The sequence below is a fragment of the Pan troglodytes genome, chromosome 19 (genome assembly GCF_028858775.2).
Source record: "Pan troglodytes isolate AG18354 chromosome 19, NHGRI_mPanTro3-v2.0_pri, whole genome shotgun sequence".
NCBI lineage: Eukaryota > Metazoa > Chordata > Mammalia > Primates > Hominidae > Pan > Pan troglodytes.
The window spans coordinates 8,049,675-8,121,763 of record NC_072417.2 but is presented as its reverse complement, the minus strand read 5'-3'; the positions used below and the strand labels follow the sequence as shown (position 1 = coordinate 8,121,763).

At 35.7% G+C, this 72,089-nt stretch overlaps 1 protein-coding gene across 1 annotated transcript; it reads left to right on the top strand.

The window, feature by feature from the left end:
• The first annotated feature begins 24,710 nt into the window (after window positions 1–24,710).
• On the top strand, window positions 24,711–54,803 carry LOC134808931 (MAM and LDL-receptor class A domain-containing protein 1-like). Its single transcript, XM_063799483.1, has 8 exons — window positions 24,711–24,809; window positions 26,502–26,646; window positions 27,580–27,726; window positions 31,301–31,467; window positions 36,957–37,049; window positions 39,674–39,881; window positions 45,811–45,957; window positions 54,715–54,803. Exons 1-6 carry the CDS (start codon window positions 24,711–24,713, stop codon window positions 39,695–39,697), a joined length of 675 nt encoding a protein of 224 aa, XP_063655553.1. The 3' UTR covers window positions 39,698–39,881; window positions 45,811–45,957; window positions 54,715–54,803.
• The last annotated feature ends 17,286 nt before the right edge of the window (window positions 54,804–72,089 follow it).

Below are 72,089 nucleotides of genomic sequence, written 5' to 3'. Positions count from 1 at the left end.
TACAGATGGCATTGTAGATATTTCCATGTGTATACAGATAATGGTGTATATATTTCCATATTTATACAGATAGCATTGTAGATATTTCCATGTTTATACAGATAGCGGTGTAGATGTTTCCATGTTTATATAGATAGTGGTGTAGATATATCCATGTTTATACAGATCGTGGTGTAGACATTTCCATGTTTATACAGATAGCGGTGTAGATATTTCCATGTTTACAGAGATAGAGGTGTAGATATTTCCTTATTTGCACAGATAGCTGTGTAGATATTTCCATGATTATACAGATAGCGGTGGAGATATTACCATGTTTACAGAGATGGCGGTGTAGATATTTCCAAGTTTATGTAGAGAGTGGTGTAGATATTTCCAAGTTTATTCAGATAGTGGTGTAGATATTTCCATGTTTATACAGATAGCGGTGTAGATATTTGCATGTTAACACATATAGCGATGTAGTTATTTCCATGTTTATAGAGATAGCCGTGTAGATATTTCCATGTTTATAGAGATGTCTGTGAGGATATTTCCATGTTTATACAGATGGCAGTGTAGATATTTCCACGTTTATACAGATAGTGGTTTAGGTATTTCGATGTTGATACAGATGACTGTGTAGGTATTTCCATGTATATACAGATAGCGGTGTAGATATTTCCATGTTTATACAGATAGCGGTGTAGGTATTTTCACGTATATAAAGATAGCGGTGTTGCTATTTCCCTGTTTATTGAGATAGTGGTGTAGATATTTCCATGTTTATTCAGAAAGCGATGAATACATTTCCATGTTTATAGGGGTAGCGGTGTAGATATTTCCATGTTTACACAGATAGATGTATAGATATTTCCATGTTTATAGAGACGGCGGGGTACAGATGGCGGTGTAGATATTTCCATGTTTATAGAGACAGCGGAGTACTTATTTCCATGTTTACACAGATAGCTTTGTAGATATTTCCATGTTTACACAGATATCAGTGTAGTTTTTTCCATGTTTATACAGATAGCGGTGTAGATATTTCCATGTTTATACACATAGCAGTGTAGTTATTTCCATTTTTATAAAGATAGCAGTGTATATATATCCATGTTTATACAGATAGCCGTGTAGATATTTCCACGTTTATAGAGATAGCGGTGTTGATATTTCCACGTTTATAGAGATAGCGGTGGAGATATTTCCACGTTTATACAGATAGCGGTGTAGATATTTCCATGTTTCTACTGATAGTGGTGTAGTTATTTCCGCGTTTATAGAGGTTGCGGTGTAGATATTTCCACATTTATATTGATAGCGGTGTATATATTTCCATGTTTATAGAGATAGCTGTCTAGATATTGCCACGTTTATAGAGATATCGGTGTAGATATTTCCATGTTTATACAGATAGCGGTGTAGATATTTCTACTTTTATACAGACAGCGGTGTAGGTATTTCCATGTTTATACAGATAGCGGTGTAGATATTTCCACATTTATACAGATAGCAGTGTAGTTATTTCCACGTTTATAGAGACAGCGGTGTAGATATTTCCATGTTTATACAGATAGCAGTGTAGATATTTCCATGTTTATAGAGATGGCGTTGTAGATATTTCCATATTTATAGAGATCACGGTGTAGATATTTCCATGTTTAAAGAGATGGCTATGTAGATATTTCCATGTTTATACAGATAGCGGTGTTGCTATTTCCCTGTTTATTGAGATAGTGGTGTAGATATTTCCATGTTTATTCAGAAAGCGATGAATATATTTCCATGTTTATAGGGGTAGCGGTGTAGATATTTCCATGTTTACACAGATAGATGTATAGATAATTCCATGTTTATAGAGATGGCGGTGTAGATATTTCCATGTTTATACAGATGGCCCTGTAGATATTTCCATATTTATACAGATGGCGGTGTAGATATTTCCATGTTTATAGAGATGCCAGTGTACATATTTACATGTTTATACAGATATCGGTGTAGATATTTCCATGTTTATAGATGTAGCGGTTTAGATATTTCCATGTTTACCCAGAGAGCGGTGTAGATATTTCCATGTTTATACAGATAGCGGAGTACTTATTTCCATGTTTACACAGATAGCTGTGTAGATATTTCCATGTTTACACAGATATCGGTGTAGTTATTTCCATGTTTATAAAGATCGCGGTGTAGATATTTCCATGTTTATACATATAGCAGTGTAGATATTTCCATGTTTCTACAGGTAGCAGTGTAGTTATTTCCATTTTTATACAGATAGCAGTGTATATATTTCCATGTTTATACAGATAGCGGTGTAGATATTTCCACGTTTATGCAGATAGCGGTGTAGATATTTTGACGTTCATACATATAGCGGGGTTGATATTTCCATGTTTATACAGATGGCGGTGTAGGTATTTCCATGTTTATAGAGGTGGCGGTGTAGATATTTCCATGTTCATAAATATAGCCTTGTAGATATTTCCATGTTTATAGAGATGACGGTGTAGATATTCCATGTTTATAGAGATATCGGTGTAGATATTTCCATGTTTATAGAGATGGCGGTGTAGATATTTCCATGTTTATGCAGATAGTGGTGTAGATATTTCCATGTTTATACAGATAGCAGTGTAGATATTTCCGGGTTTATACAGATATCGGTGTGGATATTTTCATGTTTATAGAGATAACGGTGTAGATATTTCCACGTTTATACAGATAGCGGTGTAGGTATTTCCATGTGTATACAGATAGCGGTGTAGATATTTCCACGTTTATAGAGACAGCAGTGTAGATATTTCCATGTTTATACAGATAGCGGTGTAGATATTTCCATGTTTATAAAGATAGCGGAGTACTTATTTCCATGTTTACACAGATAGTTGTGTAGATATTTCCATGTTTACACAGATATCGGTGTAGTTATTTCCATGTTTATATGGATAGCGGTGTAGATAATTCCATGTTTATACATATAGCAGTGTAGATATTTCCATATTTATACAGATAGCAGTGTAGATATTTCCATTTTTATAAAGATAGCAGTGTATATATATCCATGTTTATACAGATAGCCGTGTAGATATTTCCACGTTTATGTAGATAGGGGTGTAGATATTTTGACGTTCATACATATAGCGGTGTAGATATTTCCATGTTTATACAGATGGCGGTGTAGGTATTTCCATGTTTAGAGAGGTGGCGGTGAAGATATTTCCATGTTTATAAATAGAGCCGTGTAGATATTTCCATGTTTATAGAGATGACGGTGTAGATATTCCATGTTTATAGAGATATCCGTGTAGATATTTCCATGTTTACAGAGATGGCGGTGTAGATATTTCCATGTTTATGCACACAGCGTTGTAGATATTTCCATGTTTATACAGATAGCAGTGTAGATATTTCCACGTTTATAGAGATAGCGGTGTAGATATTTCCATGTTTATACAGATAGCGGTGTAGATGTTTCCATTTTATACAGATAGCGGTGTAGATATTTCCGTGATTATACAGGTAGCGGTATAGGTATTTCCATATTTATGCAGATAGCGGTGTAGATATTTCCATGTTTATACAGATAGCGGCGTAGATATTTCCATGTTTATTCAGATAGCAGTGAAGATATTTCCATGTTTATAGAGATAACGGTGTACATATTTCCAAGCATATACAGATAGCGGTGTACATATTTCCACGTTTATAGGGACAGCGGTGTATATATTTCCACGTTTATACAAATAGCGGTGTAGATATTTCCACGTTTGTAGAGATAGCAGTGTAGATATTTCCACGTTTATACAGATAGCGGTGTAGATATTTCCATGTTTCTACTGATAGTGGTGTAGTTATTTCCACGTTTATAGAGGTTGCGGTGTAGATATTTCCACATTTATACAGATAGCGGTGTATATATTTCCAAGTTTATAGAGATAGCTGTCTAGATATTGCCACGTTTATAGAGATAGCGGTGTAGATATTTCCATGTTTATACAGATAGCGGTGTAGATATTTCTACTTTTATACAGAGAGCGGTGTAGGTATTTCCATGTTTATTCAGATAGCAGTGTAGATATTTCCATGGTTATAGAGATAGCGGTGTAGATATTTCCATGTTAATACAGAGAGAGGTGTAGATATTTCCATATTTATAGAGATAGCGGTGAAGTTATATCCATGTTTATATAGATGGCGGTGCAGATATTTCCATGTTTATTCAAATGGCGGTGTAGGTATTTCCATGTTTTATAGAGATTGCGTTGTAGATATTTCCATGTTTATACATATATCCGTGTAGATATTTGCATGTTCATTGAGATGGCGGTGTGGATATTTCCACGTTTATACAGATAGCGGTGTAGATATCTCCATGTTTATACACGTAGGGGTGTAGATATTTCCATGTTTAAGGAGATAGCGGTGTAGATATTTCCATGTTTATACATATAGCGGTGTAGATATTTCCATCTTTATACAGATTGCGGTGTAGATATTTCCATGTTTATAGAAATGGCGGTGTAGATATTTCCATGTTTATAGAGATCGTGGTGTAGATATTTCTATGTTTATAGAGATGGCTGTGTAGATATTTCCATGTTTATACAGATGGCGCTGTAGGAATTTCCATGTTTATACAGATAGTGGTGTTGATATCTCCCTGTTTATTTAGATACTGGTGTAGATATTTCCATGTTTACTCAGAAAGCGATGTATATATTTCCATGTTTATAGGGGTAGCGGTGTAGATATTTCCATGTTTACACAGAAAGATGTATAGATATTTCCATGTTTATACAGACGGCAGTTTAGATAATTCCATGTTTATACACATGTTCGTGTAGATATTTCCATACTTATAAAGATGGCGGTGTAGATATTTCCATGTTTATAGAGATGCCAGTGTAGATATTTACACATTTATACAGATAGAGGTGCAGATATTTCCATGTTTATACAGATATCGGTGTAAATATTTCCATGTTTATAGATATAGCGGTGTAGATATTTCCATGTTTACACTGATAGCGGTGTAGATATTTCCATGTTTATCCAGATAGCGGAGTACTTATTTCCATGTTTACGCAGATAGCTGTGTAGATATTTCCATGTTTACACAGATATTGGTGTAGTTATTTCCATGTTTATACAGATAGCGGTGTAGATATTTCCATGTTTATACATATAGCAGTGTAGATATTTCCATGTTTATACAGATAGCAGTGTAGATATTTCCATTTTAATACAGATAGCAGTGTATATATTTCCATGTTTATACATATAGCGCTGTAGATATTTCCACGTTTATACAGATAGCGGTGTAGATATTTTGACGTTCATACATATAGCGGTGTAGATATTTCCATCTATATACAGATGGCGGTGTAGGTGTTTCCATGTTTATAGAGGTGGCGGTGTAGCTATTTCCATGTTTATAAATATAGCCGTGTAGATATTTCCTTGTTTATAGTGATGACAGTGTAGATATTCCATGTTTATAGAGATATCGGTGTAGATATTTCCATGTTTATAGAGATGGCGGGGTAGATATTACCATGTTTATGCAGATAGTGGTATAGATATTTCCATGTTTATACAGATAGCAGTGTAGATATTTCCTGGTTTATACAGATAGCGGTGTGGATATTTTCATGTTTATAGAGATAGCGGTGTAGATATTTCCACGTTTTTACAGATAGCGGTGTAGGTATTTCCAAGTGTATACAGATAGCGGTGCTGATATTTCCACGTTTATAGAGATAGCGGTGTAGATATTTCCATGTTTATACGGATAGCGGTGTAGATATTTCCGTGTTTATACAGGTAGCGGTATAGGTATGTCCATGTTTAGACACATAGCGGTGTAGATATGTCCAAGTTTATACAGGTAGCGTCGTAGATATTTCCATGTTTATTCAGATAGCGGTGTAGATATTTCCATGTTTATAGGGATAGCGGTGTAGATATTTCCATGTTAATACAGAGAGAGGTGTAGATATTTCCATATTTATAGAGATAGCTGTGAAGTTATATCCATGTTTATATAGATGGCGGTGCAGATATTTCCATGTTTATACACATGGTGGTGTAGGTATTTCCATGTTTTATAGAGATGGCGTTGTAGATATTTCCATGTTTATACCTATAGCCGTGTAGATATTTGCATGTTCATTGAGATGGAGGTGTGGATATTTCCACGTTTATACAGATAGCGGTGTAGATATCTCCTTGTGTATAGAGATAGTGGTGTAGATATTTCCATGTTCATACAGATAGCGGTGTAGATATTTCCATGTTTATACACGTAGGGGTGTAGATATTTCCATGTTTATAGTGATAGCGGTGGAGATATTTCCATGTTTCTACAGATAACGGTGTCAATATTTCCATGTTTATGGAGATATCGTTGCAGATATTTCCATGTTTATACATATAGCGGTGTAGATATTTCCATGTTTATACAGATAACGGTGTAGATATTTCCATGTTTACAGAGATAGCGGTGTAGATATTTCCAGGTTTACACAGATAGCGGTGTAGATATTTCCATGTTTACACAGATAGCGGTGTAGATATTTCCATGTTTATAGAGATAGCGGTGTAGATATTTCCATGTTCATTCTGATAGCCGTATAGATATTTCCATGTTTATAGAAATGGCGGTGTAGATATTTCCATGTTTATAGAGATGACGCTGTAGATACTTTCATGTTTATAGAGATAGCAGTGTAGATATTTCCCTGTGTATTCAGATAGTGGTGCAGATATTTCCACATTTATAGAGATAGCGGTGTAGATCTTTCTATGTTTTTACAGATAGCGGTGTAGATATTTCCATGTTTATACAGATAGCGTTGTAGATATTTCCATGTTTATACAGATAGCGGTGTAGATATTTCCATGTTTATAGAGATGGCGGTGTAGATATTTCCATGTTTATAGAGATGGTGGTGTACATATTTCCATGTTTATAGAGATCGCGGTGTAGATATATCCATTTTTATAGAGATGGATGTGTAGATACTTCCATGTTTATACAGATGGCGGTGTAGTTATTTCCATATTTATACAGATGGCGATGTAGGTATTTCCATGTTTATAGAGATGCCAGTGTAGATATTTCCATTTTTATACAGATATCGGTGTAGATATTTCAATGTTTATAGATATAGCGGTGTAGATATTTCCATGTTTTCATAGATAGCGGTGTAGATATTTCCATTTTTATACCGATAGTGGAGTACTTATTTCCATGTTTACACAGATAGGTGTGTATATATTTCCATGTTTACACAGATAACGGTGTAGTTATTTCCATTTTTATACAGATAGCGTTGTAGATATTTCCATGTTTATACATATAGCAGTGTAGATATATCCATGTTTATACAGATAGCAGTGTAGATATTTCCATTTTTATACAGATAGCAGTGTATATATTTCCATGTTTATACAGATAGCGGTGTAGATATTTCTACGTTTATGCAGATAGCGGTGTAGATATTTTGACGTTCATACATATAGCGGTGTAGATATTTCCATGTTTATACACATGGCGGTGTAGGTATTTCCATGTTTATAGAGGTGGCGGTGTAGATATTTCCATGTTTATCAATATAGCCGTGTAGATATTTCCATGTTTATAGAGATGACGTTGTAGATATTCCATGTTTATAGAGAAATCGGTGTAGATATTTCCATGTTTATAGAGATGGCGGAGTAGATATTTCTATGTTTATGCAGATAGTGGTGTAGATGTTTCCATGTTTATACAGATAGCAGTGTAGATATTTCCGGGTTTATACAGATAGCGGTGTGGATATTTTCATGTTTATAGAGATAGCGGTGTAGATATTTCCACGTTTATACAGATAGCGGTGTAGGTATTTCCATGTGTATACAGATAGCTGTGTAGATATTTCCACGTTTATAGAGATAGCGGTGTAGATATTTCCATGTTTATACAGATAGCGTTGTAGATATTTCCGTGTTTATACAGGTAGCCGTATAGGTATTTCCACGTTTATACAGATAGCGGTGTAGATATTTCCATGTTTATACAGATAGCGGTGTAGATATTTCCATGTTTATTCAGATAGCATTGTAGATATTTCCATGTATATAGGGATAGCGGTGTAGATATTTCCATGTTAATACAGAGAGAGGTGTAGATATTTCCATATTTATAGAGATAGCGGTGAAGTTATATTCATGTTTATATAGACGGCGGTGCAGATATTTCCATGTTTATAAATATGGCTGTGTAGCTATTTCCATGTTTTATATAGATGGCGTTGTAGATATTTCCATGTTTATACATATAGCCGTGTAGATATTTGCATGTTCATTGAGATGGTGGTGTGGATATTTCCACGTTTATACAGATAGCGGTGTGGATATCTCCATGTGTGTAGAGATAGTGGTGTAGATATTTCCATGTTCATACAGATAGTGGTGTAGATATTTCCATGTTTATGAACGTAGGGGGGTAGATATTTCCATGTTTATAGTGATAGCGGTGGAGATATTTCCATGTTTCTACAGATAAAGGTGTCAATATTTCCATGTTTATGGAGATAGCGGTGTAGATATTTCCATGTTTATACATATAGCGAAGTAGATATTTCCATGTTTATACACATAGCGGTGTAGATATTTCCATGTTTACACAGATGGCGGTGTAGATATTTCCATGTTTATACAGATTGCGTTGTAGGTATTTCCATGTTTATAGAGATGGTGGTGTACATATTTCCATGTTCATAGAGATGGCGGTGTAGATATTTCCATGTTGATACAGATAGCGGTGTAGATATTTCCATGTTCATTCAGATAGCCGTGTAGTTATTTCCATGTTTATAGAGATGGCGGTGTAGGTATTTCCATGTTTATAGACATGACGGTGTAGATACTTCCATGTTTATAGAGATAGCGGTGTAGATATTTCCCTCTGTATACAGGTAGCGGTGTAGATATTTCCACATTTATAGAGATAGCGGTGTAGATATTTCCCTGTGTATACAGATAGTGGTGTAGATATTTCCACATTTGTAGAGATAGCGGTGTAGATATTTCCATGTTTTTACAGATAGCGGTCTAGATATTTCCATGTTTATACAGATAGTGGTGTAGATATTTCCATGTTTATACAGATAGCGGTGTAGATATTTCCATGTTTATAGAGATGGCGGTGTAGATATTTCCATGTTTATAGAGATGGCGGTATAGATATTTCCATGTTTATAGAAATCGCGGTGTAGATATTTCCATGTTTATAGAGATGGCTGTGTAGATATTTCCATGTTTATACAGATGGCGGTGTAGTTATTTCCATGTTTATACCGATAGCGGTGTAGATATTTCCATGTTTATACATATAGCAGTGTAGATATATCCATGTTTATACCGATAGCAGTGTAGATATTTCCATTTTTATACAGATAGCAGTGTATATTTCCATGTTTATACAGATATCGGTGTAGATATTTCTACGTTTATGCAGATAGCGGTGTAGATATATTGACGTTAATACATATAGCGGTGTAGATATTTCCATGTTTACACAGATGGCGGTGTAGATATTTCCATGTTTATACGGTTAGCGGTGTAGATATTTCCGTGTTTATACAGGTAGCGGTATAGGTTTGTCCATGTTTATACAGATAGCGGTGTAGATATGTCCAAGTTTATACAGATAGCGTCGTAGATATTTCCATGTTTATTCAGATAGCGGTGTAGATATTTCCATGTTTATAGGGATAGCGGTGTAGATATTTCCATGTTAATACAGAGAGAGGTGTAGATATTTCCACATTTATAGAGATAGCGGTGAAGGTATTTCCATGTTTATATAGATGGCGGTGCAGATATTTCCATGTTTATACACATGGTGGTGTAGGTATTTCCATGTTTTATAGAGATGGCGTTGTAAATATTTCCATGTTTATACATATAGCCGTGTAGATATTTGCATGTTCATTGAGATGGCGGTGTGGATATTTCCATGTTTATACACATAGCAGTGTAGATATCTCCTTGTGTGTAGAGATAGTAGTGTAGATATTTCCATGTTCATACACATAGCGGTGTTGATATTTCCATGTTTATACACGTAGGGGTGTAGATATTTCCATGTTTATAGTGATAGCGGTGGAGATATTTCCATGTTTCTACAGATAACGGTGTAGATATTTCGATGTTTATGGAGATATCGGTGCAGATATTTCCATGTTAATACATATAGCGGTGTAGATATTTCCATGTTTATATACATAGCGGTGTAGATATTTCCATGTTTATACAGATGGCGGTGTAGATATTTCCATGTTTGTACAGATTGCGTTGTAGGTATTTCCATGTTTATAGAGATGGTGGTGTACATATTTCCATGTTCATAGAGATGGCGGTGTAGATATTTCCATGTTTATACAGATTGCGTTGTAGGTATTTCCATGTTTATAGAGATGGTGGTGTACATATTTCCATGTTCATAGAGATGGCGGTGTAGATATTTCCATGTTTATACAGATAGCGGTGTAGATACTTCCATGTTTATACAGATTGCGGTGCAGATATTTCCATGTTTATACAGACAACGGTTTAGATGTTTCCATGTTTATAGAGATAACGGTGTAGATATTTTCATGTTTATAGAGATAGCGTTGTGGATATTTCCATGTTTATACAGAAAGCGGTGTACATATTTCCATGTTTATACAGATAACGGTGTAGATATTTCCATGTTTACAGAGATAGCGGTGTAGATATTTCCATGTTTACACAGATAGCCGTGTAGTTATTTCCATGTTTACACAGATAGCGGTGTAGATATTTCCATGTTTATAGAGATAGCGGTGTAGATATTTCCACGTTTATAGAGATAGCGGTGTAGATATTTCCACTTTTATACAGATACCGGTGTAGATATTTCCACGTTTATACAGATAGCGGTGTAGATATTTCCACGTTTATACAGTTAGCGGTGTAGACATTTCCACGTTTGTAGAGATAGCACTGTAGATATTTCCACGTTTATACAGATAGCGGTGTAGATATTTCCACGTTTGTACAGATAGTGGTGTAGTTATTTCCACGTTTATAGAGGTTGCGGTGTAGATATTTCCACATTTATACAGATTGCGTTGCAGATATTTGCATGTTTATAGAGATAGCTGTGTAGATATTGCCACGTTTATAGAGATAGCGGTGTAGATATTTCCATATTTATGCAGATAGCGGTGTAGATATTTCCGCTTTTATACAGATAGCGGTGTAGTTATTTCCACGTTTATACAGATAGCGGTGTAGATATTTTCACATTTATACAGAGAGCAGTGTAGTTATTTCCACGTTTATAGAGACAGCGTGGTAGATATTTCCATGTTTATACAGATAGCGGTGCAGATATTTCCATGTTTCTACAGATAGCGGTGTAGATATTTCCATGTTTACAGAGACAGCGGTGTAGATATTTCCATGTTTATAGAGATAGTGGTGTAGTTATTTCCATGTTTATACTGATAGCGGTGTAGATATTTCCATGTTCATTCAGATAGCCATGTAGATATTTCCATGTTTATAGAAATGGCGGTGTAGATATTTCCATGTTTATAGAGATGACGTTGTAGATACTTCCATGTTTATACAGATAGCAGTGTAGATATTTCCCTGTGTATACAGATAGTGGTGTAGATATTTCCACATTTATAGAGATAGCGGTGTATATATTTCCATGTTTATACAGATAGAGGTGTAGATATTTCCGTGTTTATACAGACCACGGTGTAGATATTTCCATGTTTATACAGATAGCGGTGTAGATATTTTCATGTTTATACAGATAGCGTTGTAGATATTTCCATGTTTATAGAGATGGCGGTGTAGATATTTCCATGTTTATAGAGATGGTGGTGTAGTTATTTCCATGTTTATAGAGATCGCGGTGTAGATATTTCCATGTTTATAGAGATGGCTGTGTAGATATTTCCATGTTTATACAGATGGTGGTGTTGTTATTTCCATGATTATACAGATAGGGGTGTTGATATTTCCCTGTTTATTGAGATAGTGGTGTAGATATTTCCATGTTTATTCAGAAAGCGATGTATATATATCCATGTTTATAGGGGTAGCGGTGTAGATATTTCCATGTTTACACAGATAGATGTATAGATATTTCCATGTTTATAGAGACGGCGGTGTAGGTATTTACTTGTTTATACAGATGGCCGTGTAGATATTTCCATATTTATACAGATGGCGGTGTAGGTATTTCCATGTTTATAGAGATGCCAGTGTAGATATTTCCATGTTTATACAGATATCGGTGTAGATACTTCAATGTTTATAGATATACCGGTGTAGATATTTCCATGTTTACACAGAATGCGGTGTAGATATTTCCATGTTTATACAGATAGTGGAGTACTTATTTCCATGTTTACACAGATAGGTGTGTAGATATTTCCATGTTTACGCAGATAACGGTGTAGTTATTTCCATGTTTATACAGATAGCGGTGTAAATATTTCCATGTTTATACAGATAGCGGTATAGATATTTCCATGTTTATTCAGATTGCGGTGTAGATATTTCCATGTTTATAGGGATAGCAGTGTAGGTATTTCCATGTTAATACAGAGAGAGGTGTAGATATTTCCATATTTATATTGATAGCGGTGAAGATATTTCCATGTTTATATAGATGGCGGTGCAGATATTTCCATGTTTATACAACTGGCGAGTAGGAATTTCCATGTTTTATAGAGATGGCGCTGTAGATATTTCCATGTTTATTCATATAGCCGTGTAGATATTTGCATGTTCATTGAGATGGCGGTGTGGATATTTCCACGTTTATACAGATAGCGGTGTAGATATCTCCATGTGTGTAGAGATAGTCGTGTAGATATTTCCATGTTCATACAGATAGCGGTGTAGATATTTCCATGTTTATACACGTAGGGGTGTAGATATTTCCATGTTTATATTGATAGCGGTGGAGATATTTCCATGTTTCAACAGATAACTGTGTCGATATTTCCATGTTTATGGAGATAGCGGTGTAGATATTTCCATGTTTATACATATAGCGGTGAAGATATTTCCATGTTTATGCACATAGCGGTGTAGATATTTCCATGTTTATACAGATGGCGGTGTAGATATTTCCATGTTTATACAGATTGCATTGTAGTTATTTCCATGTTTATAGAGATGGTTTTGTACATATTTCCATGTTCATGGAGATGGCGGTGTAGATATTTCCATGTTTATACAGATAGCGGTGTAGATATTTCCATGTTTATACACATAGCAGTGTAGATATTTCCATGTTTCTACAGACAACGGTGTATATGTTCCCATGTTTATAGAGATAACGGTGTAGATATTTTCATGTTTATAGAGATAGCGGTGTAGATATTTCCATGTTTATACAGAAAGTGGTATAGCTATTTCCATGTTTATACAGATAACGGTGTAGATATTTCCATGTTTACAGAGATAGCGGTGTAGATATTTCCATGTTTACAGAGATAGCGGTGTAGATATTTCCATGTTTACACAGATAGCGGTGTAGATATTTCCATGTTTATAGAGACAGCGGTGTAGATATTTCCACGTTTATAGAGAGAGCGGTGTAGATATTTCCACGTTTATACAGATAGCGGTGTAGATATTTCCACGTTTATACAGATAGTGGTGTAGATATTTCCACGTTTATAGAGATAGCGGTGTAGACATTTCCACGTTTGTAGAGATAGCAGTGTAGATATTTCCACATTTATACAGATAGCGGTGTAGATATTTCCACGTTTGTACAGATATTGGTGTAGTTATTTCCACGTTTATAGAGGTTGCGGTGTAGATATTTCCACATTTATACAGATAGCGGTGCAGATATTTCCATGTTTATAGAGATAGCTGTGTAGGTATTTCCCCGTTTATAGAGATAGCTCTGTAGATATTTCCATGTTTATGCAGATAGCGGTGTAGATATTTCCACTTTTATACAGATAGCGGTGTAGGTATTTCCACGTTTATACAGATAGCGGTGTAGTTATTTTCACATTTATACAGACAGCAGTGTAGTTATTTCCACGTTTATAGAGACAGCGGTGTAGATATTTCCATGTTTTTACAGATAGCGGTCTAGATATTTCCATGTTTATACAGATAGCGGTGTAGATATTTCCATGTTTATACAGATAGCGGTGTAGATATTTCCATGTTTATAGAGATGGCGGTGTAGATATTTCCATGTTTATAGAGATGGCGGTGTAGATATTTCCATGTTTATAGAAATCGCGGTGTAGATATTTCCATGTTTATAGAGATGGCTGTGTAGATATTTCCATGTTTATACAGATGGCAGTGTAGGTCTTTCCATGTTTATACAGATAGCGGTGTTGATATTTCCCTGTTTATTGAGATTGTGGTGTAGATATTTCCATGTTTTTTCAGAAAGCGATGTATATATTTCCATGTTTATAGGGGTAGCGGTGTAGATATTTCCATGTTTACACAGATAGATGTATAGATGTTTCCATGTTTATAGAGACGGCGGTGTAGATATTTCCACGTTTATACAGATGGCCGTGTAGATATTTCCATATTTATACATATGGCGGTGTAGATATTTCCATGTTTATAGAGATGCCAGTGTAGATATTTCCATGTTTATACAGATATCGGTGTAGATATTTCCATGTTTATAGATATAGCATTGTAGATATTTCCATGTTTATACAGATAGTGGAGTATTTATTTCCAAGTTTACACAGATAGTGGAGTACTTATTTCCATGTTTACACAGATAGCTGTGTAGATATTTCCATGTTTACACTGATATCAGTGTAGTTATTTCCATGTTTACACAGCTAGCGGTTTAGATATTTCCATGTTTATAGAGATAGCGGTGTAGATATTTCCATGTTTACACAGATAGCGGTGTAGATATTTCCACGTTTATAGAGACAGCGGTGTATATATTTCCACCTTTATAGAGGTTGCAGTGTATATATTTTCACATTTATACAGATAGCGGTGTAGATATTTCCGTGCTTATAGGGATAGCGGTGTAGATATTGCCACGTTTATTGAGATAGCGGTGTAGGTATTTCCATGTTTATACTGATGGCTGTGTAGATATTTCCACGTTTATACAGATAGCGGTGTAACTATTTCCATGTTTATGCAGATAGCGGTGTAGGTATTTCCACGTTTATACAGATAGCGGTGTAGCTATTTCCATGTTTATGCAGATAGCGATGTAGGTATTTCCACATTTATACACATAGCCCTGTAGATATTTCCACGTTTATAGAGACAGTGGTTTAGCTATTTCCATGTTTATACAGATTGCGGTGTAGATATTTCCACATTTATAGAGACAGTGGTGTACATATTTCCAAGTTTATACAGATAGCGGTGTAGATATTTCCACGTTTATAGAGGCAGCGGTGTAGATATTTGCACGTTTATACTGATAGCGGTGTAGATATTTCCAAGTTTATAGAGACAGCGGTGTAGATATTTCCACGTTTATGGAGATAGCGGTGTAGATATTTCCACGATTTTAGAGACAGCGGTGTAGATATTTCCACGTTTTTACAGATAGTGGTGTAGATATTTCCATGTTTTTTTTGGGCAGGAAGAAGGTAGAAATAAGAAGGGGCAATGTTTTTTGCTTATCATTGTCTTGACTATTTTATCTGGGTAACTTTATTTGCTAAGCAGGCTAACAAAACTGAATATTTAGCTTTTAGCCTTTGTAATAGTGGTAAGGAAGGAGAACAGATTTATTAGTGGAATAATCAAATATATTTGGTACAGAAACAAGAAATCAACAATGTTTAGAAGTAAACTCCAACTTTCTTTCAAAATCTGTTCCCTCTCGTTCATTCCCTGTTTTAGTCATTGACAGTTGTTTTTTCTCACTCAAAAAGTTAAGAGTAATTTTTGCATATTCTTCTCTTTTTTTCACCTTTATATCAATTTGCCTAAAATATATTATGGAGGGAATGTCCTACCTTATGTCTTAAATTTTCCCCTCTTCTTTATTACTACTATTTATCCAACCCTGACTTTCTTCCATCCCACATTTTTTCCCCTATGGGATATTTTTTTCTTCCAATTTTAATATATTCTACTCAACAATCTACTTCCAACAGATTATACTTTATAACAGACACCTATGGCCTGGTCTCCACTTCTCATAAATCCATCAATAAGTCTTACTGCCTCCAGGACAGAATTCAAATATTTTATCATGATATTAGCTCCTCACGATACTGCTCTTTTTCAGTAGTCCAATGTCCTCCTTCACAATTCCCCCAAGAATCCCATACTCTGGTCAAAACAAATTACTTGTGAGTTCAGCAACACAGTGTCCTCTAATTCTTGGGTATTATGCAAACCTCTTTTCCTCTGCCCGAAAACCTCATTCCATGACTTTTCTTTTTCTTCTTCTTCTCATTTTTCCTCTCCTTCATCCTCTCCCTATCCTCCCCACCTTCTCTTCCCTCTTTTCTCCCCATTCCTCTCCCCTCTGTCCTCCTCGTACATTTCTCCTCCCTCCTTCCTCCACCTCCCTTGCCTTCTTCCTCTCCTTTCCTTTTTCTTCCTTTTCTCCCTTCTGCCTTCTTTATTCCTTCCTTTTCTTTCTTTCTTTCTTTCTTTCTTTCTTTCTTTCTTTCTTTCTTTCTTTTTCTTTCTTTTCTTTGTTTTTGATATGTCCTTCCTCCATTTATTCTCAGGTTTCTGAGCAAATTTTCTTGTGAGTTGAGGTTTCTTGTGCAGGGAATTTTCCCTTATAGACTATCCCTCCACATTGCCACTACCACCCCCTACACACACACACACACAGAGACACACTCACACAGACACACGTGTATTGATTTATCTCCATGACTAAATTCTAAGTGCCTTGAGGCATAGTTCCTACCCTGTCTAATTCATTTGTGGACCCTAGAACAGAACAAGCACTTAATAAATATAGATTGACCAAATGATTGAACAAAGAACATGTGCAGTTATTCAAATGCCATATATTTGAGATTTTGGATTATTTCTTCTTCCTTGTGAGATACATGTGCTCTATTCCATAAAAAAGCAGATTTAAATAAAATATCAAGGGAAGATGTTTTTAACAGTACTTACATTTGTGCTAAGAATGTTATATTATTTCTAGGTTTTTGTTTTAGTATGAAAAATTAAGCTAAGTCCTCAAACTATATAATGAGGCTTTATTGAAGAAGAATTAATCTGGGCCAAGCATTTCCCATATTTTAATAGACATATAGGCACTTTTGCCATATTATAACAGAATTATTGTATTTAGAAATGAGTGGACTTAAAGAAAATGAGTGGACTTAAGTTGTAACATAGCCGTCTTGTGGTAAGTCTTTTTGGTTTATAGAAATGATTGTTTAGGAGTCTGAGGTGGACAGATCACTTGAGGTCAGGAGTTCAAGACCAGCCTGGCCAACATGGTGAAACCCCATCTCTACTAAAAATACAAAAATTAGCTGGGCATGATGGTGTGCCGCTCTAATCCCAACTACTCCAGCGGGTTGAACCTGGGAGGTGGAGGTTGCAGTGAGCTGAGATGGCACCACTGCACTCCAGCCTGGGTGACAAAAAAAGACTCTGTCCTGGAAAAAAAAAATGATATTTAGATTTCCTAAAAAGACTTCTTTTCACATACCTGGGCCAGTATGCACCTGCCCTACACACCCCAGGGCTAGTATATTAGTCTATTATGGCTGCCATAACAAAGTACCTGAGACTGTGTTACTCAAACAATAGAAATTTATTTTTTCTTGATTATTGAGGCCAGACATCCAAGTTCCAAATGTCAGCAGGATTGATTGAGTTTTGTGTCCTTTCTTCTTGGCTTATAGATGGCTGTTTTCTCCCTGTGTCTTCACATGGTCATTCTATACCTGACTCTGACCTAAACTCTAGTTTAAGTACGCCAGCCATATTGGATTAGGGCCACCCTGGTTACCTCATTTTACCTTAGTTAGCTCTATAAAGTCTGTATTTCCAATACAGTCACTTTCAGTAGTACTTTGGGTTAACACTTCAACATAGGAATTTTTGGAGGCATGATTTAACCCATAATAACCAAGTTCCACACAACTAGAAACAGCTTCTATGTTCTAGGGCCTGCTGACATCATTAAAACTAGCCAGTCCTAGGCTTCCATACCCTGCCTCCCCTGCTTCTTCTCCTAGAAACCAGAAGAAAGTTTCTTACCCACATTTCACTCCTCTTCCTCTGCCTCCTGACTGACGCTAGGACTTTCCCACGTGCTCCCTCTTCTTGGAGAGGAGGTGTCTAGAGACACTCAAGAGGAGGTCTATACTCTGGGTGACCAAATAATCTGTATAACAGACCCCCATGACACGAATTTACATATATAACAAACCCACATATGTACCCCGAAGTTAAAATAAAAGCTTTTTTTTAAAAGTAAAAAACAACTCATAGAGCTGAATACTGGAAAATAGGAACTTTACCATATGTAAATTTATAAATAAATTTGAAAATGAAATGACCAACTTTTAAAGTTGAAAAATTCTGAGATGAGGAAGTTTATAATATATGGCTTATTTATTATACTGTTATTTATGAAAATGAAACTATTATTTTACCATATATATTTCTCTTTACTCTAAAAATATATCATGAAGTCAGGAGTTCGAGACCAACCCGGGCAACATGGTGAAACCCTGTATCTACTAAAAATATAAAAATTAGCCAGGTGTGGTGGTACATACCTGTAATCCCAGCTACTGGGGAGGCTGAGATGGGAGAATCGCTTGAACCCAGGAGGCAGAGGTTGCAGTGAGCTGAGATCATGGCACTGCACTCCAGCCTGGGTGACAGGGTGAGATCCCATCTCAAACAAAAGAAAAAAGAAAAAAATACATATAAGCTATTTTATTTATAAAACTGCTTAGTATTAGGTATGTTCACAGTTTCTGAACACTTTGCAAATTGGACAATAAAACTAATTTTTAATATGAAAGAAATTGTTTAGCCTATTTCCAGATTTTCAAACAATACCGTTCTAACCTCTGCCCCTTCCAAGATATGAAATTTTATTGTACATTTATTGAAAAGAGGATCACTTTAGATTTTACCAAAGTAGCTAGTATGAAAAAAAAATCAAGCCTTGCTATTGTGATTAAATAAGAACATGTTTAATCACTGATTCTTGAATAACACTGATTCTTAAAGAAACAGCTGATTATAATTTTGTATAACGATTTCATGCTGTGGCTCACAATCAGAATATTTTGAATATTCTGTGAATATTTTTAGATTGGTTTTTCAGGACTTTGCCTAAGTCTCATTTGTAAAGCCCTCAAATATACCAATCATCCCTTTATTAGAATCTGAATGATGCATATATATTATCCAGTTAAATAAATAAGGACCTTTTTTATTTTAGTAGCTTCCAGTTCTCTTTTAAGAGACAGTAACTGTTCCTTCCTTGAAATCCACTACAAATAAGGATAACTGACACATTGTCTAAAACCTCTGGAGTAAAAACTGGGTGTCAATTATAACTTTTACCACAATGGCCTTGAGACTTGGACTTCATTTTCTACCCTCTGAGAGAGTCTGGACAATTTCATTTAATCTGTTTGTGCAAGATAAGATTGGAAGGATGGCAGGCCCTAGACATGTGACTTCAGTGGTACAGACACCTTGAAATGGTTGGCAAAGCCTTATTCCACTAATCATGTATCATTGATGGAGGATTTGAAAACCCCTAAAATAATATTATACTGCCAGATTGTGGTACAATGTAAGAATAAGAGAAAGAGAGTTGGGCACAGTGGCTCACACCTGTAATCTCAGCAGTTTGGGAGGCTGAGGTGGGCAGATCACCTGAGGTCAGGAGTTCGAGACCAGCCTCAACCTGGCCAACATGACAAAACCCTATCTCTACTAAAAATACAAAAATTAGCCAGGCGTGGTCGTGGGCCCCTGTAGTCCCAGCTACTGGGGAGGCTGAGGCAGGAGAATCGCTTGAACCTGAGAGGCAGAGGTTGCAGTGAGCCGAGATTGTGCCACTGCACTCCAGCCTGGGCAACAGAGTGAGACTCTGTCTCAAAAAAAAAAAAAAAGAAAGAAAGAAAGAAAGAAAGAGTGAGAGGAGAGAGGGAAGAAGGGAGAATTAATATGAGTATAAATAACTGACATCTTTAATAACTTTGAGCTCTGGGATTGAATGCACTAAAATAAAAATAGCTGTCCAGATTTATTAATTGACAATTTATGCATACCAGGCCAAAATACTTACTCATATACCACTGGTTTTATGGTTGTAAATTCCAGTTTTAAGGCCAAAGTTAGTTAAAGTGGTAGACACTGGTGAAAGAAATGTAATACATTTGACAAAAGCTACGTTTTTAATTCCATGCAATTTGTACTCAACTGTTTTGCTATTTTTGTTTATAGTGCTTCTGGGTTTTTTTTTGTCTTGTGTAAATAGTGATGAATTAGAGATAATATGCAACATTTAACTGAACTATGGCCAATATTTAGTTATGTAGCTCTAGGGACAGAAGATTTGTAGCTATTATATGAATCTACAAAAATTACAGTTTTAATTGTTTCATGGTAATCGTTATTGTGCAATCTTAGCTTCATTTATTGCCAACATTCCCTTAATTCCATATGCAGCTTTGTTTTCAGTGCATCTTACATTCAAGAGGATTTGCATATTCATCATTTGTAAACTCCCATTATGAGAAACCAGATTGTGGATGCATTCATAAATCATTTCCATAACCAATTGCTTCAGTTTTATCACAAACAAAAGTGAACATGATGTATATTGAGTCTACAATGTTTTAAAATTTTTCGTCAGGTTGTTCTTAGGCCATTTATTCATTTATCAAACAAGTATACATTGAGCACCTATTATGCCAATAAGTTTTTTAGATAGTCGTGTGATAGCAGTGAAAAAGCAAATAGTAATCATTGCGTTCACCAAGCTTACAATTTAATCAGGGAGAAAAATGATACTAAGCAAATAAATAAAAAATATAGTTTATGTCAAGTGGTGATATTTGCTATGGAGAACAGTAAAACAAAAAAACTGTGATAAGAAGTTCTAGAAATGAGGATGAGATGGTGATGTTTAAATAGTCAGTATGGTCACATTAAAACATATAATCTGAGAAAAATAGCCAAACAATAGAGGAAATAAGCCATGTGAATATTACATATGTTGACAAAAAGAGTCAAGCTCTGTAAAATATTAAAAGAGATTTATTCTGAGCCAAACATGAGTGATCAATGGCTCATGACACAGTCCTCAGGAGATCCTGAGAACAGTTGCCCAAGGTAGTTGGGCTACAAGTTGGTTTTACACAATTTGTGGAGACATAAAATATCAATCAATGAATGCAAGATGTACATTGGTTGAGTTTAGAAAGGCAGAACAACTGGAAGAGGGGGCTTCCAGGTCATAGGTAGATTCATAGATGTTCTGGTTGACCATTGGTTGAGTTATTATCTGAAGACCTGGAATCAATAGAAAGTAATGTCTAGGTTACAATAAGAGCTCGTAGAGACCAAGGTTTTACCATGTAGATGAAGCCTCCAGATAGCAAGCTTCAGAGAAAATAGACTGTAGATGTTTCTTATCATACTTAGTTTGTTCTACCAGTAATTGCAAAAGGGAGGAGGGTATAATGAGGCATGTCTGGCTTCACTTTCCCATCATGGCCTGAACTAGTTTTACAGGTTAACTTCGGAATGTCTGTAGATGAGAGGAGGAGTCCATTCAGATGGTTGGGGGCTTAGGATTTAATTTTTTTTATTTATATATCCAGCTATAAATGCAGAGGCCTTGAGGAAAGAGGCTTTGGTTTATATGAGGAAGGTCATAGTAAGGCATTGATGTTTACTTCATGTAGGATGAAAACCCATGAAAGGGCTTTAAGCAGAGGAGACATGATCTGACCCTCAAGATTATAGTGGAGCAGGGACAAGGACAGAAAGACAAATTAAGAAGTTACTAAGATGATCAGGAAAGAGATGATGTTTCCTGAGCCAGAGTTGGTAGTAGTAGTGGAGGTCGTAAGATGTAGTTGGATTCTGGATGTGTTTTATTGATAATGCAGAAATTTGCTGATGGATTGCATGTTTGGTGAGAGAGAGAGAAAGAGATGAGTCTTGGAAGACCCCAAATTTCTCGCCTTAACTAGAAGGATGGAGTTTAATTAACTGGGATAAGAAAGGCTGTGGGAAGAGAAAGTTTACGTTGAGAAAAATCAGAAGTTTATTGAGATAGTAACCGCCCAAGGGGTTCACCTTGCCAGCTGCCTGGGCAGAGCCAATTCATCAAGATGGGAATTGCAATAGAAAAAGAGTAATTCATCCAGAGCCGGCTATGTGGGAGACTGGAGTTATATTATCACGCAAATCAGTCTCGCTGAGCATTCAGGGATCAGAGTTTTTAAGGATAACTTGGTGGGTGGGGGGAAGCCAGTGAGCCAGGAGTGCTGACTGGTCAGAGATGAAATCATAGGAAGTCGGAGCTGTCTTCTTGTGCTCAGTCGGTTCCTGGGTTGAGGCCACAAGATCAGATGAGCCAATTTATTGACCTGGATGGTGCCAGTTGATCCATCAAGTGCAGGTTCTGTGAAATATGTCAAGCACTGATCTTAGAAGCAGTTTAGGGAGGGTCAGAATCTTGTAGCCTCCAGCTGCATGACTCCTAAACTATAATTTCTATTCTTGTGGCTAATGTTAGTCCTACAAAGGCAATCTAGTCCCCAGACAAGAAAGAGGTCTGCTTTGGGAAAGGGCTGTTACCATCCTTGTTTAAACTATAAACTAAGTTCCTCCCAAAGTTAGTCCCGTCTGCACCCAGGAATGAGCAAGGACAGCTTGGAAGTTAGAAGCAAGATGGAGTCGATTAAATTAGATCTCTTTCACTGTCTCAGTCATACTTTTGCAAAGGTGGTTTCAAGATTTAGACCTATTTCTGTGACCCGAGGGAAGAGGCTTAAGTCAGTATCAGGATGCTGCTGGAGTGTAGAGTTGGAGTCCACAAAAATTTTGGGCCTGAGGAATAATTTTATGAGTCCCCAGCATTTAGGAAAGGGTTTAATAGCATGTTACTAGGTGATATTAACAAGGTTGTGGGTGTGTAGAGAGGAGAGGAGATGGAGGACTGAGCTTCCAGGCAGTCTCATGTTGAGCAGATGAGGGAAAACCACAAGAGAGACTGAGAAAAAAAATAGGTGTTAACACAATCAGAAAACCAGAAAAGAGTTTTATGCAAAAGCCTGGTGAAGAAAATATTTCAAGAAAAAGTGAGGGATCAGCTCTGTCCAATATTACTGATATGTCAAATATGTTGATGAAAAAAATTAAATATGAGATTTAGCAATATAGAGGTCAATCTTGATATATGCAGTTTCAGGGGAGTGGTAAAGGTGATGAAAAAACAAACAAACAAATAAGGAATAAAATACTGATCCATGCTACAACATGGATGAACCTCAAAAATATTTTGCTGAGTGAAAGGAACCAAGCACAAAGGCTACAGCCTGCATGATTCCATTTATGTGAAATAGCAGAGTCGGCAAATCCATAGAGATAGAAAGCAGATGTAGTGGCTGCCAGGGTAGGGGGGAGAAGAGAGAATGGTGAAGTGACTGATGGGTACAAGTGATGAAAATGTCTTGGAATTAGGTAGTTTGATGATTGCACAACATTTCAAATTTAATAAAAGCCACTGACTTGTACACTTTTTTGTTGTAGTTGTTGAAGCAGAGTTTCGCTCTTGTTGCCCAAGCTGGAGTGCAGTGGCACGATCTCAGTTCACTGCAACCCTGCCTCCCGGGTTCAATTGATTCTCCTGTCTCAGCCTCCTGAGTAGCTGGGACTACAGGCATGCAACACCACACCTGGCTAATTTTTGTATTTTTAGTAGAGACGGAGTTTCGCCATGTTGGCCAGGCTGATCTTGAACTCCTAACCTCAGGTGATCCATCTGCCTCAGCCTCCCAAAATGCTGGGATTACAGGCATGAGCCACTGTGCCCGGCCTTTTTTTTTTTTTTTTTTGAGTTGGACTCTCACTCTGTTGCCCAGGCTAAAGTGCAGTGGTGCGATCTCGTCTCACTGCAACCTCCACCTCCTGGGTTCAAGCAATTCTCCTGCCTCAGATTTCCTAGCTGGGATTACACGTGTGTGCCACCATGCCTTGCTAATTTTTGTATTTTTAGTAGAGATGGGGTTTCACCATGATGGCCAGGCTGGTCTCGAACTCCTGAACTCAAGTGATCCACCTGCCTCGGCCTCCCAATTGCTGGGATTACAGTTGTGAGCCACTGTGCCCAGCCTACTTGTACACTTTAAAATAGATAAAATGGAAATGGTTAATGATATGTTTTGTGAAGTTTATCTCAATTAAAAAAACTGTTATTGACATAGATTCAAGAGAGAATAGGAGGGGAAAGAACTGGTGTTTGAGTCAGTGTGAGAATAGGCAGAACTTTGAGAAGTTAGTTGGAGAAGGTTGTCGGATCAGGAGAATGTTTTTCTAAGATGGATGAAGTTTTGGCCATTTAGTTCCTGAAGGAAATGATCTTGTAGAGAAAGAGAACACATCGTTGTAAATGAGAGGAGAGGAAATTGGCAGCATGATTCCTTAAATAGCCGAGCAGAGATGAAATTTCTGTCTAAATGGAAGACGTCATCCAGAGAAGGGCATGGAGAGTTGACCCGCTCCTACAGGGGGCAAAGCGTGTGGACAGCTGGCCAGTGAGATTGATGATGCGACTTGTAAAGTTTTCTTCTGATTTCTCTCATTTTCCTAATGAAATGTGAAGCAAGGTGGTGAGCTGAGAATGACAATAGGGAAGGAAGAGCTGGAAGTTAAAAGAGGGAATAGAAAGCTTTGAATAGTTGTCTAGGAATGCGGAAAAGGAAAGAATGAGGGTCACCCTGATGCCAATGGAGTGAGTAGTCATGAATACGAAGTCATTTCAGTCTGCATGATTGTGGACAAAGTGAAATCTGCATGATTTCTTCACTCATTCAGCTGCACAGATACAGGCTAGAGTAAGTGAAGGGATTTATTTTCTAGAGTTTTTGCCATGAGAGTATGGAGAAATATGAGCATGGCCAGGGAGTGATTGCTTGTCTGACATCTCTAATGAAGGAAATGAAGACAAGATAGGTGAGGGAAATAACTGAAAATAATTTAGGATCCTGGGCTTGTAGAAGCTGGCGCAGCTGAAATATTGTTAGAGTAGAGATATGAAAAGAAGTGAGCTGGACAGATAGGGATGATGGTTGGTGAGTGGACCACTTGAAATTAAGACAAGGAAACGTTATCATCATTAGTAATGGTAATACTTCTTTTGAAGAGTGATGGCAAAGGTTGTTTTTCATCAAAGTTCTCCTTCAAAGTCATCAATAAGAAGAGATCAAGAAACTGAGAAGCAAATAAAAGTGAATATTTACATGACAGAGAATGACAGTGAGCTCAGAGCTAGAATCTTCAGGGGTTGAGGGACAGGGCATCCTCAGGGCTCACCTACAGTGTCTGTAGGTGATTGTAACAAGCTGGAACAGTGAGGGGTGCCATTTGACATGAGAGTCAAAGCTTGGGTATTTAGGAAGGTCAGAGGGAGAATTGTCTGCAAGTGGTATGGGCAGAAAGGACTCCTAGTCTACCTTCAAGTCTTATATTGGGGGGCTTGGGGAAAAGAAAACAAAAACACAGGCACAATTTTTTTTTTTTTGAGATGGAGTCTCGCTCTGTCACCCAGGGTGGAGTGAAGTGGCGTGACCTTTGCTCACTGCAACCTCCACCTCCTGGGTTCAAGCAATTCTCCTGCCTCAGCCTCCCTAGTAGCTGGGATTATGGATGCATGCCACCACGCCCAGATAATTTTTGTATTTTTAATAGAGACGGGGCTTCACCATGTTGGCCAGGCTCATCTTGAACTCTTGACCTCAGGTGATCCACCCTCCTTGGCCTCCCAAAGGCCAGCCCATGCCTGGGATTACAGGTGTGAGCCACCATGGCCGGCCAACAGGCACAATTTGGGAAGGCTTCAGAGAAAGCAGTTCCAGGGAAGATCCACCTTCCACGTTTAAAGGGCACCATATCTTTTATTGGACACATGTACAACTGTCCTTCAAATAGTAGACTCTGAGTTCCAACATTAGGGCAATTTTTTTACTCCTATGAAGGATTGGCTTTGGGGCTTGCCTGTCATTATGGAGATATGATTAAAATTCTGAAACATTGCCATAGTTGTTTTGTTCTGTTTTTCTCTGTCTCTATTTGAGTGGTGTGTGTGTGTGTGTGTGTGTGTGTGTGAGAGAGAGAGAGAGAGAGAGAGAGAGAGAGAGAGAGAGAGATAGGGTTACATAAAGGGTGATGATACCATAAAGAGAAATTGGTTACAGAGTGCTTTGTAGAATGAATATTAACATTAAAGCAAAATACATTAGTCTTTCCAGTTGCACCTGCATTTCACTTCTTGCCAATCTTTAAATTTAACAGATGGAATTTTACTGTGTCAAGAAGCATTGAATGCTGAGCGGGAGCTATGTCATCCAGATACAGATCTCTGCAGATTTGATGCTACAGATGAAGAGTTGAGATGTAAGTGTTAAATTGAGATATTCACTTTTCTGGTATATATGCAATATGTGAGACTCAGAGACCACTCACAGGAAAGTGCACACGCCAACCTTTGTTGCCATTAATGTCCTAGTTTTAGCTGGAGTGTTATTGGGAGGCTGTGGTGGTTTATACTAAATACATCAATTTAAGGCGATGTCATTTTGTGAAACAAACTAAAGCCATTGTGGAATGATATGCAATGTTTCTTCTATAAAATTTCAGTGTGATTATGAATAGTAAATAATTTAAACTAACTAATCTAATCCCATAAAGTAGGTAAGGTAAAATATAAAGCCATTTTAAAAATTGTTGACTGGGTATGGTGGCTCATGCCTGTAATCCCAGCACTTTGGGAGGCCGGGATGAGAGGATTGCTTGAGGCCAAGAGCTCAAAATTAGCCTGGGCAATATAGCAAGATGTCATCTCTACCAAAAAAAAAAAAAAAAAAAAAACAATTACCTGAGCATGGTGGCATGCACCTGTGGTCCTAGCTACTTGGGAGGCTGAGGCTGGAAGATTGCTTGAGCCCAGGAGTTTGAGGCTACAGTGGGCTATGATTGCAACACTGCATTTGGCCTGGGTGGCAGAACAAGACCCTGTCTCTTAAAAAAATTAAAACATATTGTGACTGAAGTGGTGACACATACAACAAAAACTAGGAATCTCCTTTTTTTATGGCAATGGGTCATATTTGAGAGGATATTGTACATGTGGATCAACTGAGAAATTTTTGCAAAATGGAGTTGCTGGTACACTCTAAGCCTTATTGAATCCCAACTTCCAGATATAAATTAGTGTGTGCTGATGTGTATGTGTGTATATAAGCCTTTTGGTTGATTACAACACATAACTTGGTTAAGCAGCCACTCTAGCAGACTAATAGTCCACCAAGATCTTTTTCTCCCGTTTAGTGTGTCAGGCCTGTGGGTTTGAATTTGACATGTGTGAGTGGACGTCAGAAGCATCTGCTGGCAAAATTTCCTGGATGCGCACAAAAGCGAGAGAGATCCCTGCATTCGAATCCACACCTCAGCAGGATCAAGGAGGTGATGATGAAGGTAGAAAAAAAAAATAATATCTTTTATGTATTACTTTCAGAATTCTGCTTTATGGTGACTAGTTATAAGACATTACATAGGAGGCCTTGGTGAATATACTGAGTATATTTTATTGAAAATACATTCTGCCATAGGAGCTGAAGGTGAAAATAACAATTATGTTTCCAACAGTGTAAAACAAGAATTATACTAGGTTAACAATATTTTTTAAGTTTTATTATTTCCTTCAGGATTTATTATCGTGTGAACAAAAAGTATTAAAAGGCTTTTTTTTTTTTTTGAGACAGAGTCTCACTCTGTCACCCAGGCTGGAATGCAGTGGTGAGATCTTGGCTCACTGCAACCCCCGTCTCCTGGGTTCAAGTGATTCTCCTGTCTCAGCCTCCCAAGTAGCTGGGACTACAGGCACGTGCTACCATGCCTGGCTAATTTTTGAATTTTTAGTAGAGACAGGAATTCACCATGTTGGCCAGACTGGTATCAAACTCCTGACCTCAAGTGATCCACCCACCTTAGCCTCCTGAAGTGCTGAGATTACAGGTGTGAGCCATCATGCCCAGCCAAGTCAGCCAGCTCTTTCTTTCTCTCTTTCTTTCTCTCTTTCTTCTTTCTTTCTTTCTTTCTTTCTTTCTTTCTTTCTTTCTTTCTTTCTTTCTTTCTTTCTTTTTCTTTCTTTCTTTCTCTTTCTTTCTTTCTTTTTCTTTCTTTCTTTCTTTCTTTCTTTCTTTCTTTCTTTCCTTCCTTCCTTCCTTCCCTCCATCCATGCTTCCTTCCTTCCTTCTTTCTTTCTTTCTCTCTTTCTTTCAACACTGCTCTGTTGTCAATGAGTTTCTTCCTCTTGCTAACATATTAATTTGTATTTTCTGTTTACTTTTATTCTTTTTGCTTTTTTTTCTTTCTTCCTTTTCTTGGAGGGGTGAGTATTGTTACATTTTTATTTTTATTTTTTTCACTGATCTGGAAGCTTTAATTTGTATATCTTATTGTTATGACTATTCTTAATTTTTAGGGTATATTCTTTATATGAAATTTCTTTAACAAAACCTAAAGTGCTCTAGTATTTTTGCCTTCTTGAACATGAGAAAGACCAAACTATCATTTAATTATTTTTTGGTCCTGAGTTACAGTTTAACATTTTAAAGAGTTTTAAAGTCAATATCTTGTTATGATACTTGTAATTAGTAAGTTTATATATTTCATTATTTTTCTTACTCACCATTGTTTTTTAGATTTTATGCTTTCCTTCTTGGTTCCCTTATCCCCTTGCAAAGGTTGACTCTTTAATCAATTTTTCTTTTATTTAGAAAAGATCTGTGGTGACGATGAGCTCCCATAGTACCTGTAAACTTAAAATGTTTTAAAATTGTTCTCACTTCGAAATAAAAATTTATCTGGTCATACAATTTTAGAATTTTTTTTTTAATTTCTAAGTACAGGGTGATTTTCCCTCTTTAGCTCCTGATATGTGCTGTAGTGACGGAGAAGTCTGAGTGCATGTAATGGTTTTTAGTTTAATGCAGATTTTAAAAATGTTTCTTTATCTTTGTTATTTGAAAATTTCAGTATGATGAGTGCAGGAATGAGTATATGTTTAATTTTTAATGCTCAGAATGCACATATATCATCACTTGCAGAAATTATGTTATTCTATTCAAGTAATTCTCTCTTACTCCCTCTAATCTTTTCATCTTGAGTTTCTATTAAACCCAACTAATGTTCACACTCCATAACCTGACTCCTCCTTTTTATTTTCTATATAATTTACTCTATTTTGAGTTACATTTCAGGGCTTCTGGTACATGAATTTTCTCTTTGACACTATGGCCAGTCTAGGTTATATTCTGCCTATTGGGCATTTAATTTAAAGTCTTAATTTATTTTTGTTTTAAGTGTATACTTGCTAATATTTTCTTATTTATTTCCTAGTGTATCTTAATATGTTTTTAATAGAATGTATTAGAATTTCATGAAATTTAATTTCTTTTTTGTACAATTTATAAATGTAATTCGTTTTTGCTGTCTTTACATTATATTTCTATATTTTACTGTGCAGATTATTATTTTTTATTTTTTTATTTTTTGGGGGTAGCAGTAATATTATTATTATGGTTATTTATTTTATTTAAGTTCCAGGCTACGTGTGCAGGATGTGCAGGTTTGTTACATAAGTAAACATGTGCTGTGGTGGTTGGCTGCACCTGTCAACCCATTACCTAGGTATTAAGACCAGCGTGCATTAGCTATTTATCCCAATGATCTCCCTCCCCTCACCCCTCAACAGGCCTCAGTGTGTGTTGTTCCCCTTCCCTGTGTCTTTGTTCAAGTTGTTCAGCTCCCACTTATAAGTGAGAACATGTGGTGCTTGGCTTTCTGTTCCAGCATTAGTTTGCTCAGGATAATGGCTTCCAGCCCCATCCATGCTCCTGCAAAGGACATGATCTCATTCCTTTTTATGGATGCATAGTATTCCATGGTGTATATGTACCACATTTCCTTTATCCAGTCTATCATTGATGGGCATTTGGGTTGATTCCATGTCTTTGCTATTGTGAATAGTGTACAGACTATTTTTAAAAAGATTAATAGACTTTACTTTTTAGAATTACTCTTTTCAAACTGCTTTTTGCCTTGCAGGTGCCTTGTAATTTTTTGTTGAAAGTCAGACATGATTTACTGTGCAAAAGACATTAATGTAAATAGTGTAAGATTTTACATTACGTTTATCCAGTTAAGGATCATATTATGCTTAGTATTTGCTGTAGCTGTAAATATGTGAGGCTAAAACTTGGCCTCATGTTCTTGTTTTTGTCTTTCTTGTTGTATTTGGGTTTCCTTAGAGACTTCTTTTTAAATAAATGTCAGAGATGTGCAGCAGTTTCAGTAGCATGAAGAAGCGTTTCAGACTTTATTTTTGAAAATGAAGTTGTAAAATTATAGAAATCTCTTTATAAATCTGTGTTGTCATTGTTATTAAGTTCAAGAACAGCTCCAACTGGTTTTAAATATCAGATGGGGAAAAATTTATATACAATATCTTTATGTAAAACAAAATCCATAGGTGACGTTTAAAAGGACTGTAGATATCTCATACCTCTATGTGGCTTGGTAAGAAAGAAGACATTTTAAGTTGTATTTCCTAAAACTATAAAGGATTTTCTACAGAAAGTAAATCAAAAAATCATCCAGAGGGGCAAGAATTCTGGGAAGGATGAAGAGAAATTCTTGATTAAAAAAGGATTGAATTGTGATATTTAAAAGAAAATGACAATAATTTGGTGGTATAGCAATTTGTATATGTAGGTTTCTTTTACAGGAATCTTGAATTTTTACAAAAGGGTGTTATCAAATTTTGATTATAGAAATTAGGAGATTTCTCTACATATTGGAAATGATATATAAAAATGAAAACCTGTTATTTGTAGTTGATGTAATCATTTGAAAACACTCTATCCTTTTAAGTAAAATATTTGTGTTTTAAGTCTGGTTTTGAAAACTTCAGAAATGAGATAGTTTTAGTCAGACAGAAAGAAGCTAATGTTTTCCTAAATTGCTTCTTTTTTCTTTTATCTTTCAGGTTATTATGTATGGGTAGGCGCTAAGCATGCTTTCACTCTTAACCATTTAGACAGCAGGGCTTACCTAAATAGCTCTGTGTGTCATTGCCTGGGCAAGAGCTGTCATCTTCAATTCTATTATGCAATGGAAAGCAGTGTCCTGAGAGTAAGACTGTATAATAATAAGGTAAGAAGAAAGTTGCATTTATTTCAAATTCATTGAATCAATGAAGTTTCTAACTCTTGGCAACTTGTGTTTCGATTTCTCAGTTGCGTATAGGCTTTTATTCTTTAACTTGACTTTATTTGGTATACTTTTAAAAAGAATGATTAAGAAACTAGGATAGGGGACACTCTCATGTACAAAAGTTAATGTGATAACTTGCCCAATATTATTTCATAAAGTCTTCAAAATTCATGGAAGTTTATTAAAGAAACTATAGATCTAATAAAAATTGGATAGCTGAGATTCTGTATTGTGAGCTCTGTATTGAAGCTCTGATGTGATCTGTTTTGGACATTACATCTATATATCATTAGAACTATAAATATAATGGTTAAAACTTACTTGTTTGGGTAGCAGTAGACATAATTTTTAAGACTGGTAATTATTGATTAAATATTGAACAATGGCACACTGGGTAGAGTGAGTCCATTCTTCTTCTCTCTCCTTGTCCAATATGCTCAATGAGTTCTAAAGTGTAAAGCTGGGTGAGTACTCCAATTAGTATAACAGATAAAAACAAACTGACAGCTGATTCCATAGTATAGGAAAACACCCTGCTTTTTCTACTCTTACGCACTCAGCACTCCCAATATCTCACTTCTGACACCAGATGCATGTTTTTTTTCCAACACAGCAATTCAGTTCTCTAGTGGACACCAACTGAGTGTCCTTTGATTTGCCTCAATTCTGACACTGCTACGTGAAGATAGTACAGATTCCACAGGTTGAGGTCTCAGGCCCACAAGACTACCCCTACTTCAGATGTCAATCACAAGCTTCCTATTGTGCCTCTTACCTACCAGCTATAAATTGGAGTTCCCATGACCCCCTTCTTAGGTTTGATAATTTGCTAGGATGGCTCACAGAATTCAGGAAAACACTTTACTCATATTACCCATTTATTATTAAAAATGTAGATGAACAACCATATGGAAGAGATGAATAGGGCAAAGTATGTGGGAAGAGGGGTGGTGCTTCTCTTCCATGCATTCCCGGGTGTGCACCCTCTAGGAACCAAAATGCGTTCAGCAATCTAGAAGCTCTCTGAAACCTGTACTTCAGGAATTTGTATAGAGGATTTGTCACATAGGTATGATCATTTACTAGCTCAATCTCCAGCCCCTCTCTTCTTCCCCAAAGAGGTGGGGCTGAAAGTTCCAAGCTTCTAATCATAGCTTGATCTTTCTGGTGATGAGTCCAATAAGATTCTATTAACATCCCTACTGATTAGGAAATTAACAGGTTTTTGGGAACTATCTGCCAGAAACTGGAGATGAATAAATATATTCATAATAAATAATTTATAATGTATAATTATATGTAATATAATATATAACAAATAATATATTTATTATTTTATGTATCCAGATTTATATGATTCACATAATTACATCTATATGTATGTGAGATATCTATAGATATATATCTCTACACATCAATATAGATATAAATATATAGATAGATAAATATGGATGTCATATATATATCACATATCTGTAGATATGTGGATGTGATTATATATATATATATATATCCCCACACATCCATATACACACATATAGATATATAAAGTAATATACATATGTATATAAATTCTTTTTTAATTGAATGAGATATAATTTTCCTGGCATTCTGGAACTTGTTATGTTTTTGTGTTTTTTGCAATAGTACTTTGTAGTCACTGCCCTGCAATCTATTTAATATATTTCACTCCATTTGGTAAGGTGTGGGGGGAGGAAGAAAAGGGGACAACATCTCCCTATCCTTCCTGCAGCATTACCAACTGTCCATATACGTGGGATCAATTTTACCAAAAAGGAAGAGAGAAAAAATTTAACTGTATTCATGTATGTTCCACCATTCATGCCTCAATATTTCAGTTGCTGTCACCTGTGCTGCTTGAACCAATCCCAGCAAGCCTCCATGCAATCTACAGCATTCTATAATTTCCAACTCCTTCTTCAATAAAGGCATAGTAGAGAAATTCTAGAATAATTTCGATGAGTTTAAATTATAGTTAAAATGGTTAAATTATATATGTGGGCCTATGGCAATGCTTTTCAGATGACAGATAATTAATTATTTCATTAAAATTGAATGAATTTTTAGCCTAAATTTAAGTGGAAATTTGTAGTATAATATGGTCTAATCCTGAGGATTATTTTAATCTGCTCTGAAAATGAGTGATGTGTTTTAAAAGTTTCAATGCATGTAGAATGGAATTCTGTATTTAATTATGAATGTGAGTATGTACTGTCTATGTAATTATGAATATGTATATGTATTATGTAATTATGAATGTGTGTATTTAGTATGTATGTAATTATGAATGTATATAGATTGGAATTACTGAAAATGAGCCATGCCATTCTTCTGGTGGCTTTAGAACCATACAAGAAAAGAGTGAAAACAAATTGGCTTCAAGTGTTACATCATATAAAAATGACGTTAGATACCACACATCATTAACTCTATTAATCAGTAATACAGTTATCAAGATTCTGTCTCTCATATTATAAGAAAAGAAGTTAATCATAGGGAAATGATCTAGTGTATTAACCAGAACCAAATGAATGTACATCTTAGAGATTGTTGACTGATATTTGATTTGTTAGTATCCTGTGAGGTGTCCTGTCTTTTCTGACACTATTTGCTATCCTCTATACATATGTTACTCACTGATGCAAAATCTGCATCAAAGTACATTTAAGTCCCAAGACAATGTTTTATCACACACTTAAAATGGCTCCAAACAAACCTATCATTTAAAAAAGTAGCTCTTGATGAAAATGATGATTTACATCTTTCCATGAACAGAATGCTGTTGTATGTTGCGAACATCTATTACTCTATAAATGTGAGGAGGTAAGCCAAGAAATATCTAGCAAGAATGCTGAAGGTTTTTTCTTTATTTCCAGAGGACATTAGAACTTGAGAAGTGAAAAACTCAGGTGAAGGCAAGTTGTTAAATAAAGAGTTCACTCTTTAGAATCAGCTCAAGTGTGTAGCAATTCTAGTTTGTACCATCTAACCATTCTTGGGTTAGATCTGCATCCATGATCTATAAAATAATACTCATAGCAACAGACCACTTTTGTTCTGTGTAGGGTTTCCATGTAATTATTTACCAAGAAATTTACATGTAATTTTTCTTTGCAACCAAATTTACTTGTAATTCTTTACCAAATTACATGGTCTTATTCCTAGATGCGATCAAAAGTAGTGAAACTCAACAACATTGACTTTGGTACCCTTGATTTCTTCACTGGAAGAGAAAAGCATAGACTGGCATCTCTAAGAGATAGAGTGTTAATAAATATGTTAAATATTTTTCTTGAAAGGTAAATCGGCATTATTGATCCTGGACCGGCGGAGCAAAGATATATTTTTTAAAAAATTATTTACTGATTTTAAGATAAAAGTAGAACATCACTTGAAAAGCTTTGCTGAGTTGGAGATTTCTTTTTTACATTAACACCTGTGAAAAGTAACTAGAAAGTGGAAGAGTAAGAACAGAAATAAAATGAAACCTGATTTCACTAAGAATAAATTCTTTTTACAAAACATTGCTAGTGCCATCAGACTGGAAAATGTATAGAAAAATATAGATCTCATTCACTGTGTACTATGAACTTGGCTTATGAAAAGCTATTTAAGTTTGGAAAGAACACTGCTCACTTTTCAAAAATGAAAGTGCACCCATCTTCAGGGGGAGCAGAGGGGAATCAATTAGTCACTGTGAAAAAAGAGCACAATAGCTCTAAATTATTTTCATAAAATGAAAACGGGGGAAAGTGGTGAATGCAATTTGCCAAGAGGTGTCACTAAAAGCACCTGTGTAGGGTGTAAGTGTTTTGATGCTAAATAAGTGAAGTTGTGTAAGAAATAAGCAGAAGAAAAATTAGTTGCTTGTCTCAACTTTTTATAACTCCAGTTCATCCTGATCCACCATGAAAGCTATCAGCCGAAAATATGTCCACCCCATGTGCTTCATTGTCTTGTGGAAATCTTCACAGTTGATATGAATAAGTAATGAAGCAAATTGTAATGGATTTAGACTATCTTCTGAAATATTTAGGTCTTGGAAATTTGGAGTAGGCATCTGAGGGTGCAGGATTAAGTTGAAAGTAGATTCATTTTTAGAAAATCTTGGGCATGCATAAAATATGTGAGGCTGAGTGAGGACACAAATATTGATATCACTTATCATTTGTATTAAAACAAGATGTTGCCTTTCAGGGCCGTTTTCTATCTCATGCTAGAAAGTGGGACAGAGCCAGGCTCAGAGCTCAACCTGAGACATAATTATGTCAATCTTCACATTTTTACCATATTGTTACCTAAAAATTCATGCATTCTATATGTAAACATTATGAACAATTTGGTCTATTTTTGGGAAGAAATGTGAATTTGAATGTCTAATAAAATGTAAATAAAAATAAGATTTCAGAGCATAAAAGCATCAACATAAATCATAAAAACCAATGCCATACATGCCGTAGACAAAATTTTGAGTACCTTATAGACTTTTTTATTTTATTTAGTTTTTTTGAGATGGAATCATGCTCTGTCGCCCAGGTTGGAATGTAGTGGTGGCATCTTGGCTCACTGCAACCTGCGCCTCCCAGGTTCAAGTTATTCTCCTGCCTCAGCCTCCTGAGTAGCTGGGATTACAGGCACCCACCACCACGCCTGGCTAATTTTTGTATTTTTAGTAGAGATGGAGTTTCACCATAGACTTTTATTGAGCTTCTTACATTCAATACATGTTTTGAATGCAGTAAAGGCTTGTTACTACACTCATAGCATGTAGTAACAATTTTACATAGATTTTGCAATCTGAAAAATGATCATTGTACAGGTACATAACATAGATTTCTCTAAAAGATGTAAATAGGCCTTTGATAGAATGACCAAATTTAGAATATAATTTTCAGAATGTAACTGTATTGTTTGGAACTTGGACCAAATGTTTCCACAGGAAAAAATATTTAGTATAAATTGAAATTGTGCAGAAAATGCATCTGACAACATTTTTAACCTTTATATTGTTTGTCTGTAATCTTTTTCTTTTCTAGTATCATGGCAATATTACAAAATGTAATAATGTTATTGAGATCAACATTTAAATTGCTGATCTTATTAACTGTTATTTAGAATTTTATTTTTGAAACACGGTACTGTTTTTTTAAAAGATTTCATCCAAATTTTTGTTCCATCCTAATACTGTTTATCTACAAAAAGCAGCTATACTACATAAACATGCTTCATTTTCTTATTTTTTAATGATATTCAGCTTTTTCAATTTGACTACCAAGACTTTAGATTTCCTAGTACTTTATATCACACAGGTAAGGTAATACCTACTACAATGTAATTAAAAGAGCATGTATGTAAATGTGAAGATTAGAATATGGGTAATGAGTGATGTCTTTCTCTTCAAATCAAAGGAAGAAGAAATATTTTGGACATACAACATATCAACTCACAGCCAATGGGTGAAAGCAGATGTGTTAATACCAGAAGATCTGAAGACATTTAAGGTATGAAAGAAAAAAAAAGTATTTTTTTATCATGGTTTAAGTTTTAGCTTTGCAGCAATAAATTGATCATGCACTGCTAAAGTTACATTAGCATTTAAGTTAGGGATGCGTGCTTGTATATTTGGGGACAGTGATTGCTTACTTTTTAAATTGTACCTTTTCCTTCTGAGACCAAATTTCCCATGGCGGGGGAAATAGAGTGTATCCACTCTTGTTCACAGCTTCCTCATTCTCCACATCCTTCCTTTCTTGCTCCCCAGCACCATGCTTTGCCCCAGGGAAACAAATTGCATTATGAAGTAGGTAAATAATAAACTGGTATTGAAACTTAGTAGAGTATAGGCAAATGTTTTGAATGCAATAATTCATATATTTCTAACACATGGAAAGCTCTATGTACACCAAGAAACATATGAAACATACATAGGCTCAATAGGAATGCTGTCTCTTAAAAAATTAAATTGATATTTTGTGTTGTATTAGGTTGGTGCAAATGTAATTGCAGCTTTTGCCATTGTGGCTTTTGCCATTGCTTTTAATGGCCAAAACCTCAATTATTTTTGCACCAACATGATATACGGAATGCGTAAGTTTATTTATGCTGGAGTGTGAGTATAAAATGATGATACTGATTATATGTGTGGGTTATGAAGCCAATTTCATTTCTTTATAGTGATATTCCATTTATACATCCTATCACAGCCTATTGAGTTAACATTTTGACACTATTTAATTTTCATAGGCTGATATCTGTTTTTATAACTTCTCAGGTACTAAACAAGTTTCTTTTTTTATAAACTGCAGATTAAATTTTGTTTTAACTCAAAGATAAAACAAAGTAAAATGTAAAGAAAATGAATTTGAGAGTTATTCCAGGTTCTCAAGTGGATATGTAATGTAATTAGCTGTTCAATAATTATAGGCCTTTGAGATCTAAGTTTAAAACCATCAATTTTTGAACCTCAAATTGATATCATTTCTGCATTTCTGATCTCTTGCTGCTATGAAAATATACAGCTATACATTAATAATTTTTACATGTATGATATTCATTATGGGAAAAGTATGTAGCAGCATACAAAGTTTTCTTATTGTTGGATATGATTTAAATTTAATATTATTTTCTAAACCAAATTATTAGACATATTTGCAAACTGAAAATCTGACCTTAAGTAATTATTAATGAATAAACAAATATATATCCCTCGTATTTTGTTTGTTTGAAATGGAGTCTTGCTCTGTCACCCAGGCTGGAGTGCAGTGATGGGATTTTGTCTCACTGCAGCTTCCACCTCCTGGTCTCAAGCAATTCTCTTGCGTTAGCCTCCCAAGCAGCTGGGACTACAGGCATGTGCCACCATGCCCAGCTAATTTTTTGTATTTTTAGTAGAGATGGGTTTTATCATATTGGCCAGGCTGGTCTCGAATTCCTTACCTCAAGTGATCCACCTCCTTGGCCTCACAAAGTGCTGGGATTACAGGTGTGAGTCACTGCACCTGACCTATCCCTCATGTTTTGAAAAGAAAATCTATTCAGAAACTTTAAGCTGGATGAAACTGAAGGAAGTCAATTTTAATTCTTAGTATCTGGCTGGAATTTTAACTACATTTAGTGCTGTTTAATAGAACTTTCTGCCTAATGGAAATGCTTTATATCTGATGTCCAGTATGGTAGCCACTCATCACATGAGGCTATTGAACAATTGAAATTTGGCTATCATGACTGAGGGAACTAAATTTTATTTTATTTTCATTAATTTGAATTGAAATAGTCCTCTGTAGCTCATGGCTAATGTTCTGGACAGCAAATAATTAGTTATCTGTGATACAGTCAGCTATTTATACTTCTGCAATTTTGGTGTTAAGTAATAATTGCTCTTGGTAGAAACTCAAGGAATGCTAATACTTTGACATTATCTTACACTTGACCAGCAATTTGCAGTTGTTTCATTTGCTAATATTGCTTATCTCCAGAAAAGCTAGCAATTCAATTGGTGACAACAAAATTTATTTACTTTAATTGACACTTCTTTTCTCATTAAAGAAGTTACTCTTTTATGTAAGTTGAATAGAGTTTTATGTTTATTCCCTTACATTTTTTTATTCCTATATTGTGTCTGTTTCCGTTTGCCTGATATTTTTCTTCATGTATTCAAATACTAATTTCACTAGTTAAAAAATAAGTCAGATGCAGTTACAGCTCTTGTTCTATAAGTAATGACAATACTTCTTATTTTCCTTGAAAATGAAAGAAAGAGAGCTGTAAAGATGATGACCAAGTAACAAGTTTGCAGTCAGGTACATTTTTGATAGTTAAGTGGGATGCTTGTGTTTTGCCTGATCCTGGGAGGTTTCTCTGAGCCTTTAGTGGAGCAAATGTTTCCATCAGTTTTTTTTTTTTTTTAATACTTTAAGTTTTAGGGCACATGTGCACAATGTGCAGGTTTGTTACATTAGTCGTATGAGCATGGGTTGAGCTTATCAAACAGGAACTTTGTTATATATTGCCTTGGTTGCTTTAAACACTTTTTCTCAATAACTACTTTGTCTTTATCAACCTTCTTTAGTTTTTTGTCTTATTAAGGAGATTGCAAACTCATAAATTAATCTTTTTCTTCCTAAAGATTATTTTTGAAGGGACTCTTTAGAGCCAGAGAAGTTTTATTGCCCTTGATCACCTCTGGGTCTATGCCTGTGGACAGACCCAATCCAGAAAGCTTTGCTCTGAAGATGAATTCCCTTGCACTAGTGGCCAGTGCATCGCCAAAGAATCTGTCTGTGACTCTCGGCAGGACTGCTCCGATGAGAGTGATGAAGACCCAGCAACTTGCTGTAAGTGAGTGAATGGCTTACTAGTTAACATGCTCTAATTCAAGACTGTTAGTTGGATTTAAAACAGTCTTTGTTTCTATCAAGGCAAAGGTAAGTCATATGTATGAAATGTGATAAATATGCATTATTGCTCTGAAACTATTAGTACTATGCCTTCAGGGATCTCTATTTTAACTTAATGTTTTGGTGCTTGTTGCAAAGTCTGCAACATCTCTCAATTTATTCTACAAATGAATAGTTGTGATTATTGTTGGCTGGGTGTGCGAATGTGTGTACTTTGATTAAAGAGAAGATGGGTGGTAGAAGGAAACTTTTTGTACCTTTGCCTTGGAGGCATATAGTATGGGTTGCTAACTTTTATTGTGTATGCTTTTTTCCTCTCTAGTCAATCATCTTGGAAGCTGTAGCTGGGAAGGATGAGTAGGAAGAGGGTGGCCCTTCCTCCAGGGCAGCTACCATGATTGTAGAAATCACTTCAGCCATCATGGCTGCCCTGGAGGAAGGGCCGCTCTCCTCTTACTTGCCTAGAAAACACTTCAGCCAACCGGGTGCAATGGCTCACACCTGTAATTGCAGCACTCTGGGAGGCCGAAGCAGGCAGATCACGAGGTCAGGAGTTCAAGACCAGCCTGGCCAACATAGTGAAACCCCCGTCTCTACTAAAAATACAAAAAATTAGCCAGGCGTGGTGGTGGGCAGCTGTAATCACAGCTACTTGGGAGGCTGAGGTAGGAGAACTGCCTGAACATGGGAGGTGGAGGTTGCCGTGAGCTGAGATCACGCCATTGCACTCCAGCCCAGGCGACAGTGTGAGACTCCGTCTGAAAAAAAAAAAAAAAAAAAAGAAATCACTTCAGCCATGACTGGCGTTTGGGAGGGCCAAAGTGCCCCAACACCTTTCTTTCAGGCCTTTTCTGAAGAGTCTTTGATAGAAGTGATGACAAGAGATCCCATTGCTATTCAAGCATAGTCATAGTTCAACAAAAATATAATTTAATTTACAATCCACAGGATGATTCTCATATGAGGTAACTTAGCAACTGAGATCCCTGTGTCTCTTTAGAAAACATGAATTCCAAGGATATGAATCCAATTTCTGTATCACAAACAGGTGGTTTTTAAAAGATATTAAAAATTTGACATTTATTTTACTGAAGTGTCTTATTTTAGTGAGATGTTTTTTTGAGCAGAGGTGAAAATATTGTAATAAGATAAATGCCACCTTTTGAGTGAAAAGCTCTGTATAATTGGTTTCTCTTGGGAAGCTTGGATTTTGTTAAGAGCAATGCGGAGGGATACAGGAGAGAGGAGATGAGAAAGTAAGGCTAAAATCCCCTTCTGCCATGTTCATCAACAGCAATCCAGTTAATACTTCAGACTCCTAGCTTTAAACCAAGTAATCGGCTAACCAGTGTGAGCTCAACGGAGCTTTTGGGCTGCTCTCTTCTTTTGTTCAAAACAAGCGATGTAAGAGCAATTTATTTACTCCAATGTATGTGAAGTTTCTTTCTATGTTTTATTTAAATTTTTTACAGACAATTTGCTTCATTTCTGTTGGGGAAATATTTCTTTCTAACAGTTTCTATAATTCTTAATGTCAATAACTGAAGGAAAATATATTTCCTTTCTTTCCACGTATATAATTTTTTTTTTTTTGAGACAGAGTCTTGCTCTGTCACCCAGGCTGGAGTGCAATGGCATGATCTCGGCTCACTACAACCTCCACTTCCCGGGTTCAAGTGATTCTCCTGTCTCGGCCTCCAGAGTAGCTGGGATTACAAGCATGTGCCACCACACCCAGATAATTTTTGTATTTTTAGTAGTGACAGGTTTCATCATGTTGGCCAGGCTGGTCTTAAACTCCTGATCTCAGGTGATCCACCGGCCTCAGCCTCCCAAAGTGCTGGGATTACAGGCATGAGCCACTGCACCTGGGCACTTGTATATTTGGAAGCTTAGCTTTTTCTCCTCCATTATTTTCCCTGTAGTAAATCATACTTTATGTTCACCTTTAAAAAATTGTTTAGCATTTGATTTTCGACATATTTTCTCATTTATTGAAGTTTCATTGATTATGTATATGACATTTTTCCAGTTCAGTAGCTCTTGATGCCATATTCTGCTATTTTCTTTGGGTGAATGCAGGAATGGGTAATTGTGTTTCTCAACAAAAACAGTGTTACTTATTAGTCTTTTAAGTTGTTAAATAGTGTAACCTCATTTGTCCAAAGAAAACCTGTCATGTTTGCATGATTGAGATTGACTTGATATAGGGAATATGTCATAAAAATATAGCCATATTGCATACAGTATATATGTGTATTCATGTAATTTGATACCAAAATGAGTGTTTCATGTAAATATATATACAATTATTTATGCTGTGAAATTATATAGATTTGGATTTTTAGAATTGATATAAATTTACACTATTTGCTGCACTAAAGTATTTAATATACTTTTGCATATAGACACGGGCATATGTATATTCTTACAAAATAAAAGAGGCTTTCCTTTGAAATTTAAAACCATATTGAAACATTTTACACATACGAAAACATTTGTGTTTTACAAATTTGAATTTGTAATATGAAGTTTTTTTCATAAACGATTCTTCCATGTTCATGAAGCACAAGAAAAATATCTTTATATATTTTTTTTTATTGCACTTTAGAATGAATCTCTAGGAGGGTATAGCTTGTGCAGGCAGTTTGAATAACACCAGGAATACTTACCAAATTCTGGAGAATGAGTAAATATGAACTCGTGAGGATTGTCAGTTGGTTTTCCACAGCCAGTGTGCTTTTCCCCAAAGGCAGACTCACTCAAGTCTTCTCTCATTATCAAGTTGCTCTTACTTTTAAGTATTATTTTAATATATGGCATAACATAGCCTACAAACCGGTGGCTTTTCAAAATCAGTTAATAAAAATGGCCTGTGTGTTTTGCTGCAACAGCAGACTCCATGGACCAGAGCATCAGCATTACCTGGGAACTTAGTGGAAATGCAGAACCTCAGGCCCTGGCCCAGCCTTACAGAACCAAAAGCTACATGGAACAAGGTCCCAGGTGATTTGTCTGTATGTGAAACTTTGAGAACCACTGTACCAAAGAGGCTTCAGGAAGGAAGACAGCTAGGGGAAGAAACTGATGGCATCTAAAAAAATTGATAAAAACTAAAGGCAAACAACTCAGAGTTCTCTCAGGGTAGAAGAAAAACTCTCTTTACTTTGCTAGTCCTTAAGAGCATCAATATTAATAAAATATTTATAATGTGTATTTGTAATGTATATTAAAACAATATTTATAATATAATCCTGTTAGAATCTAATATATTCTCATTAAATGAAATATTCCCCATTCATTTCCCATACATAGCTTTCTTTCTTATTTCACAGAGAGCTGATTAACTTCTGGAGGATTCATAAAATATTTTACTTTTCATGATCCAGAATTTTTCCCAGCTGCACAATGAAATTCTTTCTTGTCTGCTCATATGCTGTAGTGGTTAAATATGCAAGAGAAAGCTTTGTCATGATCTTAAAATATTACTTTAACTGATGAACTCTGAGTAAAATTTCTCTAAAACCAAACAATAGATTTTTGATGTTTATTAACATAATCCTGTATTAAATGAGGGCAGTTAAGATTAAAATATATCTGCACCCTCATGTTCATTGCAGCATTATTCAAAATATCCAGCCAAAACAACTGAAGTCTCTGAGAATGGATCAAACAAGTGGGGTGTGTTTGTGTGTGTGTGTGTGTGTGTGTGTGTGTGTGTGTGTGTGTGTATAAAATGTATATGTGTTCACAATGAAATATTATTCAGCAATAATGAAGAAAAAACTTGCTATTTGTTACAATGATGAGCCTGGAGGGGATTATGCAAAATGAAATAACCCAGACAGAGAAAGACAAATACAGCACGATCTCACTTATACATGGAACCTAAAAAAGTTGAATTTGTAGAAACAGAGAGTAGAATGGCAGTTGTCCAGGGCTGAGGCCTGGCCGAAATGGGGAGGTGTTGGTCAAAAGATACAAATTTTCACTTACAAGATAAATAAGTTCTGGGAGTCTAGTGTACAGCCTGGTGACTATAGTTAATAACACTGTATTGTATACTTGAAATTTGCTGAGAGTAGATCTGAAATGTTCTGATCACACACACAAAAGGTAACTATATGATGAAATGATGCTAATTAGCTTTACTGTGGTAATCTTTTCTCTATGTATATGTATATCAAAACATTACATTGCATACCTTAGTTACAATTTTGTTTGTCACTTATACATCAATAAAGCTTAAAAAATTAATACATATATATGCAATATGTTTTTTAAAAATCTCTATCAAAATAATTAAAATACAACATGCCAAACATGTCCAAAGATACACATTGGATCCCTGAACAGTTTATACATGAAATAGATCTAATTTTCAGACACATGCTACAACATGGATGAACCTTGAAATAAGCCAGAGACAAAAGGACACGTATTGTTTGGTCCCAGTTATATGAAGTACCTACAGTAGGCAAACTCATAGGGACAGATAGTAAAATGGTGGTTGCCAGGGTTTGAGGGGAGGGGATATGGAAAGTATTGCTTAATGGGGGTGGAGATTCAGTTTGGGAATGAAAAAGTTCTGGAGATGGATGGTGGTAATGGTTGTACAACAATGGGAATGTACCTAATACCATAGAAGCTTACATTAAAAATTGTTAAAATGTTACATTTATGTCATGAATATTTTACCACAATAAAATACACATTTGTATTTATATATAAAATTTCAATAACTCATATAGGAAAAAATATATATATATATAGAATCTACTTCACTGTGTTCCAAAAAAGTTGGCATGATAGATATATCTTCAAATCAAAATAGTTCAGGAAATTCCATGAAATAGGGGTTTTTTAAATTATAGGACTTTAAAAACAATTTTAAATGCTAATATGAATTGTGTACCTTCACAGGAGACGTTGGTATAATAGTCAAATGAAAGAAATTTAAACCAAGGATCTTGTATGATGCATTAATTTTTACTGTGATATTGTCTCCAGATGTCTTTCATGTAAAAAAAAATGTTGGGCTGGGTGTGGTGGCTCACGCCTGTAATCCCACCATTTTGGGAGGCTGAGGCGGGTGGATCACGAGGTCAGGAGATCGAGACCATTCTTGCTAACACAGTGAAACACCATCTCTATTAAAAATATAAAAAATTAGCCGGGCGTTGTGGTGGGCGCCTGTAGTCCCAGCTACTCGGGAGGCTGAGGCAGGAGAATGGCGTGAACCCGGGAGGTGGAGCTTGCAGTGAGCCAAGATTGCACCACTGCACTCCAGCCTGGGCCTCAGAGCGAGACTCTGCCTTAAAAAAAAAATAAAATAAAAAGACAAAAGATAACACCAGCTCAGTTCCAAATATCTAACTTACCTGCAATTCCAAAATGGCTAGGTATTTTTTTTTTGAGAAAGTGTTAGGATAGAATAATAAAATGCATACTGAGATGCTGACCTCAAGTTATTTGTGTGTCCAGAATTAATTTAAACTTCCCCCTTCCCAGTGGATTTTTTTCATTTAAACTACCATCTCAGCAGGTTTATACTGGGCAAGCAAATTAGTTACTCCCTGAAAAGCTTTGGAGTTCCACCTTGCATCATTAAATAAAATGGAGATGGCCAACCAGAATGACATGTACCAGACTTACAGATGGAAGCATGTGGAAGGGTCATGCCTCACACAGCACCTGAGATATTGTGTGTGACTAGATAAAGGAAAGCTATTCCGATCATTAGAGAATATTCACTACCAAGCAGAATAATTTTGCAGGCCTCCTAAGATGATTAGCTAGCGTAGAGCAGTGTTTGCCTGCATGCTCTTCATTTCTCCTCACCTGTTTTCTCTTCTACGTGTAACAGCAAAGCATCTCGCCTGTGACTTTGAGTCGGGTTTCTGCGGTTGGGAGCCATTTCTCACAGAAGATTCCCACTGGAAGCTGATGAAAGGATTGAATAATGGAGAGCACCACTTTCCTGCAGCTGATCACACAGCAAACATAAATCATGGTAGGACATTTTCCTCTTTAAAAAAATAGTTTTCTTTCTTGCATGTTGTGGAATGATGATACTGTGTATTTTCATTTCTATTCTGTAGACTGTATACATGGAACTCTGGTTTGTCTTGCTTTAAAACCTCCTGACCAAGTTAATAATTGGCGGGTAATTGAGTTCCCTGAAAGGAGCATTGTTTTAATCACCAACATGTTTGTTGTTGCAATTTTTATAAGTTGGGTTAAAGGCATAAAGAGGTGGAAAAGTTTTCTGATCATTTTCTCAAGTTGCCCAGAATCAAGTACAGTAGGCTTGCCTTCTTTTTAGAGCAATCCAATTTTTTCAAAACAGGAAGAAAAATAGTCTAATCTTGTTTCTGGGAACTGAGAACAGAGATTTAGCACTATCTGTGAAATAAATTTACAAATACTTGAATGCAATTTAATCAGTCTTCGGGCTTCTTTATAATAAACAGTCTTATTCTTCCACATATATGTTTTTAACCATCATTCCAGTGTTTACATATCATCTTAAAATAGAGGAACCATAACTACCTGTGGTATTCCAATAAGTGTCTGTGAAACTCCAATAAAACAGAAAGGGATTGTTCTCTTTTTTCTTTTGTTTTGTTCACATTTATCATCGGATGTCATCCCCCATATACGTTAGCATCGTGTTAACTTTACTTTTTAAATGTATGTGTTTTAAGTAAAGAGTGTCTCGCCATGTTGCCCAGGTTGATCTCAAACTCCTGGCCTCAAGCAATCCTCTCACCTCAGCCTCCCAAAAGTGCTGGGATTACAAGAGGGAGCCACCACACCTGGCAAACCTTACAATAGCACAACTGTACTTGTACTGTAGATCATCTTTCAACCTCATTGAACATTATCCTATTTGTTTCTTCTTTCAGACTTCCAAAGAATTATACCAAAAATAAGTGTTGATCATATTTTTAATTACAGCCATTGGAAATTGGGGTTGGTGGTAGTGGGTAAGGGTGCTAGGGGTTGGGGTGGGAAAATTCAACCATCCATCTGTTGGCTACAGCCATAAACCTAGTTAATTGTTTAACAGTGTGGTAAGTTCTTAATTTTTGCTTTTGTGCCATGACTCATTTCTTTAACATTTTGTAGCAGACAAAGTTAAGTTTAAAGTTTAAAATAGAAAGGGGACTATAAATCATTGGAACTATGTATTAACAACACATTTTCTCTAAACTCATATAATGTTTTACTTCTTTTTCTCTGTTCAAGCCAATTATTAAATACATAGCATAGACGATACCTGGATGCACAAAGATGAATGCCACGATCCCTGCCTTTGAGGTGGTCTCAGTCTGGTAGCTTAAGTAGATAAGCAAGGAATTGCAATCGGTTATGAAGGATGCTTTAAGAGGGATGGAAGGTGATTCAGATGGATTCGAGATGCCTTGTTGAAGGAGATGACTCTTGAACTGAGCACTGAAGGGAAATGAAAAGTAGTCAGGAAGCCAGAAGTAAGGAATTACTGAGAGAAGACGGAACCAAAGAGAGGTGGGAGGGATCATGTCCTAATTGGAGGGAAGAATCCCCAAAGAGGGCAGAAAGATGGGAGTAGTTAGGGATGAAAGACGTGTGTGATTGGACAGGGAGAAGAGAACTGATGAAACAGGAGAGGAAGGAAGGGGACTCTAAAGAGTGCTGAGGAATTGGAAATGTGTCTGCAGGATGATGGTGACCCAGGTAGTCATGTAAAGCATGTGACCAATCAAATTTGCTCTAAAGGGCTGTTCTGTCTGAGATGAGGAGAATGGAGAGGGTGAAAGGCTGGAGTCAAAAAAACATGGATGTGCTGAAGAAATATCAGTGAGAGATGATGAAGGCCTAAGCCAAGGCAGTGATTCTCAAAGGGAAGCTGTGTGGGCAGTGTGTCATGATGGTCTGATGTGAGCATACCATAACCAGTTAGGGAAGAGCACGGGCTGCCCAGGGTTCCGACACGATGTTGACACTGCACCCATGTCTAAATATTAGGGTGCTTCAGTTTTATTAGATAGAAAATAGAGAAAAGAAAAGTAGCTTCCCTGTGGAGTTGTCATGAGGATTAAATGAAATAACACCTGTGAAGGTTTTTCCATGTAGTAAGAGCTCCATAAATATTAATAGATATTTGTTGTCCATTCTAATAAGAAGACTGGGAAAAACACCAGATAAGACAATTAGAAAATATGTTTGTAATTCACCTTTAGTCTTTTGCCATCTTATAATTACTACATAACTATGATTTGCATTAAAAAGATTCTAATAGAGCCCCTGTGTTAGATGTTGAAAGACCCATTATTTTCCGGTGAGTTGAAGAATAGTGAAAGATAACAATATGACTGATAAAACTAGGGGCAGCTGGTCTCACCCAGAGTGTGAGGGACAAAAACGCAGTCTTTCTCATTTTAGAAAGGGCCAATTAAAAAAAAAAATATATATATATATATATATATATATATATATATATATATATATATATATATATATATATCTGGATCACGGAGTCAACATCTCTTTACCCATGATTGCCATGATCAAACCTTAAAGAGAATCAGTAGTGGTTTTAAATTGCAAGTGAGGAGGAGAATTAAAAAAAATGAAAAAGGACCAGGAAGGGAAAGGAAAGTGAAATGGAAATTTCTGGTAGAGTCAGAGGCAGCCTAATAGTTCCGATATCTAAGAAAGTGGAGTTCTAGTTCATTTTGTTCTTACAGCCTTAAACATATAGATTGCAGCTTTTAAATCTGTCTATCTGTCTATCTATCTATCTATCTATCTATCTATCTATCTATCTATCTATCTAACTAGCTCAGACAGAGTCTCACTTAGTTGCTCAGGCTGGAGTGCAGTGGTGTGATCCATGCTCACTGCAAACTCCACCTCCCAGGTTCAAGCAATTCTCCTGCCTTTTCCTCCCAAGTAGCTGGGACTACAGGTGCACACCACCACGCCCAGCTGGTTTTTTGTTTTTGTATTTTTAGTAGAGCCAGAGGTTTCACCGTGTTGACCAGGCTGGATATGTTGATATTATGTAGTTTTTGTGTGTGTGTGTGTAATTAAGCCTCGAATTTCCTTCCTGCCTTTTTTGCTTCGTTTCTACCTTCCTATTCCTACTCTGTTAAATTTCCATCGAAATAGGCAACTCATGTTAATTATGTTCCACTTTTATCTATGTTCATATAGTCACACACAGATATATATATAGTAGATACATACATATTCAAAATTATATGTGTTTCTGTGATTGTTTGTTTTTTAAGAAATATATTATCTTGTAACTATTGTCCCTATCTTCTTACTAAAGATAGCTTATGGCAGTTGCTCCAAGTCATCAAATACTATCTATTTTTTTTCATTTTTTATGATAAAGTATTGGTTAAATGTAAACTTCAACCATTTTAGTGTACAGTTCACTGAGTTCTGACATACATACACATTTGTGTAACCACCACAAAAATAAAGATATAAAACAATTCTATTCCTGCCCAACACATTGTTCTGTGCCATTATGTACTCAATAATTCTCCCACCTCCCACCACTGACACCAATGATCTGATTTCTAGCCCTAGTGTATGCCTGTTCCAGAATGTCTTGAAAATGGAATCATATCATATGTAGCATTTTGATTCTGCCTTCTTTGAATTAGCATAAAGGACTTGAGACTCATTCATGTCGCTGGCTTCAGCCACAATTCCTACCTTTTTCACTGCTGAATCGTTGGGTCCATTGTGTGGATGAGCCACACTTCATTTATCCACTAACCAGCTGAAGGACACTTAGATTGTTTCCAAATATTGTCAAATATGAGTAAAAACACCATTAAATTTGCATACGTGTTTTTGTCTGGACATAAGTGTTTATTTGGTTTGAGTTCTCTATCCAATGCCTATGTCTGTTTTTGTTTTTGTTTTTGTTTTTGCACTCTGGTTGGTGAGAGAACTCTACCATTCCTGACTTTCTGTGACCTTCAGGAAATGTTCCAGCTATTCATTTCAGGTGTTTTTACCCCCAGACTCAGGTAGTTTTCTCCAATCCATGCACACGATCGGTCCTTACATGGCAATTTAGGGGGGACTGTCTGCAGATCTCGGGAGCTTGCTGTCTTTTCAAAGCTCCAGTACCTGAAAGGGGCAGCTGGCACTCTGTCTTATGAATTCTACCCATGTGGGTCTCCCCAAAGCACCGACTCTATCTGTTTCAACTTGAGAAGACTACCACACTCCTGTGTTTCCCCTCTGCACAGGCACCTGGAAACTCTGTCTAGGCAGTAAGCTGTGGGAATTACAGGACTTAACTCATTTGTTTCCCCTCTCTCAGAGATCACTATCCTGTGATCTATCACTATCTTACAGTCCCATTGTCCTATATTTGACAGTCCATGCTAAATATGCTTTTTTTTCTAATATTTTTCTTTTGCTCGTTTAAGACAGAAGATAAAATCCAGTCTGTGATACTGGATTCATGTTTGTTTATTTGGCTAAATTTATTTCATTTGGATATACCATAATGTATCTAGCTATTCCCCTATCCAGTGACATCAATATCATGACGATGTTTCAAATTTATTCTTGTACACATTTCCTCCTGTAGGATACTTTCGATTTTATGCAATAGATAATAACTAGGAGTGAGACTTCTATATTTTTTAAGCAAGATATGTATTTATATTTTCAATAAACATTTATAGATTCATTTACCCTAAAACTTTAGTACTTCAATTTTTAGTTTCAAAATGGGACTACTTTTTCCTATTTTCCTACCAGCAAGAGGCATTATAATTCTCTATAAAAATTTCCAATTAATGGGTGTACAACGATTTCTCATATGTAATACTTATTTGCATTTCACTGAAAAATATTTTTTTCAAATGTTTCCAATGTCTCAATTTATTTGGATTATTTAATTTTACTAAGTAATATTTTACAGCTTTCGGGGTAGAGATTATGAAAATCTTTTGCTAGTATTTTCCTAGGTTTTTGTGTTACTTTTAAAGAACTTCTGATTTTGATTATTGCTGACATATAGAAATGCATTTTTATGTAAAATATTGACCTTGTATCCAGTGGCCTTGCTAATTTTATTTATCATAGCTAGGAACTTATACAAATATATTTTATTTTCTAGGATCACAATTATTTTGTCTGCAAATAATGGCAATTTTATTTCCTTTTTTCTAAATATTAACAGTTCTATCTTCCTTTTGTTGTTTTATGTACTGGACAGAATTTCTAGAATTTGTTGAATAGAACTGGTGGTAGCTGCTAGACTTGTCTTATTTCTCTCTCAGAGGAAAAGTTGTCAATAGTTGAACCTTAAGTGCCATGCTTACTGAAAAATTGTATTCTTTATCAGATAAAAATGTTCCCTTCTATTCAAGAGTGTGCTTTTTAAAAAAATTAAGAAATTGAATGCATGTTGTAAGTTTTCAGAATTTTTCAGCATCTATTATGATATGATTGTCAGATTATCTTTTTTGTCTGTAAGATAAATTGATTTTTTAAATATTAAACCCCTCTTGCACTCCTGAACCAAACCTAACTGGAGTAATTTTATTTGTTATTCATTTCTTTATTCTATATGGTAATGCTTGTTTATAACTTTTGCATTTGTGAAAGTTATAGAGACTGGCCTCTAACGTTCTTAAGACATGTAAGGTGTTACTTCTAGGCCAGTGCATTAACAAGGTACCTGTTTTGCAGAAGGTGAGGTCGAGCCAGATGTGAACACTTTAACCCAGGGAGACTATTCACTCTGTCCTTTAATTTTTATATTGTGCTGGTCACATAGCCACTCTGGGGTATGTGGGTGTGTAAGAGTTTTACAATAAACAATTTTGATTACCAGAAGTAAACTCCTTGCCATGACCAGGAATAAAACTGGTAAATTCCACATTTCTCTAACTTGGCTCATTGTTTAGAGCAGGCTGATAGGAAGATAAATCAAGGGACGTGTTCCTAGAAGTCCCTGGGCTTGTGGTCAGAGTTTAGACTCTCTATACCCCTTACCTGCACATATTAATTTTAACGCAATATTGTCAACTTTATAAATATTTGGTTAAAATTATCATAGGATAGCATTTAGCTTCCAAATCAATGGTCAGTAACTTCATATTTTAATTCTATTATCTTTCCGTCTAGAAACATGTTATCTCTTTTCATCTAACCAGAGAGTTTGCAGTCTTTCACAAAGTTTATAATGTTCTTCATATAAATCGTGTCCCTTTTCTGTTAAATTTATTCCTACATTAAAAAAATTAATTTTGCTATCAGGAGTTGGACATTTCTTGCTGTTTATGTATCTGGAAACTTACTGCTAAGATAAGATAAGTAATTGTGTAATATATCTGTTTGCATTTAGCTTACCAAATTTTCTAAATGATACTATAATTATAAAAAATGGAATACTTTGGCTTTCTATTTTTACTATTATATTATTGGTAAAACATGGGAAATTTACTTCTCTTTTTCTATAATGTCTACTAGATATTTTATTTCCTTGACTTCTACACTCACCAGACCTTTAAGATAATATTAGTCTAAGATTATAAATATTGCCTAATATTATCTCTAATTGATAGTTGTGACAGAAATATGTCATTTCCCATTTTAATTAATATTGTTTTATCATTTGCCATTTAGAATGCTATTTATTTTGAGGTTGTTCACTAGTCTTTATTTAATTATTTCCTTTTATTTTATTAAGATTTGTGACTTGAAATTGTTCACTGGTTTTTCTTAGTCTTTTCAACATTTAGATAGGATTCTATGACTTGACACTTTCATTTGTTGTTGTAACTGAATATGGAGACTGAGCTCCTAAATTAAACCAAACCTACATTCTTGGAAGGCTCAGATTAATCAAGACACACTATTTTTGGATAACAATTTCAAATTTATTCGACATTATTTTAATTAGAATATTTGTTCCTATGCTCACAAGTGAGATTGCTCTCTAGAGTTTTAAATTTTGTCCTATTTTCATCCATTTTATTAAAAATTAAAGATATTCTGGCAACCTAATATGAATCAGGGAGCTCTCCATATTTTTCTAAGATCTGAGGTTTCTCGAATAATGTTGCAAATATTTGTTTTTTAAAAATTAAGTAATGAGCCAGATGCAGTGGCTCATGCCTGAAATCCCAGCACTTTGAAGGCCCAAGGCAGGAGGATTGCTTGAGGCCAGGAGTTTGAGACTCTGCCCCTACAAAAAAATTTAAAATGTATGTGGTAGTGTGCTCCTGTACACCCAGTGGGAGGCTGAAGCTGGAGGATTGTTTGAACCCAGGAGTTTCAGGCAGCAGTGAGCCACAATCATGCTACTGCACTCTAGCCTAGGTGACAGAGCCAGACCCTGTCTCAGGAAAAAAAAAAAAAAAGAAAAGAAAATTAAATTTAACTCAGATGTGGGACCATACATTTCTCTCTAGGTTTTCTTTTCATTACTTTTTCAGTTACTTTTGTTGTCTAAACGATTTATTCAGGCCTTTTGCTTCATTTAGATTTTGGCGTCTTAATGTGTACATGTTCTCACCTTCTTTAACCAGCTTGTTTGAAATTGTGTATATTCTTTTGAATGACTGGAGGAGTAAGGTCTTTGAATATCGGTTCATTTGTTTTTAGAATTTTGATCATCTTTTTAAAAATATTCATTTGAATTTTACCTAAACCTGAGCATTTTTAGGTGGAAGAATTTTTCAAAATCAACTTTTCCCATTCTTTTCCTTTTTAGGTGAAGCATAGAGAATTTAATGAACTTGCTCGCATGCACTCTTTCCATTACCTGTAATTTGGAATTTGGGGACAGTAAACTTTATCTTTCCAAGTAGGTTTTGAGATTTAAAAACAATATAAACTGGGTTCTATTTTTCCCACTCAAAGATGACACTGCTGACTCACATCCTTGGTTGTTTGGTTAAACATGTGATGGAGTCTATAAAATAATACATTCTAATTCTAAATCTTTTCCTTTGTGTGCAGTCAGCATTGACTTGTATCTAGGAAAATCACTCTCTGAATACGGTATTTTCCAATGAAAATAGTTGGTTTTCCAAATTGCCTATCACTGTGATTATCAAAGGGCAGTATCAGACCTTGACATTGTTGGGTATAGCCTTCTTGTAAGTCTTCAATATTCAATGAAACTACCCCAGACAGCAGCTCTGAACCTGTGATCTTTTAAGCTGCTGAGAGATGTTATCCCCTGCACATTTGCCATGAGCACATCCGTCGTAGTTAAAATCTAAAAGTGGTGATTTTGTTAATGTTCAGATTAGATCTTTAATTAAGCTTTGATCCCCTCTAGCACAGACAACAATGTCAAACACGTAAGACCCGGGAGAAACTAAAATTCATTCCATAAGCTCATATCCTTCGGTACTTTGTGAAGAAACTAAAAAATAAAGCTCTTGTGGGTATTTCATAAGGGCGTGTTGAATATCTAATTGTCAGCTTAGAAGCTTCATTTAATTTGATGTCAAACACTATGACATAAATGAAGCCAACAGAAATGTTTGTTTAGGTGATTTGGATCAAGAGCTTGTTTTAATTGATTAAATGTTATTTTAGGTATTTAATGTTATACCGGTATAAATGCTATTTTTTATCTACAAACCATAATAGTAAATATGTAAAAAATGTACTTTTCTTTATCTAATTGATAGTTTAGCATGTGCAAGGATAAGATTGTGGAGCAAAGAACAGCTAAGTGTGTAAGAGAACTTGCATCCGTATGACTTTCCCTTTGTTTTTGCAGGATCGTTTATTTATTTGGAGGCACAGCGCCCCCCCGGGGTGGCCAAGCTTGGAAGTCCTGTTCTTACAAAATTGCTCACTCCCACTACCCCATGTCAGGTAATCAACTGTTCTGAATTTCCACTGGCCATTCTGTGGTTGTAAATCGCTGAGCATGGGTTACTCTGCTAGTAAATGCCCGCCATGTTTTACTAGCACTTTAATAATGAATTAAGAGATTTACATGCGCTATTTCAACACAAAATGCTATGTCCTTCTAGAAGACCATTTGTAACACATAACTGGCACCATTCTTTTGAGGGCTATTAAAGCTTTCTGTTATTTTATATTCTTTTCACACAGTCATTTCAATAATCTAAAGCTGTGGATACGTGTTGCCAAAATTTTTGGCCAACAATGTACATTGAGAAAAATAAAGTCAGTTAAATAAGTGTTTGTTGAAAGAAAGACAAATGGAAATGATTATATTTACTGAAATTTGAGTTTTTTAAATGAGTCCTCTGGTGCCAGGCAAACACAAACTAAGGAGTGAAATATCCATTTTATTTCAGCAGCATATTAGAGAGGATGGACTAGTTAGATTTGGTTCAAGTCTCTTTTGCCACTTTCTAACTGTGGCTCAGACAAATTGTATATTCCTTTTGAGACTCAGTGTCTACACCAGAAACATACATGATTGTATGGATTAAATGTCAGCGTTTACATTGGAAGCATACACGATTATATGGAATAATGTCAAGGATTAAAATATGATTAAATAAAGCACCTGGCAAAATATTTGGTACATAGTAGGTAAACAATGTTTGTACCAAACATTGGTATATATGTACCAAATATAATGTTAATTCAGTAAACATAATTCCTTTGCTTTCCATAAAAGTAACACCTAAATCAGAGGTCTGTATTCAGCTTGTCTTATTTTCAGTCCTTTTGAGAGCTCCAACATGCCTCTCGGCCCTTAGGATTTCAGCTAATTTTTTCGTCTTTACTTATCAGAAAATAATGAAGAGATCAATAGTGCCACACAGTAAATTCATTGCCTGTAAGTGTAGTGTTAGAGCAGTTTACTTGGGCATTCCTGGTGATAAATGACATATTATTCCGAGGTATAAACCTAATTATACTTTCAGTTTGGTATAAGTCTAAGTGGGAGTGCCCTGAGTTCTTAATAGTGGTGTCCACAGATACTTTCTTTTAAAGTCCTAAAGATACTTTCTTTTCCTTTCTTTTGTTTTTTTTTTCTTCCCATTTCTTTGTGAGAATAAGAATTAAAGCAAATGCCTGTTCTCCATTTCCATTTTATCCAAATGCCTTTTACCCATCCCCACCTCTTTACTTTAATTAAATCCGATAAGATAGACAGAAAAAGAGAAAGATAGATATAGAGTGTTTTTTTTTTTTGAGGGGAAACTCCAGAAGCACTTCTTCTTTGAAAGTACAAGCTAACTTAGATTTAATTCAAGGTCATACATTAAAGTGATGAGATCACAAATGTTAGATATATAGAAAAAATTGAATGTAAAGGAATATGATGTGTTAATTCTGCCTGCTTTACAGAAATTTGAAGATATTAAGAGTGTATTAGAAATTCCTATGACTCACCTAGGGTCACTGAGAAATCATATGCATGTATATGATTTTAAAATGTAATCTACCTTTCCCATCATTGTATGCTTCCCGATAGCCATTGATTTGTGGTCACTGGGATTGAGTTTCAGTTTATCACTGTTTCCACTTGAGGACACTTAATTTTTGCTTAAATTGGTAACTTAGTTGGGGGTGGGGTGTTATTTAGGTGGGGTCTCAGTGAAAATGCTCTCATGGACATTTTGGGTGCTTGGTAGTTTATCTCAAAACCAAGGCTTCGATCTCTAAAGGCTATGGATACTGACTTAATGGTTTGCCTTGGTTTTTGAAAAACTGAGACTGTTTCAAGGCGCCACTGCAGACTGCCAGAATAGATATTTGTTTTTCACGCTTTTCTCTATGTGCTTGAATTTTAGGAGTCTTTGAGTTAGCAGGAAGGATATTTGAGTTACTTTGTAATGCTTTCCAGTTTAGGAAGTAGGAGTAGACTGTAGGAGAATGTTATTGATAGTCTGAGATACACATAGCTAAGGTTCTCAGGATTTTTCTAAGACTATAATATGAACTTTTTAAATAAGTTTGTGGCAATATGTGATATTTTCTTTTTCTTTCTTTCTTCTTTTTTTTTTTCCTGAGACAGAGTCTCACTCTGTCGCCCGGGCTGGAGTGCAGTGGCGCAATCTGGGCTCACTGCAAGCTCCTGCCACAGCCTCCTGAGTAGCTGGGACTACAGGTGCCCACCACCACTCCTGGCTAATTTTTTGTATTTTTAGTAGAGTCGGGGTTTCACCATGTTAGCCAGGATGGTCTCGATCTCCTGACCTCTTGATTCACCCGCCTTGGCCTCCCAAAGTGCTGGGATTACAGGCGTGAGCCACCGCACCCAGTCGATATTTTCTTACATAAAAGTTACAGAATAAGCAAACAAAACAAATTCTTACCTTCTTGGGTAACTGGAAAATCTAGCCAATCCTCTGCATTGGAACGTATTAATAATAGTGCTTTCATGGAACCAATGTTCTTCATTATAAGGTAGTAGAGTCAAGCAGTGAGATAACCAGTGTGGGGTACTTTGATATGATTAAAGCCTTCATTTTCTGAAATTATATGTTTTTTTTCCTACATAATCCTAGCAGACTAATACAGTTAAGAATTGTTTCTTTTTTTGAAAGGAATTTAAAGCAACTTGAGCTTTCTCGTGAGTTGCCATTTCTAACAGCACAATTTTAGGGCCATTTTGCATGGGTTACCTTGTACTTTATATGTGGCCAACACATGCCATCAGCATGGACAATTGTTCTTGCAGCTAATCATTGTTCAAGATGCGGACTTTAATTTATGCTTCAAAATTCCTTTCAGCCACTAGTGGAAAATTGGCATTTTTCTTTGAAATACAAGATAGGACAAACAGAACACGAGGGAGCCCAAAGCTATTCTATCTTACTGCTGTTGAAATGCTGTTACTGTTTACAATTAACTAGGAAATGTAAAGTATGAAGGGGATTAATGTGGGTACTAATATTTTCTGAGTTTTCATATTTGAGTTACTGTGTAAGTAACGTAATCTCTTACTTTTAGGACTTCACAATTAAATACAGGAAGATGGATAATATGAAGCTTTTGCTTTCAAAGTTAGTTTGTATGTTCATCTATTGATCTTTCTTTTGTTTTTAATTCTCCAACTTGTTTTGCAAGTACATTAATATTCCTTCAGTAAAAGATAATTCATAGATTGTTTTACAAATATGAATGAGAAAGTCAGGACAAAGGTAGTTGAAACCAGAGATAGGTTGGATCCCAAAGTAAAGTTTATGAGGGCCAGCCTACACATTTGAGTCTGCCAATGCAGAGAGGGCCACATGTGGTTCAGATTCTAGGAAGTAAAGAGAAATAAACAAAACTGAAAATAGTTCTTCTGAGACTTCTCCCGAGTGCTTGCTATATTACCAAAGTAAACATTATACCTACGATTCAACACATATATATTGCTTATCTACTGTGTGTTGATCACAGTCCTCGATGCAGGGAATATAATGACAACAACCTAAACACATGCTTGCTCTAACAAAATGTTGTTTAGTGGGGGATACTGACAGCAATTCAGTGTAAAATGCTGCAAACTACAAGAGGGTGAGTCCAGTATAATAATAACACTCTACAAATCTCTCTCAAAGAGTTTTAAAAGGCCATGTCTTACAATGTCCCCAAAGTAGGACAATGAACTGGAGTCAAAGAACAATTTAGAAAAAAAGTAATTTTGGATCATGTCCTGCAATGGCGCAGTTGTGCTCTATTCCCTGGTCATTGTGTTTAATCCAAAGATCAATGTTAGAATAGCTGATGGATTCTAGAGGAAGCAACAGTCTACAGAGGAAAGGGCAAGCAGGTGCTCTCTCCAATCTGTATATCAAAGCACATAAAGATTAACCATTTAAACGGGAAAAACAGATTCTGTTTTATTGAAGATTCTAAACCTCAACATAAGCTTGTTCAGGAAAAGAATGCCCAGGAAAAAGCATAACTGACTAGGAGCAATAAAAATCACTATGGTAATGGTGAGGGATGTGTGTGTGTGTCTGTGTGTTTATGTATGTGATGAATGATCCACTCTTTCAATATATACTTATTCCCGGCTGAATTTTGAGGAGCTATAGATATCTTAGCTTGTTTTTTTTTTCTTTTCTCCCATTTATTTATTTTGCTTTTTTGGCTATTCTTGTCCTTCTGTATCTTCGTATTCTAGATCTTATAAAGGTGCAGCAAGTGTGGCAATAAGCAGACTGAGGAAGGCATAAGGGGTCTGATGTGAAGCAGAGAAGGCAGAGGTGGCTGAGGGTTTGGAGTAAAATCGAGAATGGCCATGAAGATCTGACCAGGGAGCTCTGAGATTGAGAAGGAATTAGAACAAAGTCCATAGGGAAGTTGAGAAAATTGGCAAGAAATTTGAAGAGGAGGGTTTCAACAGGAGATGATCAAAATTAAAAAAAAGAAACAAAGAAAACAGAAAAATAAGGAAGAATTCATTTTGAACCTCTGAATCATGATCTTGGGTGTCCCAGACTGAAGTATCAGAGAGCCCAAGGTCCCAGAGGCACTGTACAGACACGAGAGCCAATGGAACTAAGACTATCACCCCCTCTCCAGCTTAGGTACTCATCCATATGCAGTAACTGGTGTAAATCACCAGATGTTCTTTCCTTTGGTAGTAAAATATATGATTTAATGTATACATATATATTTTTTAAAAATAGAAATAATTTAAAATCATAAGGATACAATTAAAAATGAAATAATTGGAGCTTCCATTTTTATCTTCAATAGTCAGAAAGAACTGTTTGTTGGAAACTTTTTTAACCACATGAAATTCTCTTGAATGCAGTGATTCAACGTCTTGAATAGTCATACTATATATAAAATCTGCCTTAGTGGAGACCCAATAAAAATAAAAGCAAGCCCTTTTTATTAACATTTTACTTAACTTGTTTTGAATGAAGCAAGCATGCATCAAGAAAATTTCCTTTAAAAATGATCAAGTAGTAAATAAAATTTGAATGTTTTGTGTAATTTTCACTTACATGCTTTGCAGACCTGTTTCATGCAACATTCTGGGATGATGGACAATGTTCCCTATGTTAAGTATAGTAGCTACTAGCTACATAGAGCTATTGAGCATTTAAAACAACTGAGAGGCCGGGCGCAGTGGCTCTGGCCTGTAATCCCAGAACTTTGGGAGGCTGAGGCAGGAGGATCACAAGGTCAGGAGATCGAGATCATCCTGGCCAACATGGTAAAACCCCATCGCTACTAAAAATACAAAAATTAGCTGGGTGTGGTGGCACGTGCCTGTAGTCCCAGCTACTCTGGAGGCTGAGGCAGGAGAATCACTTGAACCCAGGAAGTGGAGGCTGCAGTGAGCCGTGATCACGCCACTGCACTCCAGCCTGGGCAACAGAGTGAAACTCTGTCTCAAGAACAACAACAACAACAACAAAAACAAAACCATAACTGAGAAAATGAATTTTTCACTTTGTTTAATTTTAATTAATTTAAATTTAACAGCCACACTATTTTCACAATTTTGTAGTTATGCTCATTATAATTAAATGTTCATTTTCTTTTGCCACTTTTCCTCCAAAAGACTCAAAGGTCCCTAAGGACCTGTAATGCCTTATACATTTTTTTGACATAGAATAGATTATCTTTCTTCCTCTCTTTCCTCTCTCTCTCTCTGTTACTTTCTCTATATATATTTCTGAATGTTTATGAGCATTTACTGACAGTCTTCTCATTTCTTTCTTCTTTTTTTAATGCAATTAACTGAATACTTAGAAAATACAAATTACTATAATAAGTTCTGTGAGGAATTTATGACACGTTTCATGATTTGGAGTTTAAGGTTTAGTGTTCTGCTACTGGCATGTACCAGGTTGAGAGGCACAGAGTTTCCATACTTGAGTACTACTTATGTGAAGTCACAGCTTGTATCAATAACTTAAAATTGATCATTAGAGAAATTCAAATCAAAACCACAATGAGATATCATCTCACACCAGTCAGAATGGCCATTATTAAAATGTCAAAAAATAACATGCCGGCAAGGTTGTGGAGAAAAAAGTATGCTTATACACTGTTGATAGGAGTGTAGATTAGTTCAACCATTGCAGAAAGCAGTATGGCAATTCCGCAAAGAGCTAAAAGCAGAGCTACTATTCCACCCAGCAATCCCATTACTGGGTACATATACCTACAGTACTAGAAATTTTTCTACTGTAGGTCAGGTGCAGTGGCTCATGCCTGTAATCCCAGTACTTTGGGCAGCTGAGGTGGGTGGAGTGCTTGAGTCCAGGAGTTTAAGACCAGTCTGGGTAACATGGTGAAACCCTCATCTCTACTAAAAATTAAAAAAAAAATTAGCTGGGTGTGGTGGTGCAAGCCTGTAGTCCCAATTACTGAGAAGGCTGAGGTGGGAGAATTACCTGAGCTCAGGAGTTTGAGGCTGCAGTGAGCCGTGATCATGCCACTGCACTCCAGCCTGAACAACTGGAGTGAAACCCTGTCTAAAAAAATAAAATAAAATAAAAGACATTATTCTATCATAAAGATACATTCACATGTATGTGAATGGTCATTGCAGCGCTATTTACAATAGCAAGGATATGGAATCAACCTAGATGCCCATCAATGACAGATTGGATAAAGAAAGAGTGGTACATATGTACTGCGGAATATGCAGCCATAAAAAAAGAACAAGATCATGTCTTTTGTGGGAACATGGATGGAGCTGGAGGCCATTATCCTTAGCAAACTAACACAGGAAAAGGAAACCAAATACCGCGTGTTCTCACTTACAAGTTGGGAGCTAAATAATAAAAACAATGAACACAAAGAAGGAAACAACAGACACGGGGGTCTACTTTAGGGGGGAGGGTAGAGGAGGTAGAGGAGCAGAAAAGATAACTATTGGGTACAATGCTTAGTACCTGGGTGATGAAATAATCTGTATAAGTCCCCGTGACACGTGTTTGCCTATGTAACAAATCTTCACATGTACCCCGAACGTAAAATAAAAGTAAAAAGGAAAAACAATGAATTAAAAAAATTTGTGGGCTGTATCAATAACTTTTGTTCAGTGATTTCACCCTCAAAAATTCAAAAGATAATGGAACATTCCTTGGTATTTAATAACTTAAGAATTTAAGTCTGCATAATGCAAATTCTATAAAAAAAGTAAATTAAATATAAGTTCTGAGCTCTTATCCCATTGACTATGGATCCCTTTGGCATTTATACTTAATACATTATTAAAATAACTTCACACTGGTGATGTACTGAGTGACAGTTTGACAGCTCAAAATTCTGATGGGACATGCATATCTCTTGTACAACTAGGTTTAAAGCTCTGTTTTGCATATTTACAAGCTTGGGACATAGTGAAACTTACAGCAGGGATCTAAAATGTAATCGCAGTTGAGAAACATGAATCCTCTCTTTCCATGGAATTTAATTAAACATTTCCATTATTTTTGTTTCTAACTCACCTGTCAAGGTGTGAATTAAGGTAAGCACAGTAATAAAATCTGAAATGAAATAAACAATCAGAATTTTTAAATCAGGTGATCACAATTAAGTAGACATTGATAAAGATGTGTACCAAATAGATGCTTGGTGTTTTAAAATGAACAATTTTTTTAAAAAAGCATTTAAAACATTTTTTTTTTGGTCAACATTCATCATTGGAATTGGGTCCCAACAGTGAAATACATGGCTTGCCTATATATACACTAGTATCTGTCCATGTATCAGTATAAAAGCACAATGGTGAATGGGAAAACATTTTTAAAAAAGAATTTAAAATATAATGAACCTGAAAAAATGTCACTGAATCTAAAGAGAAGTATTCCACTTTTGTGGGACCTCATCTTTAAATGTTGGGTTTTTCTTTAAAACATACAGCCTTAGGACCTGTTATATGATAATGAGAAGAAGCAAAAAAATTTGACTGCAGCGTACCTGAACTTGTTTTAATGGAGGTTTTGTGGACATATTTTACAGAATGAATCATCCAGACAACATTGAGGTAATTAATTTTTGCCTCACAAAGCTCCAGGTACTTAGAAAGTGGTCAGTAAATATTGGTTGAATCAATAACAGTACGCAATTTCATGTTAGGCCTACTGCTATCAGCACCTGGCATAATCCTCTCTATTCTCTTCACTATGTAGTTAAGCCATCAAACCTTTAGATTGTGTCATTATTGATGGTGAATAGGAAGTGAAATGATTAAGCCTCCCTACTCTCAAAGAATGTTGTCTTACTTGGCTCAATTATTGATGAACAGTATCCTGTGAGCTTCCCCGTTATTTGTTAATGCTACCACAGAGACTAAATTGATATAAAGTATTAATTAAAGTTTTTAAAATTAACCTAAGAAAATAATTTTTAAGGAAAGTTTTTCTTGTTTGAAACATCAAGTTTGTATAGTAATACTTGATTTTGTAACGTTGAGTCTCAACGTGTACCTCTCATATTTGTAAGAAGCCAGAGAGAAGGATTCTGGAAACTTCCATGGAAACAGTGGTACTGCCCATGACTGGGTTACACATCTAGGGGAAAGGAGAATTGAGAAGATTATATTTAACACAGAAGTTGTTTGGAATATATATATATATATATATATATATATATATATATATATATATATATATAGTTGTTGTTGTTGTTTGTTGTTGTTGTTTTGTTTTGTTTTGTTTTTTGAGATGGAGTCTCGCTCTTGTTGCCCAGGCTGGAGTGCAATGGCGTGATCTCAGCTCACTGCAACCTCCCCGCCTTCTGGGTTCAAGCGATTCTTCTACCTCAGCCTTCCGAATAGCTGGGATTACACGCATGCACTACCACACCCGGCTAATTTTTTTGTATTATTAGTAGAGATGGTGTTTCATGCCTGTAATCCCAGCACTTTGGGAGGCCGAGGCAGGCAGATCACCTGAGGTCAGGAATATTTCAAATTATAGGAAAAACTACTAGAGACAGGTCAATGGAATATTTATATCATTGAAAACATGTTTTCAACAGGTGCAGTTTTGGTATCATTTGTCTCAACATTCAAATCTCTCAGTTTTTACAAGAACGTCTCTAGATGGAAACTTGCAAAAGCAAGGCAAAATAATCAGATTCTCCGAATCTCAGTGGAGCCATGCAAAAATTGATCTCATTGCAGAAGCGGGAGAATCTACTCTACCTTTTCAGGTAAGCACATACAAAATTAATACAACTCAACAGAAGACACTTATTTAATGCTAATCCTTTCAGATAACAATATAACACACATAGCTCATACCTTTTCAGGTGAGCACATATGAAATTAATACAATGCAACAGAAGACACTTATTTAATGCTAATCCTTTCAGATAAAATAACACACGCAGCTCATGAATTTATTCAACATTAATGAAGCAAACACATTCAGAGATCAAACACATGATCTGTGATGAGTAGAGAGGTTGTTTTGACTATGCACTTAAGACATGTGTAGAATAGTAGCAAAAATGGAGATAAGAAATGAATAAGATGGCAGAGAGAAGAGTAACTTAAAATCATTTCTAAGTGAAGACATTGGATTATATGATGTAGTGAAAAAAGTCTGAAGTGGGCTGTAATATTTTAATCCTATTGCCTCACTTTCTGCTGCCTGGTAACATTGAGAATGTTATCCACCTTTGGGAACTGGAGGACATTATACAAAGTGAAATAAGCCAGGCACAGAAGGACAAATATGGCAGGTTCTCACTCATGTGTGGGAACTAAAAAGTTGATCTCATGGAGGTAGAGAGGAGAATGGTGGTTACTAGAGGCTGAGAAAGGTGGGGAGGAGGAGGTTAAGAAGGGAGGTTTGTTAATGGTTAAAAAATGTAGTTAGTTAGATAGAAGAAATAAGCTGTAGTGTTTGATAGCACAGTAGGGCAATTATAACAAGTTATTGTGTATTTCAAAATATTTAGGGGATAAGATTTGGAGCGTTCCCAACACAAAGAAATGAGAAGTGTGTGAGGAGATGGTATCCCAATTACCTTTATTTGATAGTGACACATTATATGCATGTATCAAAATATCACATTTACCCCATAAATATGTACAACTACTATGTATTAATAAAATATAATAATAAAATAAGGCAATTGTATCTTGTCAAATGGGTGTTCTAATTTCTACCTTCCTGTATATAAGTCTTCTGGATGACATTTGAAAAGAGCTATTTTGGAATCTAGATTGGATGGAGTGGAATATGGTGGAAAGCACACTGTTTTGGAGTCAGTGGTCTGAGTTTTAGTCTCTGCTCTGCTCATTGGTTGCTAAGTGACTGTGTAAATATTGTCTTTGTGCATCAAATTTCCTAATGTGTGAAAACCAGTGATGATAAAAGCAATACTCCAGGGGAGTCTGAATATTAAAGATAATATAGCTAAAATGGCAGCCATGAACATGGGCTCTGGAAACTTGGGTTCAAGTTAAAGGGTTGGGGGTGGTGGCTCATGCCTGTAATCCCAGCGCTTTGGGAGGCTGAGGCGGGTGGATCACGAGATCAGGAGATCGAGACCATCCTGAGTAACACGGTGAAACCCCACCTCTACAAAAAATACAAAAAATTAGCCGGGCATGGTGGCACGTGCTTGTAGTCCCAGCTACTCTGGAGGCTGAGGCAGGAGAAGCACTTGAACCTGGGAGGTGGAAGTTGCAGTGAGCCGACATGGCGCCACTGCACTGCAGCCTGGGCAACAGAGTGAGACTCCATCTTAAAAAAACAAAAACAAAAAAGTGTATGATTATAGGGAAGTTACCGAAGCCCTCTATGCCTCTTTCATTAGTGGGGTGTGAGGATAATAGTTGGGGATTTAAGGTCATCTCATCCTCATTTCTGAACAAATTGAGATAAATATAGAGGTTAAACAGGTAGAGAATACATATTTTGGAGCAGATGGCTTTAGAATGTAGAGTCACTTATTTAAAATAATGCTTGATCTTAGAATAAATAGAATTACCCAGAGGACAATTGACTGTGCTGGAGAAATATAGAGCTCATACTCTAGGTGAAGTCTCTTACCTTTAGCCAGAGATAATATCAGTGTGCATGCCTCCTGAGGACAGGCTGGCTCCCAATAGTGGGTGTTGAATGGGAGAAGAGGATGAATCGAGCTCCCCCAGGTTACTCTTCTAACTTCACAGTCAGGTAAATCTTCCTCCTCCCACGGAGTGAGGGGTAAGTAACAACAATGTTACTACAGTGAACCACCTCCCCATGAAAGCAGGAAGACTAGGGCATAAGCATCAACTGTAATCAATTACTGTTCTCTACTTTATACAGTTATTGTGAGGATTATATGGTGTATACTTGTAAAGCACATGGAAGCAAATCTGGCACAAACACAGAATTCAGCTGTTGTTATTGCTGTAGTTATTCCTTGGATATTGTCTGGAAATAGTAGACGCTCAATAAATCTTAGTGTTCTCTGTTTTATAAAGGGAATTCCCGCTTGATCAGAACTCTAGGCTTGATCATTAAAGGCTTATTTACTCAGTGAAGGTCCCCAACGTCCCTTCTCAAAGATCAATTTATTCTATTCTCATATTTAATGGAGAAAGACAACATGAATACTAGCAGCTCTTAATTGGGAAGCATTTGACACAAAGGCTGGTCATGGAATCATTTTGGTGTCAATCTCCATTGCAAGGAGCAGGGCAATGAAATCAGAACAATTTGATCTTTTGCCTCCTGCATTTATATTCTATAGAAAAATGTTTTCATTCGGTTTGCTTTTAGTTAGAATGAAACTCACCAAGAAGATCGTTCAGAGTTTGTCATTAATTGACATATTGAGAAGAAAATAGAATGTTCTTTCTAGCAGTAAGTAATTTAGAAATATGAGTTGAAACACATGCCATTTCTGTCTACAGCTGGAAGCTCTCATGGACCCATCAGCATTACTGAAGAGTTTCAGTGAATGCAATTTTTGTTTTCTCTTTAATGTTCTCCTTTTTGGATATAGTAATGGTTTTGCATTGCAGTGCAAATGGAGACTATCCCTTATTATCTGGGGGCATATTAACTAGTTTGTAGATGGGCAGTGGTTTGGTTAGATTCTGTGATTTGGCTGCAATGGATGTGTGAGGGTTTCTAACCTAGCCCTGCTCCTTCCTCTCCCTTCATCTCCCTGCTGGTGGCTCAGCACCTTGTGTTGCTTTTTCTCTCCAATCAACCTCAATGCTGAGTTCTTTCGAGGCCTCGGTCACATTGAATTCACCCCAGAGAAGCTAAGACTTTTCCTCTGTGCCTCCCCACTTAATCTGCCTATGAGTTGGCTACAGCACACATTTATTTTGGAAACTACAGATGAGTAAAAGAAAAATAAGAAAAAAACATCCCCTCACATTTCACTCTCAAGAAGCCCATGACAGCCCTATAATATCCAATCAGCAATTTAGAAAATTAAGTTTGGAAAGCAATAAGCATTTAAAAAATGAGTTTAGAGGCAAAACCCAAGCTGCCCTGAACCACTGTGAGGCCTTTAGGCAGCTGATTTCATGATAGGTTTGATTAAACAGTGCTGCCCCCAATCTCCCAGAGGTTGTCATGTAATAAACACTCTCGGTGTTATGTTACCATTCTCAGCTCTGAGCTATTCACATTTCAAAACTCATCTGGCCCCAAAGACTTTAGATAAGGAACTGTGGACTTACATTGATGTTCTGCTGTGAATCAGTCTGGATTTTATACATACACAATATATAAAAATAGATACACTTGCACAGATACATACATGGTAATATTTAATCCATGAGTATTGCATATATTTACTATTAAATATTTCTAACTAGTAGTTAAAACAGAGAGAAACAAATACCTAAATACAGCTCAGGATTAACTAATGTTAACATTTTGTTTGCTTATAATGTTAAAGTTTGTTTGCTTATGAAGATGCAACTTTTGTCTTCCTTGTATCTCTCTCCATCCCATTTCTTATCCTCTGCAGAAAAAAAAAGATGCTAATATTATGCTGGCTTTAACCTGATTTCTCTGAGTGTATTTTTAAAGATATGAAAATATACATGAGGATTCTAGCTAGGTACAGTTCTACTTTGTTCTTTTATCGACAACAAATGAAAAAGATATTCTACCTACAAATAGTTAATCTAGCTTTTTAAATATTCAAATATTTAAAGTTTGTCTTCTTGGATATAGGCTAGGATTTAAGATTAGTAGCATGAATCATTTAAGGGTGACCTTAGTCATTGTCTAGCTTTCAGTTCCACGTGACTAAGCTCTGAACATATTTATACAGTACAGTGTAATCCAGTCCAAATATTGGAAAGAAGAAAGACATCAAATCACGTGACCTCTGTGTTCCCTTTTAGCCATGAAATTCTGATTCAGTGTGGTTCTTTTGATGTCAATTGTAGACAGTATAACAGAATACAGATTGCTTTGGGTTTCATAGCAAATAAGCACCCCTAGTTAGGTAGGACATTTGCTCTTCCTGCTGGCAAAGAATTAGGTTTACTGTTTTCTCTGTAAGAACAGCAAATTAATGACATTTCAATATTCCCTCTATTTCTTGTGAGAGTTTATTGGAAAAATTTAGGTCAAAGAGTTAATAGTATTTTTCAAATCTGTTTTAACTTGGCCTGCTCACTTGCTATGTTCAGCTTTTCACACAAATAGGTTCTTTTAATATTTCTTTTCCCCCCAACTGTTGTGCTGTTTTAGTATCTCAAGGTGGCACTTTTTCTGAGTAGTCCATTGATTTCAAGTTGCTGTACTTTCTTCGAGCTTCCCATTAAAATGTAATTGTATCATATTTTAGATTTCATTTTGAAATGAACCTTTTGTGAAATTTCACACAATGATGGATACCATGTTCTCTCTTTATTGGAGTCAATGATATAAATCAATAACAATTTCCTGACATTATTTGACGATTCAGTGAAGGGTAAGATTCATAACACAAAAGTAAAAGGTGATCGAGTCTCCGTAAAGTTGCTGTGTCCTTGGCCTGCTTAATCTAGAGCTGCATGAAATCTTGTTTCTCCAGACAGCCCTATTCTGCAGCATCCACTAAAGCCCAGTTATCTCTTTATTTCATTAGAGAGATGCAGGATAGTATAATCATTAATGGCTCAGCTTACATATTTTTCTTACTTGATATGTGACATTCAACCAATTACTTCTATTCTCTAATCTTCTGTTTCTTTCACCTTAAAATAAGACGAAAATAGCATCATCTTCACAGGATTAAAACAAGTGAATGTGACTGGCATATAGTAAGTGCTAAATAAAATGTGGCTGCTGCTCTTATTATTGATACCATCATCATTCTTCAAAAATTAATATATTCCTACTACTCTCTACTCCTTCTTACTATATCTTTATTTTCTCTTGGATTCATATTCATTTTTTGCTCCTGTTATTTTTTTTGAAAACAAGATTTCTATGTTAATTGCGTATTTGTCTGGAAAAGCACCTGAGTTTTGCACTTGTAAAAAGTAATCACTTGATTATGAACATTTATGAATTTTTGTGGTTCCTAAAAGCAAGAAATTATTTTGTTCATAGAAGGAATAATATAATTGAATAAAACAAAAATCAACAAGATCCCAAAAAATAGTTTTAGAAGAGTGAGTCATCTAATTCAATTTAAAATGTAAATTATTCAATTACCTTGAGAATCTTATCAAATGAGGTTTTCACTCTTCCTCCATCTGTGGTTGAAACAGCTCTTCTGAGTGACCTCTTTCTCACTTACTGATTACCAATTGATGCTGACTGTAGTTCCGAAAGGGAATTGGTCACAATGTTTTATATATATATATATATATATATACATACATATATATATACATACATATATATATATGTATATATATACACACACAAACACACATATATATACACACACACATATATATGTGGCTATGTGTGTATATATATATACACACATATATGTGTGTATGTGTGTATATATACATATATACACGTATATATGTATATATGATATATATCATAATATATGATATATACGTATATGTGATATATATATCATATAATATATGTATATTTACACATATATGTGATATATATATCATATATACATATGTGTATATATATCAGTTTGGTTATGTATATACATATATACACATACATATATATACATATATACACATATATACATATATATACATATATATATATGTATATGTATATGTATATATCAGTTTGGTTAAAACCAGCAATAAAAAATAGGAACAGCCAAGGTGGTTTTGAAACCATGAGATGGTCATTATTTACAGGTGTAACAGACATTTTTTGAAGGAAGTAATTGCTTGTATTTTAAAATTCGTATGATTTTAATTAATGGTAGAATTACAATTTCTAATTGTATAATTATGAATTTAACTATGTAGAAGTAAGCAAGCAAAATATAGATGACCTAATATTATTTTTATTTGGCTTTTGAAGTTGGATTTATCCTTCCATTTTAATATGAATATCTAAAGGAACCTGGTGGGTCCCTTCAGGTAAAATAATGTAACCACATTTTAAAGACTACCTCAGGATTTTACTTCACCTCATCCCAGGGCCCACCCATTCCATTCAAATAATGTGAGCGTGTACCTCTTTAGGAGCATAGAGAAGTGCCTCAAACTGTCGTTTTTTTTTTTTCTCCAGTTTTCTCTGAGTAGCACAGACCTTCAAATATGATGGTCAACAAATGCTTGTCCAATGAGTCTGAAGAATTAAACATCTATTTTAATTGACATCAATGCAAGATGTATTATAATAATGAATATAGAAAAACTCTTTCAAAAATTAAGCTGTCCAAAAAAATCACAGTCACTTAATGGTATTAAACACAATATATTTCTAAAGTACAATACTTGTGTATATTTTACCAAGATCTTTCTTCAAAACCTCTGTTATTTTCTGCCTCTGGAATGAAGGCTAAATTTCTTAGTTTAAGATTCTACAGAAATCATCTCTAATCAGAATCTTAAAAAAATATTATGTACATCACATTAAATATCAAAAATTGCAAATAAAGTAACAGTCCCTGCTGACCACCCTCATCACCCACCATAGATTTTATCTTGAGTATCTTTAGATACCAGTTTATTTTTACTTCCAGTCCATTTTCTATTTACTTAATATGTATAAATGTACCACATATACTTGGAAATCTAAACCATTGTATGTTTTCAGCCTAAGTAATATTATACTATAATATTTTTCTGTAACTTAATTTTTTTACTCCAAAACACATGTTGAATTTCTTTCCATAATGACACATGGAGATAGATATTATTTTTAACTGGTATAGTATTTCTCACTATTGATTGATTCATTCACATGTAAGTTCTTTCCTGTCATCTGTCATCAAAACCAGCACTGAAATAAACATTCCTGCACAAGCCTTCATGTGTATACCTTTGAGTGTCTCACTAGGATAAATGCCAAGAAATTAACTCAATTTTTATAGTCTATGCAATTTTTCTTTTTAACAAATGCTATCTAGTTTCTCTCCAATAGAGCTGTACCAACTCATGGAATTTTCCTCTCCATCTATTATCTGATTAATTTGTTGTTCTCTTAAAATCTTATACTCCGTTAACACCCATCAACATTTTCTAAACACACCATATACTTTCTCATCTCTGTGTTTTTGCTGCGATTGCTGCCTCAGTTTCTCGAGGTAAAATGTTTTGCCCAACAAAATTTGGTATCATGGAGGCTTACTATTACTTCTTCTCCACCAAATCTTTTCCCAAACTCTCATTATTGGCAGAAATAATGAAGTGTCTTCTTTGAGCCTCCTAGGATCTTATACTTATTTCTTATACAGCATTTATGATGTAGGGTAGTGAATGTATCATATGAAGTGTAGGAGAGGAAAAGTAATACCATTTCCTCACTCATCACAAGGGACATGGCTGGAACCCCTATAACAAAAGAGAGGTTAAAAAGAAAAAATAACAAATTTATTAACATTTTATGTGACATAGGGTCCTTCAAAAACAAAGGCCTGAAGACCAGGGAAAACTCTCTATGTTTATGCTTAAGTTCAACAATGAATGGACAATCATGAAGAAATACAAATGGACAGAAAGAATATGATCTCATTGTAAAAACTTGGAGAGAACTCAGCAAAGATCTTTATGGGCCTCTCTGTGTAGTGTTTTTTTCATCCAGGTATAGATAGGGTAGGACACCAGTTAAATGAGGTTCTTATGACCTATTTTGA

Excerpts from the sequence above, each read along its gene's own strand:
- LOC134808931 (XM_063799483.1), top strand. The coding sequence starts at position 24,711 with ATGGAAGACGTCATCCAGAGAAGGGCATGGAGAGTTGACCCGCTCCTA. Across the intron at positions 24,810-26,501 it reads TGAGATTGATGATGCGACTT|TTGCACCTGCATTTCACTTC; the intron begins GTAAAGTTTTCT and ends TAGTCTTTCCAG. Across the intron at positions 37,050-39,673 it reads AAGATCTGAAGACATTTAAG|ATTATTTTTGAAGGGACTCT; the intron begins GTATGAAAGAAA and ends TTCTTCCTAAAG.